The sequence below is a fragment of the Schistocerca serialis genome, chromosome 1 (genome assembly GCF_023864345.2).
Source record: "Schistocerca serialis cubense isolate TAMUIC-IGC-003099 chromosome 1, iqSchSeri2.2, whole genome shotgun sequence".
Lineage (NCBI taxonomy): Eukaryota > Metazoa > Arthropoda > Insecta > Orthoptera > Acrididae > Schistocerca > Schistocerca serialis.
In genome coordinates this window covers 798589066-798661154 of record NC_064638.1, presented here as the reverse complement: position 1 = coordinate 798661154, position 72089 = coordinate 798589066, and the positions used below count along the sequence as shown (strand labels likewise).

The following is a 72089-nucleotide window of genomic DNA, read 5'->3' as shown; positions in this document are numbered from 1 at the left end:
TTCTGCGCATCTGACGTCACAAAAGTCAGCCAATGAACAGAGAACGACGTTGCCAGATATCGACTGCAGTGCAGAGCACGGACGAGTGTCTCCAGTTTTAGAAACGTTCAGTGATAAATAAAGTAATAGAACAAAAGCAATGTCTTGATAGCAGACTTTCTTTTATAGAAAGTTGGGAAAAAGCATTCTTTGTACCAATTGCTTCATATTCTATTAATTAATTAAACCAAACAAGCAGTAAGACTCGTAATTCAGGCGATAGCAAGGAAAGGTGTTTGTATCAATCTCACGAACCGCTTTTTCGCAATAAAGAACATCGGTAATTGTTTATTTCCTATTGTACTTCGACGAAGCATGAGTAATTCATAGTCATACAAACAATGTCTGTCAATATTTTGCGTGACAGCTTAAATTTCTCATGGAGTTTTACAGACCGTCGAGCTGCGTTAGCGTAAAGGTTAAGATAGTCAGCCTTCGGCGGCGAAGCGGTTCGGATGGTGTTTACGTCCCTGCCGCACGTCTGCGCGAGAGGTGTTTACGTTAAGTGTGTAGCGGTGTGTCGCGGTATACATAGAACGAATCATGGCCTTTTCGTTCCGCAAATCGACACTGAAATTTAGTTTTGTTAATGAATATGCTCGACCGAAGGCTTACGAGATCGAACGTTATTTACGGCACGAGGTGAAAATCGAACCTGACGTTCTGGTTGGAATACACTTACCTATAGTCAGGAGCGTGGTCTATGTCAAGCTCATAAATGAAGCGGCATGTGACGAACTACTACTTCGACACCGACAAGGACTTCGTTTCTGTCATTCGGACGGGAATGTTGGAGCGGTATCAGTTGAACACGCCGGCATGGGCCTCCGAACGATCCGCGTCTTTGAGCTTCCATTCGAAGTGCCAGAAGAATTGGTGACAGACGCCCTGTGTCCTTACGGAACGGTCCTATCCCACGTGGCTGAAAAATGGGCGAGTTTCAAGACGTATCCTGTCCTCAATGGCGTCCGACAAATACGGATCGAACTCCAAAAACACGTCCCGTCATACTTGTACATCGCCGGTTGTAGGGCGATTGTCATTTACGACGGACAACCAAGGACGTGCTCTGGATGTGGGAAGGAGGGACACATACGTTCTGAGTGTGCTCAACGAAGGTTATTACAGCTGCCACGGGATGATCCACCCCTCACGCCGCATCCGACTGTGCTCCCCATGACTTACGTCGCCGCATTACGCGATGACGTGGGCCGCGAGACACACGTACCAGAACACACAGACAGCGGCGGATCGTGACGAGCCACAGAAAGACGACGTTGCGCTGGACCGCCTGCGGCAGTCACAGGACGCCCTCTCTTCGGTTCCGCTTGCGCCCCCTTCAGATAAGGCACTTGGAGACGTCGATAGTGCGACGGCGCACGATTCCGACGCCCTCCACGAACAACTGGAGACCACGCTGACCTCTGATTCCGAGGCCGGCAACGTAAACAGCGATCACCAAAACGCCGGAAGAAGCGCCGCCTCACGGTGGAGAACGACCACTCTGATCTAGCAGACAATTCTGAGATGTTTACGGGTACAGAACAGACGACCATGGATACAGAAGAACTGCCTAGCGTGGATGCAACGGTGGCCAGCAGAACGGCGGCACGACTTACCGCTGACGATGCTCCAGACACAGAGGAGCAGCTCGATAGACGGCAACAGGCTACTGAGGAGGCTACAGCGCCTGCACCGCACGACAACGATGGGACACTAGGGGACTGGTCAGAAGAGCCACCCCCGTGAGAACAGATGATGCCGGAGGAACTGCTCCCACGCACTCTTCCGGTGTAAGACCGGCAGAGTGCACGGAATAATGGCAGACCATATGAGGGGACGGCGGGGGATGTTAGTCCGACAGCAGCCTATGTACGACAAAATTAGCGACCGTACGGTACCTTATCTACGTTGACCGCCATGCAACAAGCTTATCGGATAGGGTCTGTTAACATCAATAGCATTGGGACGCCGGTAAAAATAAAGATGCTCAGTGACATGATAAAGGCTGCTGATTTAGACATAGCACTATTACAAGAAGTTCGGGTACTTCCCCCCTCGGACTTTTACGGTTGCGACATGTACTGTTCCCCGTGTGACGAGAGAGGCGTTGGCACAGCTATACTATTAAAGGAAGGGATACGTCCAGACGAAGTAGAGTATTTGCCTTCCGCCCGAGGTACGGCCGTGACCTTAGGTGGAATACGTTTGATCAACATATACGCACCGTCAGGCTCGGATAAGAGAAGGGACAGAGCAGATTTTTACGCCCATGAGGTTACACCGTTGTTCCAGATGGTTGCATACTCGGCGGAGATTTTAATTGTGTGCTCGACAGAAAGGACCAACAACCTGACTACTACTAGCCAAGAACTTAGGGACCTGGTAAACGGGATGGAATTAGTCGATACATGGGACCTGAAGTATCTCAACCAACCAGGATATACATTTTTTACTAGCCACCCCGCGGGCCGTTTGGACCGGATCTACGTTTCAAGGGCGTTAGCAATGTCGACGGTGGACGCAGAAATATGGTCGACAGCGTTTACAGACCACGAGGCATATATTTGTACGGTTAACCTTGATAGACAGCAGGTATGGAGACGGAGGGGTAATTGGAAGATGAACGTCTCCCACCTGCGAGATGCAGAATGCCGACGCATGGTGGAGGACGCGTGGCATGGCGGACTCCGTCGACGAAATTCTTTCGGTTCTGTCGTGCAGTGGTGGATCGAGTGCGCGAAGCCAGCTTTACGGAGGACGTTAACAGGTTACGGGAAGGTTTCTCAATGGCAGCGCACGACCACTGAGTTTTACTTTACGGTTCTCCGGGAACTGTTAGCTCAACCACCTACACCAGAACACCAGAACGCTAGACGGCCGTCCACAGAGATAATGCGAAGCTGGTACAACTTGCGACGCAGAGGATGGCAGGTACGATGATACGCGCGAGGTCGCAGGATTTCCTGCCCAACGAGGTTCCCTTTATGCATTATGTGATAAAGGAAAGACGAAGAAGACGCAGAAATTTAATACATGAGATCGATCTCGGCGATGGCCGTCGTTTTACAACACAAAGGGGCATAGCACAGGCGTTCACAGATCATTTTAGCAGATTCTATGCGAGCAACGGGGAGGGTCAGAGGGAGCTGGGAAACGTCCTGGAAGAGATCCCAGACGCGACGAGTGTGAACGGGGAAGCGGACGGGTTATCTGAAATTACGTGTGAAGAGCTGGAGGAAGCGATTACACGAGGTGCTTGCAACAAGTCCTCAGGTCCAGACGGATTCCCGTTGGAATTTTACCGTGCCTTTGTGACCATTATGACACCGATGTGGCTATGTATGTTTAATGAGCTTCTGCGGCAGGAAGTACCGGTTCACATTCAATTCACGGAAGGGCTCAAGATACCGATACCGAAGCCCCGTGGTGGCAAACGGCCTTGTGATTATCGCCCCCTTGACCCTCCTTAATAGTGACTAAAAGATCTTCATGCGCATCCTGGGAAGTCGTATCAAAAAGTCGTTGGAGAATCGAATACATGCCGATCAGACTTGTCTTGGCGGCGTCAGTAATATCCACACAGCCTTGGGAGACTATCGTGACGTCGTCGCCCTCGCGGCTGCATGCCGCCTCCGGGGGGGCGATGGTTGCAGTAGATTTAGATCGTGTTTTTGATCGCGTGGATCTTGTGCACCTCGCGGCGGTGATAAACAGGATGGGTGTCTCGCCATTATTGACCAATGCTGTGATGCGGCTGTTGCACGGTGCCAGATCAGCGATGGTGATAAACGGAGGGAGAACTGAGTATTTTAAGATCTTAAGATCAGTGTGAGGGTTGCCCCTCGTCGATCCTCCTTTATGCGATCGCCTTAGAACCGTGCCTCGCAGGCCTTCGCCGCCGTCTTACCGGGACCTCCCTACGGCATTTATCATTCAAATGCAGAGCATACGCGGATGATATTGTGTTCCTCGTACGGAATGAGATGAAGACTCAAACAGCACTGGATTGGCTACAGACGTATGGGATGGCAGCTGGAAGTGTGGTCAACTACCGAAAATCACAATTCATGCATGTGGGGCGTGGACTAGAACCACGAACGGAAGGACCCTTACCTGCGGTGGAAACCCTCCGCTGTTTGGGTGTCACCTTTCATAAAGAGACAGCGAGAACGGCTGCAGACAACTACCGAAGACTGTTACTCAGAGTCCGCACGGCAGTACGACTAAACGCCCTACGGTCGATGGATATGCTGCAGCGAGTGTTACTCGTCAACCTTTATCTCGCGCCCTTGATGTGCCACCTGACACACCTTCTCCCCTTGATGCGGGGACCAGCCCGGTATTCACCTAGCGGGATGTGGAAAAACGCCTAAACACCACATCCAGCCTGGCTGGCACATCAGCCCTCGTGGTCAATCCGCTGGACAGATTCGATCTGGGGCCGGTGCACCTACCCGAGTCCAGGAAGCAGCGCATTAGTGCTCTCAGCTACCCTAGCGCGTTAATTCGAACTAGCTTACATGGGTATATAAAACATACGGCATAAATTGGCTTAAAATACATCATTTTTATCAAGTAGTAAAATACAGGGAGATTTTGTGATGTTAAAAAAATCATTCAGGTATGGTGTAGTAAGGTAAATGTACCTAATTGAGGTAAGGGACCCTAGTCCAGAAATGATTGAATCGAAACTTATAAGCGAAAATCATTGTGATACCTCTGACAGTGGATCGCTTCTTCTGGAGGCTCTTAGCTTTCCATATTTTGGGAGGAGGTAGCGTGGACCAAAACTAGAAAAAAATTTCCAGTAAGCTTGGGCTCTAAATCGCATACTTTACGAGCCTTCTCTTCAGTAGAAGAGACTTGTTTCACAGTAGAACACATGAAAAAGTGTTTGTTGTTCTTGACATACGCACTTTGGAGCCCATGTTCACTAGAAATTTTATTCTTGTTTTGATCCATACTTCCTCCTCCCAAAATATGGAAAGCGAAGAGCCTGCAGTAGAAGAGATCAACTTTCAGAGATATCAGAACGATTTTCGCTTATAACTTTCGACACGGTCGAATCCAGACCGGTGTCTTAGTCTTAGATTGAGGCTATACTGTCAGTAACAAAATGTAGCAAACACACTGACAATATATTTTCGTGTAGATGTGTTCCATCTTTGCAACTAATTAGAAGCCAGTTTGTTTAATGCCATACGCGTTTCACTTTTTTTGAGACATCTTCAGTGGCCTGTAATACATGTTTAATGGCTCTGAGCACTATGGGACTTAATTACTGAGGTCATCAGTCCCCTTGAACTTATAACTACTTAAACCTAAGTAACCTAAAGACATCACACACATGCCCGAGGCAGGATTCGAACCTGCGACCGTAGCAGTCGCGCGGTTCCGGACTGAAGCGCCTAGAACAGCTCGGCTACCGTGGCCGGCACATGTTTAATAAATTAACTGTGTAGTAGTTACAATTATGTCACTAGGTTACGTTCTCTCATGTTTTTCTCTTGTTTTTTAGGTTAGAAACAACTATTGCAATACAACTTCATGATACTAAATTATCGTTTGGTGTTACTTACGATTTCCAGTGTTGCTGACCCATGTGTGTGGTTCTAGAGGTATTTTTAATATAATTGACTGGACTTTAGAAAAGCTGAGTAGTTGAAAACAAACAGGTACTAGTTGTTTTTTGTTGCATTTATTCCAGATGACATGTTTCGGGTTCTGCCCATCATCAGATTTTCTGGTGTAAACATTATAACAAATAATTAGTTATACATTTTTAAAACACGAAATATTAACAAGTGCAAAATTCAACTGTCAGAACCAATACATACCATTTCATAGAAAAAACTTTGATATCTTATTCATTACTCATGCATTCACGAACCAAAAGGTGTGACACACAGTTTAAATTTGGAAAATGGGAATATTGGTTGTGAGGAGGACTACGAAAAACTGCTACTTCAGTACGCTCCCCCTTGCTAGTTAAGCCACGCGGTGAAAGAGGGCACCACCTTACGGCACTGCGGCTGTGCAAATGTCGCGTGGTTTGCCTAGCAAGAGCGAGCGCACTGAAGTAGCAGTTTTCCGTAGGCCTTCTCACGACCCACATTCCCATTTTCCAAGTTTAAATTATATGTCACACCTTTTGGTTCGTGAATGTGTGCTTAAGGACCTAAATGTCAGTTATTTTTGCTATGAAGTGGTATGTATTGGTTCTGACACTTTCGATTTTGCAGATTCTTGGGAACATTTGGTGCCTTAAAAATGTAAAACTAATTATTTCTTATATTGTTTACACCATGAAATCTGATGATGATGATCAGATCCCGAAACATCTCATTTGGAATAAATGTACCAAAAAACAAGTAGTACCCGTTTGTTTGCGAATACTCAACGTTTCTAAAACCCAGTCAATTAAATTAATAATAATGGTCGCATACTTCTACCGGCAATTTCAGGCCGACATACGTAGGGAGATATTTTTACTTGATCCCCATACTCAAGATGGACGATTTCCCATGTTTTTTACCCACATTTACTACTACATCTCACTTGCACTTTCCACTGTGTGCTGAAGTGTGTGTTTACAGTGTGTAGTGTTCCCAGTTGTCGGTTGGTAGTTTGGAGGAAGAGACCAAACATCGAGGTCATCGGTCTCATCGGATTAGGGAAGGACGGGGAAGGAAGTCGGCCGTGCCCTTTCAGAGGAACCATCCCGGCATTTGCCTGGAGCGATTTAGAGGAATCACGGAAAACCTAAATCAGGATGGCCGGACGCGGGATTAAACCGTCGTCCTCCCGAATGCGAGTCCAGTGTGCTAACCACTGCGCCATCTCGATCGGTGTGTTCCCAATTGTCACTGTGTGTTTACCTTTCGTCTTTTCGTCGTGTTGTGTCTGTAGTTTGATAATTGTTCATATGTTTTGTATGTGTGTCTGAATGTTTTTCTGAGAAAGAAAATGGTTCAAATGGCTCTGAGCACTATGCGACTCAACTGCTGAGGTCATCAGTCGCCTAGAACTTAGAACTAATTAAACCTAACTAACCTAAGGACAGCACACAACACCCAGCCATCACGAGGCAGAGAAAATCCCTGACCCCGCCGGGAATCGAACCCGGGAACCCGGGCGTGCTGAGAAAGAAAGCAGGCCGGAGTGGCTGAGCGGTTCTAGGCGCATCAGTCTGGAGCCGCGTGACCGCTACGGTCGCAGGTTCGAATCATGCCTCGGGCATGGATGTGTGAGATGTCCTTAGGTTAGTTAGGTTTAAGTAGTTCTAAGTTCTAGGGGACTCTCTCTCTCTCTCTCTCTCTCTCTCTCTCTCTCTCTCTGACGCGCGCGCACACACACACACACACACACACACACACACACACACACACACACACTATATATATAAACACTACAAATGAACAAACATCAAACACAGGCACAACACAAACGAAAGACGGAAGATGAACACATAGCGGTAGTTCGCAACACTAAACACATAAAGGAAAGTGCAAGTGAAGTAATAAAAGTAGGTGATAAAACGTCGGAAATCGGCCATCTGGAGTACGGGGACCAAATAAAAATATATCCAGGACCGCACACATGGACTAGCAACATTGGAAATCGTAAGTAACACCAAACGATAATTTAGCCTCGTGAAACTTGTGTTGCAATACTTCTTTCTAACCTTAAGAACAAAATAAAACACGAGAAAACCTAACATAGTAACATATTGTAAGTACTACATAGTGCATTACTATAAACATAAAAACAAACACGTATTACAGGCCACTGAAGATAATTCATAAATAAAATAATGGCGGAAAACAAACTGCCTTTCATTTAAGTGGAAAGGCGGCACGTACCTCTATGAACTTTGAAGCAACTAAGGTACGACGGAAAATGTAAAAAATGACGATAATACATTTTACTTGTTGACAATAGTGTCATGATGGATTTTACACTAATTGATGCCATCAGTTTTATAGTCACGAAGCTGTCTTAATTGTCTTAAGATACTTAATGATGGTCCACTATAAAAATATATATATTTTAGTGGCTTAGGGATCATAGAGTAAGCATTCAAATCCTGTAATAGAATTTTCAGGACTGACCCCGACAAAGTTTGGTGCGTGGCTTTCCTCCTTCATAATTTATGAATGTGCAAACCATGTGAACAATTGCAACAGATGGAGAACTCGGCGCCGGCTGGTGTGGCCGAGCGGTTCTAGGCGGTTCAGTCTGGAACCGCGCGACCGCTACGGTCGCAGGTTCGAATCCTGCCTCTGGCTTGGATGTGTGTGATGTCCTTAGGTTAGTTAGGTTTAAGTAGTTCTAAGTTCTAGGGGACTGATGACCTCAGATGTTAAGTCCCATAGTGATCAGAGCCATTTGAACCTTTTTCTCTTTTCGTTCACATTTTAACAGCAGGCCGTAGGCCGTCCTTGTGAATGTGTCCCCCGAGTGCCTGTGTGCTTAGGCCACGGAACTGCGAGCTCGATTCGCGCTCACTTCGAGAAAGGAATTAGTCGTATCTCCGTAACAGAGTGAGGGAGACGTATGGTGATTATACGTACGTGTAAGACTTGCAAAGTTTAGTAATGTCGCTCGAACATAAATAAACGAACGTTCGTAATTAAAGACTTACAGGGAACGAACGATTGAAACGAAATAAATATACAAATATCGAGCAATGATTCACAACTACAACAATTACATGCGTCATAAGCAAAGAGAAATGGCGCTAGCGAACGGAGTAGAGTCCAAGGAATCGAAGAATTTTAGGACGTCCATCTGTGGAACTAATGATAATGTTACGAACCACCGAAAAAGTAAGATCTTATTTGTGACAAATAAATCGCAAGTTTCACTACTACCTGGACACACAGACCGCGGATATACGTACACCGTGGTGATTAGAAGTCCACTGACAAGGCTAATATTTTACAGGTCGCTTGTGTACAACTTACAATGAAAGACTCCAAGAAATTTTGGCTGAACAACCCCCTGTTTTTGAGAAAATTACCCCTAAAGTTAATGACGTGCGATCGACGGGATCGATATATAATTGAAAACTGAGCATTTTTCAACTTACATGGGGTCCGCAAACGCATATTTAACTGGAAATCGTGGAAATAAACTTTTTCGACTGCCGCTTATGTTTCTGTAAGGTAAGAGCCGTTCAGTGAAAACGCTGCTGGAGTAACAGTTAAGATGTGTGGCTGCGGAGCAGAGAAGCTATGTTCGATTCTCAGTTGCATTCTGCAGTTCTTTTTATTTGAATTCTTCCCGCCTCGAAATTGGTAGGCGTAGGAGGGACAACAAGGTAAGTAAATCAACAGTGAATGATAACACTGAAGGCAAATAAATTTCTCAAACGACTTAGGTTAGTAAGGAGTTAAAAATTTTATCCTGGTTGATTTACAGTGTCTCTTTCACTCACTCTGTTACACGCCCCTAGTTTCCTTCGAACAATCGGATGGATTATGGTCGTCATACAAATATTCGAAGAAAATTTACTCGTGGAACCTAGAACATCTAACAATGTAATCTTAGTGCAGTTACATCGTTTCTTCCGGAAATTCAGAGGAAAACAAACTGCCAGAAATATAGACTCTTAGACAATGTGTCTAATAGCGTATTTTCATACGACAGTATGCCATCTTAGACAATTTATAACACTTAAAACACTTGATAATGGCACTTTGAAGCCGATATCATGATTGTGTAAGTGTAAATGTAAAACTCCAAGTAAACAAGTCTAATGGCGGTTCTGACTTTAAAGAAATATATTATGACTGTGGCCCCTCATTATGAAGAGAGTTATTAAACTTGATTTACATTTTAAAATATTTCTTTTTCGGGAATTAATTTTGGTGCATACCACGCATTCGACAACATTGACTGAAAAATCGGTGCTGAAAGCTGATCATACGCTGCGAATCGTTGTTACATCCGCTTGGTTGCGCAATTCCCGCTCGGTTGCCGGAAGCAGACCGTTACTTTGAAGCCTGGAAATAAAGTTTTTTTACGGCATCTGTCTGGTATACAGTTATTACTTCTACCGTGAATGTCAGTTGATCCTCGTCGTCTATAAACATGCTGTCATGTACGATGTTGTTGGTTTCTCACCCTTGGAATCCAATATGAGACTAAACTTGTTGCCAGCAATGTATGGTTTTAAAATATTCTCATGATGTGCTTTGTAAATTGAAGTTTTCTATTTCCCGGATTCGGAGTAAGTGAAGTAAACTTTTTTAACGAATGGGTTAAACGATTGACCTCTTCTATGCCCCGAATACCAAATTGCTCCTTAGTTTTTTACAAGCACGAAAACTTTCAGCAATAATTTTCCAGTCGCTGCGATGGAATATAACGACGTGTACGAAAGCGTTATTTTATGTATACTACCAGCCGCGATGGAGGCTAGTTTTTGAAGCCTTATGCGATAACGTGCGTCGGATGCTCATCTTTGCAGCAATCTTACTCGGAACTTGTTTTTACACAATGAAGCCACATATTTTAAATCTTTACTAATCCAAGTCTTTCAGAAATTTGTTTTGCTACTTTGTTACTATTTCTTATTGATTTACGTATTTTGTTAATCGTCCTATTCCTCCAGTTTCTGTGCAGAAAAAAATATAAGAGGGAAAAAAGTAAAAACTTACCTGCAGAATGCACCTGGGAATCGAACACAGGTTCTCTGCTTCCATGCTTCCGTTTAACAGTGTGGAGCTTATGATACAAAAGCGGCAGTCGAAAAAGTTCCTTTCCTCATTTTCTAGGAAAATATGCTTCGCTGACCTCATATACGTCGATGAAAAGTACTCAGTTTTAAATTATCTCTCGATCCTGCCAATTCTGAGTCGATTGCGTGTCATGACTATTTAGAGTTGGTTTTCTCGGGAACGGGATGGGGGAGGGGGCGGGTTGTTAAGCCAGAACGTCTTAGTGTCTTTCATTGTCGGTTGTACATAAGCGAGCAAATACGAGGCGAATCGGTTGACCTTGTCTGAGGCCCTGCCCTTCTGAGAGACAGACCCTAAAGGGAGCGCAAGCACGAGCCACGTGGACAATAGGGCGCGGTATGGGAAGAGCCTACGAGTGAATGGATACTTTTTACCACATACCTGTTTAAACTACGAAATACTGGTGCGTAAGGAACGTCCGACAGGCCGTTTCAGCGGTACGCCTCTTTTCACATTTCTACACGAATCTACAATTTTTCGAGAAAATGTTTCTGGAGTTAGTTGGTTGGTCATCCATTAGCATCTTCGATAGATAATAATTGCGATCCCTTGCTGTGATGTGGATCGAGTAAATTTTAGCAATATCTCAGCCAAAAATGTGACAAAGTGCTGAAAATTTATAAAATTGTTTTAGGCTGGTCTTACACATTGACATACACATAGACGCATTCCGTTATTACTCATTCAGAAATTGTTCTGTGGAGACGAGTTGGTTGATACTATCACGTTAAAACGTTTGATTTTGTTGACGGAGCCACACCCTCACCTCTGCTTGCACTTCTTGAACACTGTCAGAGTGAACTACTCGTAGGTGTTCTTTAAGTTTTGGAGACAGATGAAAATCGGATGGGGCCTAGTCGGGACTGTATGAAGGATGATCGATGACAGAGAACGCAAGGCGACGAATCGTTGTAGACTTCGCAGCGCTCTGGCATTGTCATGCTGAAGGAGAGGGTGGGTGCTGCATGTGTGGACGAACTCTTCGAATTCGAAACTCGATTACAGCACGCTGTTCCTCACCCACCGACATAGTTACGTTATATACCACTATGTTACACGCTACAATTCAGAGACCTCTACCAGAAGACGGCTGCAAATATGAAGAACAAAGATGCTGAATGTTAAATGGCGTTTATTTTATTTAAAAAGATTCAAAGGTTTTCACATAAAAAATTTGGAGGTGTTACTTTTCAGCACATCCTCGTAGCTATGACAAGAAACCGTGGGATAAGTTAGATGTAAAATTTGATTTTTCAATTCTTATGACCACTTATGACTCTTTATGACTCACTGAATCTGAGGTTTTGATGTACTTCATGTAAACATCCAAGTTAACCAACCTTTTGATATCAGTTGTTGTTAGAGCTGGACATGTATCACTCTAATGGGCCGAAACATTACGAACACACCTACAGATCTACATTAGTATCTATTCTCAGCGAAGCAATGTGGAGTGCATGGCAGAAGGTATGTCTACCAGTTATTAGGGTGTTTTCCTGTTTCATTCACATATGGAACGCGAGTAGAATGTTTGTGCGTGATGTAATTAATTTAATCTTGATTTCACGATCAAAACATTGTTCAAATGGCTCTGAGCACTATGAGACTTAACTTCTGAGGTCATCAGTCCCCTAGAACTTAGAACTACCTAAACCTAACTAACCTAAGGACATCACACACATCCATGCCCGAAGCAGGATTCGAACCTGCGACCGTGGCGGTCGCGCGGTTCCAGACTGTAGCGCCTAGAACCGCTCGGCCACTCCAGTTTTCACGGTCGCTATGAGATTGATAAATACGGGCTTGTAGTGTGACCACTTGCTTAATGGTATATAGGTCCATCATTGGAATGTCACGCAACAGTGCTAGTGCGTGGCATGGATTCGACAAGTCCTTGGTAGGTTTTCTGATGACAGAGACATCAAAGTGAGTTCACCATCACATTCCTAAGAGCATATATAAAACGATTCTGCCCCTGTTCATGGACAGCAATCCTCTGAAAGAGAACATTACCATTCTGGAAGACATTAGGCGTGAAGACATGTAGATAATATGCAATAATGTTCACGTGGTCCACAGCTGTCATGGTGCCTTCGATTACTACCACAGATCCGGTGTAAGCCTAGGTGAATGTCACCCGCTGGCCTGCGTGCTTGACACGGTTCGTGTTTCATCCAACCAGGCAACACGTTTTCCCTGATCCACGAATCTCCAAGTTCCCGTCTCAACTGCAGTCGTAACTGACGATATTGCTGGCTAAACATAGGAACACGTAGGGGTCGTCTGCTGCGGACGTATTCAACACTTTTCTGTTAACGATGTGCTCCAAATCTCTTGTGTATGCACCGCCATTTTATCCTGGTGTCAGATCTGCCACAGCTCGCCACCTGTCCCGCTTTACAGAGTGAATAAGTCTCCGATCGCGACATTCCTTGACGAGATGTGAACAACCGACACCTTGTCGTTTATTCGTGGTTTCACCGCCCTGCAACCACTCTCCATGGATGCTCGTGACACAAGAACGCTAACAGCTGATTAGCTTCGACGTTGCAGAGATTTTCGTTCCAGCATTCCGGGTCACAACAATCTGCGTTTTGTCAAAGTTGCTTATTTGAGTGGATTTCCTCATTTGGGACATAAACCATTACTAGAATGATTCCCCAATCGTTTCTGTTCCACTCACATACTTTCCTTACCGCACCGCGAGTCTGCAATGCCACCAGGTAGCATAAAAGCTCGCACTTTGGCTCATTCGGCTCACCAGGATGAAAAATAAGGTACAATAAAATAAAACTTATAAAATTCACTATTATACGAGTACAAAGCCTATTTATAATTTGAGCTGTTTTTCTCTAAAATATCATCTCTTCAAAATTGTTGCGAATAATTTCCAACTGGGTCCACCGTAAATGCGAAAATGTTCTTATTTATCTCATGGGCAAATAGTGAGTACTTGACTTATAATTCTTTAGCTGTATGGAGGTGTGGCTAGTGACTACCAGCTTTCAGACAAAAGCCTACTTTAAAATTTTATGAAACTCTCTCTTAACTAGAGTGGTCTATGCTTAAGTCAGAACATTTACACTGGACTCGCATTCGGGAGGACGACGGTTCAATCTCGCTTCCGGCCATCCTGATTCAGGTTTTCTGTGATTTCCCTAAATCGTTCCAGGCAAATGCCGGGATGGTTCCTTTCAAAGGGCACGGCCGACTTCCTTCCCTGTCCTTCCCTAATCCGATGAGACCAATGACCTCGCTGTCTGGTCTCCTTCCCCAAACAGCCCAACCAGAACATTTACAAAGAAAAGTGTACTCAATGATATAGATAGATAGTCGAAAGTGGAAATAGATAAATGTAAAATATCTATATATTGTTTTTAAAGAAAAATATGATTACCAGTTATTACATGATACAACACACTCATTTTATTAAATTTAATTCTGCAAAAAAAAAAAAAAAAATAGAATTGCATTGGCACACAGTATGTTAATATCAGATTATTCAACGAATCACCATAAAATGTGTAGCAGACTGTATACTTGTGCTAAATGTAAATTATTCCTGCAAATAACATATGGACAGATATTTCCAATATTCAGATAATATCATTCATTAATGGCATCAAGTCCACGTGTTTCTGTTAAAGCCTTTAGTTCATTACAGACTATTGCATTCACTTGTACCTTTAAGTTTTTCTACCAGTTCTTTGACAATTGGTAAGAAAATGTTGCTGATGAAAATAGAAAATGTTAAAAAAGTTTTGTCAGATATCGGGTTTTTTAAATCCAAGATAGGTCCCAAATGTTTGTCTTGAATGTCAACAATTAAACACCTAGATTTGTATTAGAATGATACGTCTTTTAAATTGTAATACATATTTTTACCCAATGTTACATTAATGTACATATGTCCTTCAGATCAATATTATATTTCTGCATCGTAAATAACACTTGCTAAACTTAAACATAGTTGCACAGAACTTGAAGTGGAATTTTTCTGCAACAAACACACAAATAAAATGTCCTGATCTTGTTTGTGTTTATATGTCTGACAAATTATAACATGTCTGAGTAACCCTTCCATGGTTGATGGACCAAATATTTCCCACTACAGTAGTACATAGATTTGAACATTGGGACATCTATAGCCCACATCAATCTAATACCACCACCTACCTAGAAGCTTCAAGAACCAGTGATCAAACATGATGGTGAGTGTTCACAGCTGGCACAGTGCATCTGTTTCAAATAGTATTTTATGAGTATTACACATCATAGACAGAGATTATAAACATTACTGCACTCCCTAGTAATTCTGGTGATTTGTACGTAATTTGTATTTAGTGGGATGAATATGCCCCCAAAAATTTTTTTAGAATGTAAAAAATCATTTTTCTGTCATATATGTCAAAGCCATATTGAAATTTTATGTTGAAAATTCATGTTCTACATTTGATGTTTTTCATTATCAAGAGAATAAATGTTTAGGTACTGGTATTTTATACTTTTCCAATATTACCATCCTGATTAAATCACTCTAGATATAAAAAATGAACTCTGCAAATCCATAGCCAAAGATGACCAACGTCAGATATTATCGACTGTGAATATCAATAATCGATAAGTGAGGTTGCATTCATTTCATTTGACTAGAGAGAGAGAGAGCAGAATTTCACTCAGAAATCAAGCAGGAACCTCCATCTCGATTTATAAGGTCACTTACTGATTCAATTTCGACGGCTTCCTTAGTATCACTATGCCCATAGATGGAATTGCGTGGCAATGTTCTTCAATAGCATATTTGATTGGATTTTGCAAGCATGTGTGATGATTACATTCTGTACACCGGTCTTCCACAGTCCTGGTGGTCTGACCAATATATGACATACAACTGCATGTCAAATTAAACGCCTTTTAGCCGTCAATTTTCAACGTCATCTTCAGGCCCCTGACCGACGTTCAGGAATAATCTTCTTCGCTTGCGATCAAAACAGGGGCCAGCAATACTGGTATTAGTAGATATCTACTTGTTGCAGTGACCACTTCAACCATCTCCTGCCGACTCAAAATGGCGTAGTAAAGCGCTGAAACTGTTTGTACAATATAATAAGGTCGAAAATTTACGGCTGAAAGCCGTTTAATTTGACATCACCTATCAAACAGCCGAGTTCTGCAACCATCGCTAAAAAGATGGACACGCAGAGACTGCATGGAATACTGTCGCATCGTAAAGTTACACTTAGCCAAAAAACATGACACTTACCTCTCATTACATCCTGCAAGTAGTTTTGAGACAGTAAACAGAAGTGGGTTCCTCTAGCAGAATCTGAAATACACAAGGCTAAAGCATGTTTTGAGATGGTAAAAACTCATCTGGAAATTGAGGATATTCTGAAAGTGGTTCAGGATAAGAATTAGGTTTGACATAAAAAGTTCTAATATACAAAACAATGGGTTCACTTGCCTGACTCATGACGAAGCTAAGAACGTAAACGAAGAGCGAATATAATCACCTATGTAATACTTCGTACCAATAAGTGAAGCTAAGCTAAGCTAGAACTGAATGCTACCAATAGTCAGCAAAGTTCTAAAATCCATAGACAAAACTCAGATGAACAGTGTAGCTTTGGGCTTACTGTAGTGGCCTCTTGCTGGCACACAATGCAAGACGAGATTCCCAGGCGGATATAAAACCAAATAAATTTTATTTTAACAAGTATAAAAGAACAGACTCTCAAGTAAAATTCACAAAAGTAGTCAGACAGAAGATAACATGAACACAAAGAACAAACGTAGATACCTGGTACTGAATAATTGCCTCTTAGAGTTGGTGAAAAATATATAAATTTTTGAGGCGAATATGTTTGGTGTGGACCACAATCACTGCTGAGTGTGAACAGTACGAGTCTAAGGCCAGACGAACTGATGAGGATGGCTGTCCTTAAATACATTAATTAAAGACAATGAAAATCGGTGGATACCAAGTCCTGATGCCCAGAGACCACGGAGGCCAATGTAAGAGAGGCTGAGATTCAGCTGTGAATGCGTGATGTCCAGGTTGGTAAGGTGAGTGGAACTGCTGGGCTGCTTGGACTCTTCGATGAGCAGATCCTCGTTTGACTCGGCAAACTGGACAGACTGCAGAGTAGCTGAGCGGCGTTCTAAATGCACGATATCCTTCTAAATACAGGGTATCTGCTCGGTGGGCATGTGGTTCATGGACGTGAAGTAGTGATCCGCCATTGTGGCTCGGTTAACTGCTGTACTCGTGCTGCTGGCGGCAAGGATGGCACGTCTGTAGGCGAATCTAATGTCCCATGTTCCCATGGGAACTACAGAATGTTCCCCAAGTAATATACCGACGTACTGATGATGATGGCCAGAAAGTTTGTTCGATCTTCCTGAGTGATGGCACTAGCGGACCAGAACTTTGAGAACCTGCTGTACATGCCTGTATTATTGATACCTGTTATCATTGGCGATAACCTGCGGATATAGCACTTACACAGGCAGTCTTAATGCCTCATGTGGATCGTCTCTCGTTACTGACTGTAGGCTCCACAGCTAACTGCATGACGCCTCCTTACATTACAAATAACAACTTATTACTGTCAACTGCCAGTCCAGGCATTACAAGCTTCTCTCCATGATTTCAGAAAAGTCGTATGTCAGCTCACAAGGTGTCATACTCCACATTACAACGAAGGTCTTATGGTCTGTAGAACTTCCTCTGGAATGTTTCTGGCTAATGTCATGTTGGCTTCTGTGGATAGGGCTTTTGACAAACAGTATGTTATCTCTAAATTCGCAGAGGACAGTTCCTTGTTCGCATGTACAGTCAGTGCCTTCACAAGTACTAAATGATGCTTAGCATTACTAATTTTAGAGGCGTGACAGTTGTGTGTAGGCGACAATATGATAGAAACTCACCTTAAGCAAATCAAGATAATCGTTCACAGGTCCTAAAAGGGTGCTAATCTTATATTGTGGCCGAAAACACAATTTCACATCACATTTGTGCAGAATATTACCAATCCTGTATAATGAAAAAGGACATAGATTTTGGCGCCATCTCATCATTATCATCACTCACTAGTTAATGATTGGTTGAAAGTGCAACATATGTCTGATTTGTATTTTGCTATAACCATTCTGATGAAAGTTCGCTTCACGATGAGCGAACTCGGAAGAAAAGCCTTCACGGGGGCCCTGTGAAGTACCCTTTCATGCTGAGCCATATAGTGACAACTATCAGACTATAGATGCAAATCGTTTGCTCCGAGCGGTCTAAGGCACTGCAGTCAGGGTCTGTGCGGCTGGTCCCGGCGGAGGTTCGAGTCCTCCATCGGGCATGGGTGTGTGTGATTGTGCTTAGGATAATTTAGGTTAAGTAGTGTGTAAGCTTAGGGACTGATGACCTTAGCAGTCCCATAAGATTTCACACACATTTGAACATTTTTGAACATTGTTAGCTGGCTTCTTATAAATGGCATCTCAAAATGTGTTTCTTTTCAGATATGTAGAGGACACTTGTTGTTTGGCCCCATATGAGTAAAAATTTAAATGGCTTTGTAGAACATCCGAATTTAGTCCATCAGAATAAACGTTTCATCATGGACGTGAAACAGGATGGCTGCCTTCCCTGCCTTTATGTGTTGGTCAGGAAGAAAGTTGATGGTATGCTGGGACATACCATTGTAGGAAGCCAACTCACACTGATTTGTATCCACAGGCTGACACTTGTCAGCATCCAGCTTAGCACAAAGGGATACTTTATACCTTCGTTCGCTGCGTCCACGTCATCTCTGGTCTTCAAAATATGTCAACTGAGTTAACCCATCTCGAAGTTACCTTTTGTCAGAACGGTTACAGTGAAAGACACATGAGATGCCTGTTGTGCTATACCAACCATGTAACGTGTGGGTTGTCCGCAGCTCGTGGTCGTGCGGGAGCGTTCTTGCTTCCCGCGTCCGGGTTCGATTCCCGGCGGGGTCAGGGATTTTCTTTGCCTCGTGATGACTGGGTGTTGTGTGATGTCCTTAGGTTAGTTAGGTTTAAGTAGTTCTAAGTTCTAGGGGGCTGATGTCCATAGATGTTAAGTCCCATAGTGCTCAGAGCCATTTGAATTTTTGTAACGTGTGAGTGGTGATAATAACGAAGTGGAAGCGAAGTCTTTGGTCCTTTTTCCTTGCGCTGGAAGCATTTCCAACAAGACTGGTGGTATTCTGCGAAATTATAATGGGAAATGTGTTTTTCGACTACTGTCTAAGACTTGGGCATTAGGCCAACCGGCTTATTCCCTCCTAGCAAACTCCTGTCGCTCAGTGCCAGACAACACTTACATTTGAGTCACGACATAGCATTGTTTAACAAGAACGATTTTTTCTGAATCTGTGTTGGTCGATTGTCAATAAATCGTTATCTTCGAGATAATTTGTAATATCTGGAGACATTATATGTTCCAAAATCCTGCTGCATATCGACTTTGGTGATATGTGCTTGTAATTCAGCAGATTACTCCTACTTAGTTTCTTAAGTGACCTGTGCAATTTACTAGTTTTAGGTAAGGATATTTCGCCGATCGAGTGGTTGTATACGAATGCTTAACACGGAGCTATGGCATCAGCGTACTCTGAGAGGAACCTAACTGGTATACTATCTGGACCGGAAGCCTTGCCTTTATGAGATAGTTTAAGCTGCTTCACTACACCACGGATATCTACTTCTTCGTTACTCATGTTGGCACGTGTTATTCAATCGAATTTTGGAATATTTACTTCGCCTTCTTTGGTGAAGGAATTTGGGAAAATCGTGTTTAGCAACTTTGGTTTGGTGGCATTTTCATCAGTTACATTATCATTGCAAACTTACAGTTAAGGTATTGACTAAGTCTTGCCACTGGTGTACTTAACATACGACCTGAACCAATTCGAATTTTCTACCAAATATGAAGAAAGAGTCTCTCCGTGGAAAATATTAAAAGCGTCCCGCTCTCAAGTCCATGCTAAGTTTCGAGCTGCAGTAAGCGAACACCAGTTTTGGAGATTTTTCGTTCTTTTAAACCTGGCATGCTTCAGCAACAGTGTTCTGACGTGTTTTATGTACCATGGAGGATGACTGATGATGATGTCCCATACTCCGAGGGGCGTAGGGGACGATGGGGGGAAACCCGCACCGCTGTACTAGGCAAGGTCCTAGCGGAGGTGGTTTGCAATTGCCTTCCTCCGACCGTAATGGGGATGAATGATGATGATGATGAAGACGACACAACAACACCCAGTCATCGCGAGGCAGGGAAAATTCCTGACCCCGCCGGGAATCGAACCCGGGACCCCGTGCTCGAGAAGCGAGAACGCTATCGCAAGACCACGAGCTGAGTACCAACTCTTATTAATTTATCTGGAATATATCTCTCAACTGTCGTCGATACTACTTGAATTTAAGCCACGTCTGGTCTATACTTACATAGACTGAAAGGCGTGGTGATTGACTCTTAGGAAGACGTTCAGGGAATTTTTATCTTTCTTTTATTTTTAAAGAAATATATTTTGAGTTTATTTTTTGTGGATTTGGATGTAACGGGATTCAGTTTTGCTAACTACCGTTAACAAGAACCATTAACAGAGTGTTTGCAACATTACAATCAGTTATAGTGATAATATGTCAGCCTGCCAAGAGACAGCAAAGTTATGTAGATATCACTGTAGACATGTCACTGTACATATTACGTTTAGGACATCAAATAACAAACATCAAACTGTACGAAAGTTAACTTTGGTTCATTTTGTAACATACTCTCAATAAATATTGCTTCTTATTTCTTAGCGAGTCGCCACAAACAAGTGTTTGACTGTAAGCATGTAATCGGTCACCTTGAAGGAACTATAAGTGCTAAACACATTTCTGCTACACTGGATGTTCCAGCTGAATTAATAGTAGCATTCAGTTTCTACATTAGCAACACTTAGTGTGCGTGTCAGGTCTGCATACCTGTTTTCTGGAACATTCCCTTTTGTCAGAAAAAGAATACCAACTACGAACAAGGGGAATGAAACAAAACGACTCTGACAATGAAGTCTAATGGAGGAACAAGGAAAACTTTGCGGACGGCTGGAGTCGCGGTGCTAGGTGGAGTGCCCTCAGGCGTCACGACGGCGGGCAGTGCGCGGCGAGGTCGGGCGGCCTGGCGAGCAGCGCAGGCGGCCCCGGCGCCAGCCTGCAGGCCGGCGACGGCGGCAGCGGCGGCGCGCAGCCCGCGGCCGGCGGCCCCCAGCGGCCCAGGTAGCGCCGCCACGGCGCCGCCCCCAGCGCCGACACCCGCTCCCACGTGCGCCACTCGCCGCCCGCAGAGCACTCGTCCCACAGGCCCAGCGCCGGCGCGAACACGTGCCGTCCTGCGCAACACACCGCACCACTCTGCATTACGGTACAGGCGACGCTTGTGCAGGTGGCAGGCCGTTGTAGTGTTGTAAAACTACCGTAGGCTACCGTAGACTACCGTAAGTAAGCGTAGACTACGGTAGCTTTCCCAATAGTTTTTGTCAGTTACGGGCGTACCCCGCGTTACATGTGCATTAGGTGTGTTGCATACCTATCAGGCGTTACCTCATAACAATCGTTTTCTTTGCAAAAACAAGCAGTGCCCTAAAAACCGGAAACTGAGAACTGTCTGGAAACAGTCACTGACGAAAAACATCACAACAACAAAAAATAATTAATGCAGAGGAATGAAATTTTGGGAATCACTTATCTAGGTAAAATACACTACTGGTCATTACAATTGCTACACCAAGAAGAAATGCAAATGATAAACGGGTATTCATTGCACAAATATATCATACTAGAACTGATATGTGATTACATTTGTAAGTAGGCTTTTTAGGTTTTTATATTGGTAACGCCATGTTGCGCTCTGTATGAAAATCACTATGCTGTGTGCAGTCTGTGGCTCGTTTGCATTGTTAGAATTTGCTATTGTAGTGTTAGGCAGTCGGCTGTTAACAGCCCGTAGCGTTGCACAGTTGGAGGTGAGCCGACAGCAGTGGTGGATGTGGAGAGAGAGATGGCGGAGTTTTGAGAGCGGATGATTTCGACGTGTGTCCATCAGAGACAGTAAATTTGCAAGACTGGATGTCATCAACTGCTATATATATATTATGACTTTTGAACGCTATTAAGGTAAATACATTGATTGTTCTTTATCAAAATCTTTCATTTGCTAACTATGCCTATCAGTTGTTAGTGACTTCAGTAGTTAGAATCATTTAGCTAACAGTAGTCGCGCTCGCTCTATTGCAGTAGTTAGAGTATCGAAGATTTTTGTAAACATTTTCACGCATTTTGGGTGCATAGATCCTGAGAAATCAATACCCAGTACAACCACCTCTGGCCGTAATAATAGCCTTGATACGCCTGGGCATTGAGTCAAACAGAGCTTGGATGGCGTGTACAGGTACAGCTGCCTATGCAGCTTCAACACGATACCACAGTTCATCAAGAGTAGTGACTGGCGTATTGTGACGAGCCAGTTGCTCGGCCACCATTCACTAGACGCTTTCAATTGGAGAGAGATCTGGAGAATGTGCTGGCCAGGGCAGCAGTCGAACATTTTCTGTATCCAGAAAGGCCATTACAGGACCTGCAACATGCGGTCGTGCATTGTCCTGCTGGAATGTAGGGTTTCGCAGGGATCGAATGAAGGGTAGAGCCATGGGTCGTAACACATCTGAAATGTGAGGTGTTGATAATGGAGACGTTCTTGACTAACATCAACTCACCACTAGCGCCACTCTTATGTGACTTCCGCGAAATTTCAATATACATCATCTTTCAAATGTAGGAACATGCCTACCAACTTTCATTTAGGTCGCAAAACTCCTTGGTGTCGTGATTTTACTTCTGTCAGTGTATGAAAGGATGGGTTTGTTCTACATAACTAATCCCCTGTATGTTACTTAAGAATAAACAGTGTTCATAGCAAAACTGAAATTGTCAATGTTTAACTCATGTTTTATCGATAATTGTTGATCTGTAACGTGAAACAGAGGTACGTTTTAGTGAAAATAAATAAAACAATATAGATTTATAATATAGTGCTAGAAAACACAATTTCTTCAACAAAAAAGTGAAATACAAGAGAACCACAAACAAAACTACATCAAATATAGCTTCAGTACTTCGTTGAACTTATATAAAACATGTTTCTGTTACAAACGACCTTCACATTTAACAATAATAACAGGAAACTCTTCCCTTTGATTATGGTGAAGGACTCTCTATTGAGTAAAAAATAACAACAATAATTATATATATTTTTTATGTTTGTCCATGTAAACTGTGCCTACATCAAAAGTAATTTCTTTGGTTGCATAAATGTGCAGAAGCTACGTCATTTACTAATTTTTATTACTAATAAAACGCAGTTTATATTATGTAAGGATATGAAATACTCAATGAACTAACAGTGGATTACACGCGGTTCTAATTATGTGCAAAACAAACAAACAAAAATAAGTCGTCGGCTACCAGTTTCCCTCGTACACATTCATTTATTTTCCCTTCCCTACCAATGCTACCACTGTAACCGGTAATCCTACCATCTACTACGTCATTTCTGTAGTGTAACAAACCCACCGGAAAATACTTTTGCGACTATAGATCGACTGAACTGTGATATCAGTGATTTCTGTCAATGCTACTTTTCGGTGGCTGCGACTTTTAGTTGCGATTTTTCACAGTTGAAAACCACAGTTCATCAATTCACAATTTGTATCCCTCCGCACTCTACCAAGATTAAAATACGTCTTCTACCCTTATCACCTTAGTTATTACGCTGTGATTAGTCGCAAGTACACTGTCAGTCACAGTAATGTAACCATCTGCCACACGCTAGAATAAGCATTTTTCGCAAAGCGGACTGCTGCGAGGTGTGCAAGAGATTCAGTGAAGTTCTGAAAGGTACCGTCAAGGATGTGGAACCACGCTGACTCGACTGTCATGGCCAGCTGCATTAGGTTTCTCGGTTGAGGACCCATGGCGCGAACACCCCATTTGAAGATTTTCGATTGGGCTTAAATATGGGGAGTTTGGTGACCAGGGGAGTACAGTTAGCTCATCCTGGCGCCCTTTTAACCGTGTATGTACAACGCAAGAAGTGTAACACATTGCATTGTCCTACAGCTAGATGCCATAGTGCCAAGTAAAACAAATCTGCACATAGGGGTGGACATAATCCCCAAGCATAGATGCATACTTCTGTTGATCCGTTGTGCCTTCCAGAATGGCGAGGTTACCCACTAGACCATAATGCATGCAGGGTGTTTGATTTCAGTCGTTTCGCCCCATACACACCAAGGATTATCTGTCTGATGGAGCATAAAACGTGATTCATCAGTGGACGACCAGTTGAGGTACTGGCTTGCAAATTCCAGCCTTTGTCTCCGGTGAACAGCAGTCAGCATGGTAGGATGAACCAGGCTCATTCTGTGGAGGTCCATTACGCAGTAGCGCTCACTGAATCATCATTGAGGAGAAATTTTTCATAGCCCTTTGGTTCTTCTGGGTGGTCAGTTGCTCAAAAGTTGCGTGTCTATTTGCCCATCAGCGTCTCTGCAACCATCATTCAACCATACCAAGTATAGCTCTTGTTGCACCACAGTTATCTCGGAGCAAGTGTTCGATAGTGCTACTCACGGCATACTTTAACCACAACAGCATGCAAATAGTTTACAAACTAAACCATTTCAGAAATACGAACATTAGCCCATATACCCTCCTCTGCTAGTGCTACCAACTGCTGTCTGTGAGTGGCTATTGCACATAGGCGGTATTCACGTTAAGGAGACTGGGCCGTGTAGCAACTAACATTCACTAACAAATATGTCTGCTAACTGATAATTTTGGCTAGGTGAACTGTGCCAATGCAGTAGAAGTGATATATTCTCGACTGTAAAGTTTGCAAACTAAGTATCCCAACGCTGTACACACACGTCAGCTGCGGACGGTTATAATCAACCTGTAGCATGAAAGCCAGTCACTGTACTCTGGATGAGGTCACTCTCCAACATGTCAGTCTTTTGCCGACACTACAAAGATGTAAAAATTCAAGACCATCTATGGAGGTGAGGCCACCACGGATGAAAATCTTCCATGGACAACAGTCAGTCGTCCATGACCAACTTGTCCTAGTCGACTCAGGGGCTTCCCTTTGTGTAATGTCAGATGGTTATCGTCATCAGCTAAAGAAGACTACGTTTCATGATATGAAAGCGATTGTGCTGAAAGTCGCAAATGTGAAGTGCATTCAAATGATAGGAACATTTATTGCAAGAATGAATATCAATGATAAAACATAGCTCTTCAAATTTGCAATTATGACAGAATGTACTGATAACACTGTTCTCAGATAGGACTTCTTACAGGCTTCTTATAAGCGCACATAACAAAAATTGCTCTGGGTGGTTATTTGCCATTGAAGACTTTATTAGCCCACAGTCAACAACGGGATGAGTACCAGTTGACAATTCAGATGCTCTGTTAAAGTGTGAAGCTTTTGCCGATCGAAAAAAGCTACACAGGTTCCCAAAAGAATGCTACATGCCAGCGACGATAATAGGCACTGAAGATGACGAAGGAGAACTTCCGATCACTAATAGTCAAGATTATTCACAAGTCATCCATAAACGTATGTGTGTAGAGACAACCAAACCAATCCAGGAAGGCCAGCTTAGTGTCATACGTGAAGAATCATGCTCTTCTATCAATACAGACAATAGAGGGGAGGAAGCTGCTGTCAAACTACCAGTGTGACCTGGCCTGACTGAGGAGCAATGTTGGCGATTGATAGCCATCCTGTGTCAATTTTCGGATGCTTTTAAATTTTGACTTAGTAAAGGACAGACCAAGCAGCCAATGGGAAAACAATATGTCAACACTGGAGATCATCCACTAATTAGCCAGCACTCATGTTGGATGTCACTGGCTGAACGATTGATAATCTAAGAGAAAGTAGGGAATATGCTGTAAAGTGTTTATTTGACGCCACAAACGATGGTCAAGCCACAGTCAATAAATCAATGAAATTTTTAAAAGGTTACGTAACTAGTTTTGACTCACTGAGTCGTCATTTTTAAACGTAATCACAAACCTACAACACTGCGTCAATAACTGCAATCACACTCCTTTCAGATATTACAAAAATAAACTAAAACCAGTAAACTGTAGCGAAGGGAGCAGAAACAGGTCACAAGACGTCATGTCAATTTTTGGTTGATCAGTCGTTTCACACCTTAATGCAGTGTAGATGGAGGGTGAAGAATGCTATATACTCTTGCATCACATCCTGCAGTCACACTCCTTGATGACAGTTATGTCGAAATACGAAATACGATTATGACATCACTGAACCTTCAGACAGTCCTTGGTCATCCCTATGGTCCTTGCGATGAAGATGGTTGGCAAATGGCGTTTCTGTGTCGACTACAAAAACTGATTAAAATCAGAAAGAAAGACGTCTATCCACTACCGCACATTGTTGACACCCTAGAGTGCTTGAGCAAAGTATTTCTCAACTATGTATGTGCAAACAAGCTACTGGCAAATCGTAGTTTACGAGGCTGATCACAAAATAGTGCTGCCTTCATACTCATAATGGCCTCTATGAGTTTAAATTTATGCCACCTTAAAATGTACGATGTGCTCCGACACCTTAAATGGATGTTGTGTCTTTGGTATTTGGATGACGTTGTCGCTTTTGCGAAGACATTTGAGGAACATTTATGCTTCCAGACAATTGTGTTGAAGTATACTGCAGGCCTTTGTCTGAATCCAAAGAAGTGCCTTTTCGTCATCCAAAAAATAAGTCTTGGGGCACGTAGTGAATGACAATGAAATACTCCCGACCCAGAGGAAAAAAGAGCAGTCACAGAAACCCCGATTCTTCATCATACTCGTGATATATCTGGGAGTATGCGTGCGGAGCGATTTGAAGTGGAATGATCATATAAAATTAATTGTTGCTAAGGCGGGTACCAGGTTGAGGTTCATTGGGAGAGTGCTTGGAAAATGTGGTCCATCAACAAAGGAGGTGGCTTACAAAACACTCGTTCGACCTATACTTGAGTATTGCTCATCAGTGTGGGATCCGTACCAGATCGGTTTGACGGAGGAGATAGAGAAGATGCAAAGAAGAGCGGCGCGTTTCGTCACAGGGTTATTTGGTGACCGTGATAGCGTTACGGAGATGTTTAATAAACTCAAGTGGCAGACTCTGCAAGAGAGGCGCTCTGCATCGCGGTGTAGATTGCTCGCCAGGTTTCGAGAGGGTGCGTTTCTGGATGAGGTATCGAATATATTGCTTCCCCCTACTTATACCTCCCGAGGAGATCACGAATGTAAAATTAGAGAGATTAGAGCGCGCACGGAGGCTTTCAGACAGTCGTTCTTCCCGCGAACCACACGCGACTGGAACAGGAAAGGGAGGTAATGACAGTGGCACGTAAAGTGCCCTCCGCCACACACCGTTGGGTGGCTTGCGGAGTGTAGATGTAGATGTAGATGTAGATATCAGATGATTTCTCGGAATGTGCTCATAGTACCAGCTATTCATAAAAGATTTCTGTACAAAGGTACATCCCCTGCAAGAACTACTGCAGGGAGTCGCCGATATGTAAGAAAGAGCTTTCTTGTCCTTCAGGAGGTGCTAACGGTCCTGACACTGTATGATGAAAATGCCGAGGCAGAACTTCACACTGACATTACCAGTTATGGGATGGTTGCAGTTCCAGAGTGCTCTGCAAGTCCAAGATGAACTGACTGCCTCTCAAGGAATCCTTCGGCACATACAGCAGCGTGGATGAAATCTCAGTCATCGTTGTATTAAATGATGTTACTGCTGAACAGAGCGAAGATCCAGCACTGCTGAAAACCATGGAAACTTGAAGAAGGACGAACTGACCAAAGAAGGATACCTGTTAATAGACAGATCATTGTGTAAGAGGATGACCCAATGGGATGGATATGGTTGCTCACAATCCCACCTCATCTTTGACCAGCTATCCTGATGCATTTCCACGGCTCTTCATCATCTAGTCACCTGGGATTCGTGAAGACTGCAGACAGAATCAAATGCAGGTATCACTGGCTAGGTCTTTACTGATCCATTAGACAGTATGTGAGTCACTGTAAGGGAAGCCAACGATGGAAGCATGTTCCGCAATTACTTCTGGAAACCGCAAAGTTTCTGTTAGAAAACATCATTTTGAAACACAGCGAACCACCTATGATGATCTATGATCATGGGAAACTTTTCCATTCAAGACTAGTATTGGACGTAATTTCTCGTTCCGAAATCATGCGCAGTATATTCGGGTAAAAATTGGCATGGGATACCTCTTAATATCGTGTCGGACCTCCTTTTGCCTGGTCTAGTGCAGCAACTCGACGTGGTATGGACTCAACAAGTTGTTGGAAGCCCTCTGCAGAAATATTGAATCACGCTGTCTCTATAGCCGTCCATAATTGTGAAAGTGGTGCCGATGCAGGATTTTGTGCACGAACTGGCCTCTCTGTTATGTCCCATAAATGTTAAATGGGATTCATGTCGGGCGATCTGGTTGTCCAGATCATTTGCTCGAATTGTCCTTCAAACCAGTTGTTTAGAATTATTGCCCGATACATGGCTCATCGTCATCCATAATAATTCCATCGCTGTTTGAGAACATGAAATCCATGAATAGCTACAAAAGGTTTACAGGTAGCTAAACATAGCCATGTCCAGTCACTGATCGGTTCAATTGGATCAGAGAACCCAGTCCATTCCATGTAAACAAAGCCCACGCCATTATGAAGCTACCAACAGCTTGCAGAGTAGCTTGTTGACAGCTGAGTCCATGGCTTCGAGGGATCTGGACCACATGCTAGCCCTACCACCTGCTCTTCCAACTGAAATTGGGACTCATCTGACCAGGGAATGGTTTTCCAATAATCTAGGTCCAATCGATATCGTCTCGAGTTCAGCAGAGAAGCTGCAGGCGATGTCGTGCTGTTACCAAAGGCACTCGTATCGACCGTCTGCTGCCACAGCCCATCAACGCCAAATTTCGCTGCACTGTCCTAACGGATAGGTTCGTCGTAAGTCCCACATTGATTTCTGATTGCTTGGCTGTTGGCACTGGCAACTCTACGCAGACACCGTTGTTCTTGGTCGTTAAGTGAAGAAGTTGTCCCTGGTGAGAGGTAATTCCTGAAATCTGATATTCTCAGCACACTCTTGACACTGTGGATCTCGGAATATTGAGTTCCCTAAAGATTTCCGAAAAGGAATGTTCTATGCATCTAGCTCCAATTACCATTCTGTGTTCAAAGTTTGTTAATTCCCAACTGAGCTGTGTGCAGCTCGTGTTCGTGCCGTTCTTGCTTGACATCTTGTCTTGGTGGCACTGCCACCCCCTTTCTAATTCGACTTACTGGCGTCGCTGAGTTGCTGGCTTGCCTGCCCGGGAGTGGCAGCATCAGCACTTATCGTAAGAGCACTGTCGTACTATCTTTGGAGCGACGGCTAGTATTTCCGGGGCGTCGTGTGTTGGGTGTTCAGTCGGGATGGACCAGCAGTGAGGTCCTGTTAGCCATGACTTGCCCAACCCTTGCCAACACACATGACTTGATTGGGGAAGACCTTGGTTGGTCGTTCGGTCGGTCGTCTTATCGGACGACGTGTATTTTGTCGCCGACCGCTTGTGGGTTCTCCGTGTGTGTCGACTTGTGATTCGTCCTTGTTGTTCCACAATCATTGGTTTTAGTATTGTTCGATTTGTTTGTGGAAGTGTTTTCGTATGTAGCTTGTGTGGTTTTGACTGAGCAGCTGTTTTAATGCTGTCTGCATGCTACGAGTGGTCAGTCGGTTGGGACAGAGCAGCGAACAAGTCTCCGTGGCGTGAGGCCAGGCCGGGACTGCTGGCAGTGTGCATGCACTGTCGGATCGTGTTGCGCTAGCTACCAGAGCGACAAAGTTCGTTGTCCACCGAACCTGGACGCTGAAGCTGAGTGATCAGTTGACCTGTTATGAATCCTCAACTATTGTGACATCTCTCTGTTCATTTGCAGGTTGTAGGTCCCTGGGCCGTTTGGCCTAGCAGCAACGTATGATGCGTAGGAGTCGGCGAAATCTTGCAGCCGTCTTCCTATATTGTAATTAATTATCAAATTGACTGTTACTTACCAGTGAAGTGCACCAGCGGTATTTTCTGCCCTGTGGCCGTTAACGTCTCAGTTACCTGCCCTGGTCGTTAGCGTAGTTTTCTGGCCGTGTGCCTTTCCTCGACGTGTTGATGCTGTCCAGCATGGCATGTAGTTAGACAGCTTTTTAAGTTGTTTGGTTCATATTTTACTCAGAGCGGTTATTGTTCCCTTGACTGTTTTTGAGACGCCAATTTCTGAAGACGTAGTGCCGTTCGTATCCTTGTTCTTGGCCGATATTTTCCATCGTTGTGCCGTTGGTGGGACGGAAGGGAATTGGTTAAATTGTTGGTCGGTCCTTGGGCCGTCCCTAGTTTGCGTTGCCATCCGATTATTTACATTCAACTCTTGGCTGCCTGTCTCACCTCACCTTACGTTTGAGCTACCTTCTTAGGTCGACCCTTGGAACACATGTGAGCACCACTTGTTCTGTTTGTTTTAGATTGTGATTTTCATTTTAGTTTGAAGTATTGTGTGAGGCCTTCAGCCGTGTATTAATTCAGTTCTTTTAAATTTTACATAAAGGCCTTTAGACGTGTTAAATTAAAATTTTGAAGATTAATTTTATTTTTAAAAAAATTTTTTTCTTAAAATTGATTCTATCTGAAATTGTTGTAATCCAGGCCCTAATCCGTTAGTTGTTCGATGTGTTTTGTGCGGCCTTCAGCCGAGGATTTACGTGAACCCCTTTTAATAAGGCCTTCAGCCGTGTGTATTCTTTAAAATAAATTTTTTTTTTATAAGAAGGAAGGGATTTGTTTGTCTGACTTGTTGCTCAAGCCTTCAGCCGTGGTTTCAAATTTGTTTGTGGCCTTCAGCCGTGCAATAAGTTAGTATTTCTTTAATTATGCTTTCGGCCGATCTGTTGTAAGTTTAAAAAGAAATCTGTTGGTTAGAAAGAATTTTTTTATTAATGTGTTTTAATTATTGTTGTCCTTCAGACGTTTAGTGTAGGCCTTCAGCTGTATTGTCTTATTGGGAACTGTTGAAGCAATGTGTAAATAAGTCGTTGTTAGAAAAATAAAGTTGAGTGTTCGATTGTGCAACTCACAGTAACTGTTTACAGTCCCATCCACAATCGTTACCTAATCCTGTGCGCTCTCTGAGACCTACCAACCACGTTTCACCATCGTGCGACCGTGTTCAAGTCGGAACTTCTTTTCACAACCTGAGTGTAAATGAAAGATCCGCCTATGCATTACCCTTTTATACCTGGTGTTCGGGATACCACCGGTATCTGTATGTGTGCATATCGCTATCCCATGACTTCTGTAACCTCAGTGTACGACAGTTGCCTACTATCCACAGACGAATAGCCTCAGACAACGGTTTAATAAGACGTCGACAGATTTTCTTTCGATGTACTTTGATGTCAATGAGAGAGACTGGGATACAGTAGTGCCAGATGTGTCATTCACATACAAGACATCGAGGAAACTACATGTTTTGCATTGTTCTTTCTGCCCCAAGCATCCTCCAGCGCCTTCCAGAGGACCACCGACAAGGGTGGTGTAGTCGACTCAAACGAGAAGATATGAAACAGCGAGTCTGTGGTCATAGAGTGTTCCTTAGCGGACAGCATAGCTGGCTGGAATGCTGCTGGTTGCCAGTTCAAACCCGGCCAGAAACAGACGTTTGTTACTTGGTGTTTATCGTTGTGGCTGGTTTATGAAATATCTTATATTTGTAACGTTTACATGTTGGGGAATATTCATTGTTTGTATAAATACCAGCACACCGGAATACTTTGTGTTTGTATAAGTAGCTGATGTCTCCGTCCGGGAGGTGAGTTTTGTTATGGCAGCAGGTAGGTGTCAGTAATAAATGTGCTTCCAGTGCTATCCAGACTATCCTGGCTTCGAATTTTTACTTGAGTGTGTTTACGACAACATATGGAACTGTTCTGTCAAGATAATGGAGTGCTTCAACTTGATGCACCTAAGAAAGCCTGCTTACAGAAGCGGAATAGTGAAGAACAGTTTAATTAAAAATTGATGCTAATCGCACTTGGCTAGATGTGGTTGGACCGTCAGATCAACTGGCTGGCAAAGAGCGTGTCATCTGACATGTTGCGGCGTTGCGCCTGTAGGCCGGCAACGCATCTGGCACAACAACGCCGCGGGTTGTCTACATTCCTCGCAACCACTCTGCACCAGAAACGGTTTTGCAGCAGTTGCACTAGGCGACCCTAGGAGCGCCATCAGGGGTCGCGGACCGGGAAGCATGCCGACCGAGGTGTGCCAAACTTTTATAATAGGAGACCAGTCGATAATAGGTACCACCCCAACACTATAGTAAAGTAGTAGCTCACTGACAACGTACCTACTTGCATCCGCGACCCGTGTGACCTAAAACAGTTCCTGCGATAGCATGCCGCGAGACAGTACTTAGACCCGCGCACTGCCGTGCAGAGCCAGTTCGCGTCGAGCCAGAGCTTTAGAGAACATCCGCTCCACTCCGACGCCGCTGCCTGTTGCCGACCAGCGGCCTCCTCGACAGACAGACACCGCGTTTGACTCTGCAGCTCTGCCGACAGTCCAGTCTTTGTGGTTGGATGTCGTAACTTCGTTCAGAAACTTTGGTAGAAAATTGACTGTATTCTATTTTCCCAAATATCTAGATCACTGTGAACGTCAACTCCTGTGGGACCTGGCTTCCGTGTGCAGCAGTAGATATTTGTAAATACGACTATTAGTTTGTGGAAAACTCAGCAAATACGAAACGTTGAGTTACTGAACAAAGGCCTTCAGCGTGTCAGTCAGTTTTGAGTGTTAATTATCTTGGTTCGTCGGAGCAAACGAGCATACTACTCTTTTTTATAAAATATATATTTGTGGAGAATTAGTGATTCCTTAACATCTCAGGAAGATTCACCAGATAATTGCAGTAACAGAAAGATGTATCTCAAAAATTAAATGGATTTGTAAAACATGCAATTGCGGTAAAAGGTTCTTGAATAATAGCTACGCATTATGATTTAATCTCTAAATACACTCCTGGAAATGGAAAAAAGAACACATTGACACCGGTGTGTCAGACCCACCATACTTGCTCCGGACACTGCGAGAGGGCTGTACAAGCAATGATCACACGCACGGCACAGCGGACACACCAGGAACCGCGGCGTTGGCCGTCGAATGGTGCTAGCTGCGCAGCATTTGTGCACCGCCGCAGTCAGTGTCAGCCAGTTTGCCGTGGCATACGGAGCTCCATCGCAGTCTTTAACACTGGTAGCATGCCGCGACAGCGTGGACGTGAACCGTATGTGCAGTTGACGGACTTTGAGCGAGGGCGTATAGTGGGCATGCGGGAGGTCGGGTGGACGTACCGCCGAATTGCTCAACACGTGGGGCGTGAGGTCTCCACAGTACATTGATGTTGTCGCCAGTGGTCGGCGGAAGGTGCACGTGCCCGTCGACCTGGGACCGGACCGCAGCGACGCACGGATGCACGCCAAGACCGTAGGATCCTACGCAGTGCCGTAGGGGACCGCACCGCCACTTCCCAGCAAATTAGGGACACTGTTGATTCTGGGGTATCGGCGAGGACCATTCGCAACTGTCTCCATGAAGCTGGGCTACGGTCCCGCACACCGTTAGGCCGTCTTCCGCTCACGCCCCAACATCGTGCAGCCCGCCTCCAGTGGTATCGCGACAGGCGTGAATGGAGGGACGAATGGAGACGTGTCGTCTTCAGCGATGAGAGTCGCTTCTGCCTTGGTGCCAATGATGGTCGTATGCGTGTTTGGCGCCGTGCAGGTGAGCGCCACAATCAGGACTGCATACGACCGAGGCACACAGGGCCAACACCCGGCATCATGGTGTGGGGAGCGATCTCTTACACTGGCCGTACACCACTGGTGATCGTCGAGGGGACACTGAATAGTGCACGGTACATCCAAACCGTCATCGAACCCATCGTTCTACCATTCCTAGACCGGCAAGGGAACTTGCTGTTCCAACAGGACAATGCACGTCCGCATGTATCCCGTGCCACCCAACGTGCTCTAGAAGGTGTAAGTCAACTACCCTGGCCCAGCAAGATCTCCGGATCTGTCCCCCATTGAGCATGTTTGGGACTGGATGAAGCGTCGTCTCACGCGGTCTGCACGTCCAGCACGAACGCTGGTCCAACTGAGGCGCCAGGTGGAAATGGTATGTCAAGCCGTTCCACAGGACTACATCCAGCATTTCTACGATCGTCTCCATGGGAGAATAGCAGCCTGCATTGCTGCGAAAGGTGGATATACACTGTACTAGTGCCGACATTGTGCATGCTCCGTTGCCTGTGTCTATGTGCCTGTGGTTCTGTCAGTGTGATCATGTGGTGTATCTGACCCCAGGAATGTGTAAATAAAGTTTCCCCTTCCTGGGACAATGAATTCACGGTGTTCTTATTTCAATTTCCAGGAGTGTACAGCAGCACCAACATCCAAAAAGTCGTCACAAAGACTTCTTTAAGATTCAGTTTGTATCTTCCAATGTTCGAAATGAAGGTCGTTTCCTGTAACACGTTTTCAGCTGACACTGCAAGGACATCAAGACAAACTTAAAAGGTTACTTAGATACCATTGCACATGCTGCTAGAATACGAAGTCTTAAAAGCCTTTGGTTAGCCGGAACTTCCGTACAGCATTCATCATTGAGTTTAAACTGGAGGAAAAAATTACTGTTGCGTCAAATCAGGCGAACCTACAGGACAACTATAACGTCTTCACATCCTACCCAGCGACCAGGAAAGAGCTGGGTCAGCGCTTGCCTAACCACAAGCGCATAGTAAATTTAATCGTTACGGGTTCTACAATGAAGTAAGGGCCAATAACGTGGTCTTCAACACACCCACAAATTTCAGAAGAACGCGAAATTCCGAAGATTGGCTAAAATTTACAGACGCGCGAAATTTGGCACGGACTTCAATACGAGATGCCTTTAATAGTTTCCACAACGAAACATTGTCTCGAAATTTGGTAGAAAATCCGAATAAATTCAGGTCGTATGTACAGTACACAAGCGGCAAGACGTAGTCACCTTCGCTGCGCAGTGCCGATGATACTGTTATCGACGACTGTGCCGCTAAAGCGAAGTTATTGAACGCAATTTTCCGAAATTCCTTCACCAGGGAAGACGAATGGAATATTCCAGAATGTAAAACACGAACAGCTGCTAGCATGAGTTTCTTAGAAGTAGATACCTTAGGGGTTGCGAAGCAACACAAATCGCTTGATACGGGCAAGTCTTCAGGTCCAGATTGTATACCGATTAGGTTCCTTTCAGATTACGCTGATACAATAGCTCCCTAATTAGTAATCATATACAACCGCTCGATCACCGATAGATCTGTACCTACAGATTGGAAAATTGCGCAGGTCGCACCAGTGTTTAAGAAGGGTAGTAGGAGTAATCCATCGAACTACAGACCTATATCATTGACGTCGGTTTGCAGTAGGGTTTTGGAGCATATACTGGATTCAAAGATTATGAATCACCTCGAAGGGAACGATCTATTGATACGTAATCAGCATGGTTTCAGAAAACATCGTTCTTGTGCAACGCACCTAGCTTTTTATTCGCACGAAGTAATGGCCGCTATCGACAGGGGATCTCAAGTTGATTCCGTATTTCTAGATTTCCGGAAAGCTTTTGACACCGTTCCTCACAAGCGACTTCTAATCAAGCTGCGGGCCTATGGGGTATCGTCTCAGTTGTGCGACTGGATTCGTGATTTCCTGTCAGGAAGGTCGCAGTTCGTAGTAATAGACGGCAAGTCATCGAGTAAAACTGAAGTGATATCAGGTGTTCCCCAGGGAAGCGTCCTGGGACCTCTGCTGTTCCTGATCTATATAAATGACTTGGGTGACAATCTGAGCAGTTCTCTTAGGTTGTTCGCAGATGATGCTGTAATTTACCGTCTAGTAAGGTCATCCGAAGACCAGTATCAGTTGCAAAGCGATTTAGAAAATATTGCTGTATGGTGTGGCAGGTGGCAATTGACGCTAAATAACGGAAAGTGTGAGGTGATCCACATGAGTTCCAAAAGAAATCCGTTGGAATTCGATTACTCGATAAATAGTACAATTCTCAACGCTGTCAATTCAACTGAGTACCTGGGTGTTAAAATTACGAACAACTTCATTTGGGAAGACCACATAGATAATATTGTGGGGAAGGCGAGCCAAAGGTTGCGTTTCATTGGCAGGACACTTAGAAGATGCAACAAGTCCACTAAAGAGACAGCTTACACTACACTCGTTCGTCCTCTGTTAGAATATTGCTGCGCGGTGTGGGATCCTTACCAGGTGGGATTGACGGAGGTCATCGAAAGGGTGCAAAAATGGGCATCTCGTTTTGTATTATCACGTAATAAGGGAGAGAGTGTGGCAGATATGATACGCGAGTTGGGATGGAAGTCGTTAAAGCAAAGACTTTTTCGTCGCGGCGAGATCTATTTACGAAATTTCGGTCACCAACTTTCTCTTCCGAATGCGAAAATATTTTGTTGAGCCCAACCTACACAGGTAGGAATGATCATGAAAATAAAATAAGAGAAATCAGAGCTCGAACAGAAACGTTTAGGAGTTCGTTTTTCCCGCGCGCTGTTCGGGAGTGGAATGGTAGAGAGATAGTATGATTGTTGTTCGATGAACCCTCTGCCAAGCACTTAAATGTGAATTGCAGAGGAATCATGTAGATGTAGATGAAATGTTCTCACTCTACTGCCTCTGACGTTCAGCCTGCCTCTGCCAGAGCGAATTCTCAGCGTCAGAATAAGGTACATGTCTTACATTCGGCTTTCCATGATATGTGAAAGTAGCTTCAGCGATGAAGAGAATTTTTTGAAGAAAGAAGCTATTGTCCTGAAGTCGCATGAGAACTGTGCGCCGGACTTCTATGCACCTTCTGAAGTTCCGTTGGTTAATCTGCTGGTGAGAGGACGCGTATGGTAAGGATGGACGCTATTTGTATGCAAAAGACGAACAACTCTAGACTGATTTACTCCAGAGGCACTCGTAATGTCTCTGGAGTTAACATGTGTGATAAGAGCTACAGCTGCTGAACATATATATATATATATATATATATATATATATATGTGTGTGTGTGTGTGTGTGTGTGTGTGTGTGTGTGTGTGTGTGTGTGTGTGTGTGTGTTCTGGGTGCATGTGACTGAACAGTTTTCTTCACGTTCCTTCCGCATTCTCCGGAAAGAAGTATCGTATCTGACTTTTGATGGTTTGTGAAAAACAGTAATGTTTTTCATACTAACCAGCACTCAGCACTAGCTCGCCTCCACGAGTCACTTGCCTTTGCTGGTATCCGTTCGCTCGACGAGTATTTAGGTCGCCATCTGCCCACTCTGTAACCAATCCTCACTCTGGGCTTACGCCAACCGCGTCTTGCGGTTCTCCGATCGTAGTTTTCATCGCCAAGCCAACGAGAAGTCTGTCTCCACAGACCATGTCCATCCTCAAGCACCCTATGCTCACCACGGACTATGTCCTCCACCGGCTTCGTCCATTCTCGAGCACCCGAGTGCTCAGAGCCGACTAAGATCTCGAGAACCCGACCGCTCATTGCCGATGAAACCATCAAGCACCCAAACGCACACTGCCAACCACAGCTAACGGACCTTATCAGTGCAAGAATATTCCCTTGCCGTCGTCAGTGATTGACTCTGGGTCTGAATCCAGCCGTGCAAGTCACGTGTCTAGGAATCATGTTACTGTATTCTGTTCACTGGACTTAATAAAAATACTGTTGTTCGTCGATGCCTGGAACTTAAATTGCAGGGCGTTCCTCCCTCTCAGTCACGAACTCTAATATCGGCATTTTCATTCTTGACTTCCAGTATTGTGGTAAGTGGTAAAAGGAGTGTGTAGTAAAGTGGAGGGAAGGTACGCACCTGGCTTGGCCCAGAGGCCGTGTGAGCCGTCAGCGGCGTAGAGGATGGGCCGGCCGTCTGCGGTGGCGGCGACGGTGGCGGGGAAGCCGGCGGCCGGCTCCAGCAGCGAGAAGGCGCCGCGAACAGAGTCCCAGCCGTACACCGCAGACCGGTGGTGCGTCCACAGCTGCAGCAGCCGCGGCGCCGAGCTGGCGTTCTGCCGGCCGAGACAAGAGCGCCTCTCTTAATGCCTAAACAGAATGCTAATATTTCTGGTTCTTCTTACCTCTCTGTACGACTTGTAACTATATCTTTCATTCTACACATATCAAAAAAAGTTTTGCATCATCTCGGTTTCGAGACTTCCGGAACCTGTACAGAAAATTGGAATAGAGATCAACATAGACATCGTTTCCGCCCTTTTTATGGTTCATGAAAACCACACATTGCATGTTCTACCACCATACAGCGAGACCTTCAGAGGTGGTGTTCCAGATTGCTGTACACACCTGTGTCTCTAATACCCAGTAGCACGTCCTCTTGCATTGATGCATGCCTATAATCGTCGTGGCATTCTATCTACAAGTTCATCAAGGCACTGTTGGTCCAGATGGTCCCACTCCTCAACGGTGAGTAGGCGTAGATCCCTCAGATTAGATTAGTACTTGTTCTATAGATCATGAAGACGACACTTCGTAATGATGTGGAATGTGTCAGGTTAATAAAAGGTGTCTATACAAGATATCATATTACACAAAATATTACATGACACTTAAGATTTTTTTGTGTGTGGGGGTTGGGGAAATTACCCACTTACTATAACCAAAAATTCGTCTAATGAGTAGAAGGAGTTGCCATTCAGAAATTCTTTTAATTTCCTTTTAAATGCTATATGGCTGTCTGTCAGACTTTTGATGCTATTAGGTAAGTGACTTTTGTGGCAGCATAATTTACCCCCTTCTGAGCCAAAGTTAGATTTAATCTTGAGTAGTGAAGATCATCCTTTCTCCTAGTGTTGTAGCCATGTACACTGCTATTACTTTTGAATTCGTTCGGATTGTTAATAACAAATTTCATAAGTGAATATATATATATTTGGAGGCTACAGTGGGTGGTTGGTGCGTCACAACGTCCATAAACAGCCCTCCTCGATTTATCCCAGGGATGTACGATAGGGTTCATATCGGGAGAGCATGCTGGCCACTCTAGTCGAGCGATGTCGTTATCCTCAAGAAAGTCATTCACAAGATGTGCACAATGGGGGCGCGATTTGTCGTCCACGAAGACGAATACCTCGCCAACACGCTGCCGATTTGGTTGCACTATCGGTCGGAGGATGGCATTCACATATCGTACAGCCGTTACGTCGCCTTCTATGACCATCAGTGGTATGCGTCGGCCCAAAATAATGCCAACCCAAAACAGTAGGGAACCTCCACCTTGCTGCATTTGCAGCTAACATCCCACAGATGTTCGAGCTTACATGTTATTCCCCGTCGTCGGAATGTCTTGGCTCAAACTTGTCTAGTGGTTGAACCGCACGTGACGCATTACACACTTGTGACCATTTGGTTAAATTGTCTGGCTGATGGCAAGTTTGCGAAATACAAGGTTAATATAACATATAATAACAGTAATAATAATATCAGGAACTAAATTAACGACCTATAAATGATGTGGGCCACACAGTAGCGATTTGATTAGAACAATGTTTATTGAAAAAGCAAACTGATAGCAAAAGTGATCGCATTTAGAGTTACTGTTAAACTCGAACGCATATCCATCTGATACAGTTCGATCATTCACAGCCTCATCGCGAAATACAAGTTCGATATTCCACCTCGTTAACTATGCGAAAAGTTAGAGTTCACATCAGGAGCGTGGCTGCTCGCCGCTCAGAGACTAAGTCCCATGATACCACACAACGCGAAAGTTTCAGAGTCGTTTCACTTCCTACATGCTTAAAGACCGACTGTTCGCTTTCGCGTCTCAATCCCAACTGTCCCTTTGGTGTCTAGGCCAGAACTGCTCTCTGCCCGTCTCCGACCTCGTTTCCCGCGCGCCGAACATCTTCACTCAACTGACTAGTGCAGTTCCCTTTCCTGAAGCCGTCCGTCAGATTGGCTACAGCTTACTCTACATTATTTTACATTTTAACATATTTAAATCATCAAAGCTTGACCTCTTTCACGTCCTTTTACATAAAACCAGTACAATTTCCTTCTTAAGTTTGTCTGCCACGGCCAGTAGCCTTGCACCAATGTGCTTTTTGATAAATAAATAAAGAACAAAAGTAACTATTATGCACTAAACTTTAACACAAATATTCTATTACCTAATGATTCAATGCTGTCATCGTTGAATGTGTTTTGTGTGGAGGAAATAATGATCTGATGGTTAACTGTAAAAACTGATAATTTAAATTTACTATATGTTTTAAACATATAAAGTTACATGTTGGTATTTACAACGTTTGTCATTTTAATGATGCGCTTCTATATGAAATATCTATCGTTAAGATCGACCACAGCGTTCAGATTTTAGCATTCAGGTCTTTTTTACAAAACTTCTGAAAGGGTCCTGTAGCCACCTTTCATTAGTCCGGTAGCCCATTTTCATTACCATTTCTCTTTCTTTTCCTTGTTTCTCTATTCTCTTTACTCTCATAGTAGTGTGATTGAATGAATGTGGTTGTGTGTCACGTTGCTAGACGGTGACGTAGTCTGCTGCAGAAAGTCTGCGATAGTCGTACAGATTCAGCAGCAGTTGCACAGAATAGCCAACTCTCGTAGTGGTCAAGTCGGCAAAGAGGTTTCCGCTACTTGTGAGAAATCCACCTGCGTTAGGTTGGTGGCGGAAATGGCATCTTGGGGTTTTCCGGTCCACGCGGAGCGTGGAAGAGGCTGGAGAAGCGGGAGGCAGTCTGCCGCCGGTACGGGAAGCGTCCACAGCTGTGCTCCAGTCGAAGAAGGGTGAGTTAGACAGACCGCGTGGCGCGTTGTTACTTGGCGAGGGGAGAGCTGTTAGCCTTTGGTCTCGCTTTTCAAATCTGGAAGATTGCTTTGCTTTGTCGCAGCAAGGAATGCAAAACTTTGGCAGATTTTTCTTTTAGCAAATTTCTGTAGCAGACTTGGATCCGCCGGAAGAGCGCCACACAAAGGTGTCGATAAGAAGTGAGCACTCGCTTCTGTATGAATGTCTGTTTGCCTTCAGCTGTGCCTGTATAAGCTTTCACCTTTCTAAATATTTAGAGCCTTGCCTTCTCGTAAATTTTCCTTACTTTCCGTGTCTTTCGTCCGCGGGGAGCCAACCACGTGGTAGAACATTATAGTTGTTGGGCTACCGGCATCACTAACTGTCCGATCGGCATCACTAACTGTCCGATCGCATGTTTGTTTTAGAAAATGTTAACATGATTGTATGATGTGATATTGTTGGAATTTGGCACTATACCTAGAAATTGTGCCTCCACAAACCACGTGTTATCAGGAATCGTGTACATGCCTCACATCCTTAGTTTAGGAATAAATGATTTTATCTACAATTTTCTATTGTGTTCCGAGATTACGTTTTTGCGCCTAAGCCACTCACCTCGTAGCTTTCCCATTAGCACATCCAATGCGTTTCCTTATGCACAGGTCCAGTGATTAGTCTCCTCTTGTATTTTATTACAAATGCTTTAGATTAAGTCATATTTTCAGGTGTGTTGCTGAGAGCTGATCTTATGCAGTGTTCATGCACTTTCTATTTTATTTTAAATGTTTGATTGTCGTGAACAGCGCACGGGCATTACTATTAATTACATCGTATCCGCTGTGAGCGACCTCACAACGTATGCATTTTTGCGAGTTTTTGGTCTGTGATCAAATCAATTTATTTTCCGACTCGACCAAATCTTTGATTAGTTGTATGGTTTGAGTCGGTGGCGACCCTATTCTTCTCACGTTGATTTCATAAGCAATAAGTATTTCCATTCCCAATAATAAGGAATAACCCGTAGTAACGTGGTTAGTTACACTTCTTAATTTCACTTTAACAGTAAATACTAAACTATTACAGATGTGATCAATATTCAAGTTTTATTGGAATCACCATGAAATTGTATGGAGGATGGCAGATTAAAACTACTGTGAGTTGATTCCCTGCGTTACTACAGAATTAAAGAGTTTTCATAAATATTTCCCTTTATGGCCAATCTTAGGTCCGCCATATTTAACACTGCTACGTCTCCTTGGCCACAAACGGCTTCTACTGGGTTTCCCTGTGACGTAGGTTCTCGTCTGTCTCACTCGCACACTACAGCGCTTAGGCCTCAATAGACAATAGACGCCTGTGAGTTTCCCCATCTCGTAGTGAATCTGCGCCTTTTGTGGCGCGCGGTCCTGGACGACAGGGTTCCTGGATTCCTGTAAGCTGACTCTTTCGTCCATATATTTAAATGAGAGCGCAATGCTCGTTAACTCATACACTCGCTGGACAGTGTGTTTAAGGCTTTCAGTCTGACTGGGTTGCCACCAAACACGTCTCCGACGATTGTCTGGTTGAAGGCATATGAGACACTCATCGGTGATGAGAACCTGATGCCAATTCTGAGCTGTCCATTCCGCATGTTGTTGGGCCCATCTGTGCCGTGTTGCATGGTGTCGTGGTTGCAAAGGTGGACCTCGCTATGGACGTCAGGAGTGAAGTTGCGTATCATGTAGCCTATTTCGCACTGTTTGAGTCGTAACACGACGTCCTGTGGCTACACGAAAAGCATTATTCAACGTGGTGGCGCTGCTGTCAGGGTTCCTCCGAGCCATACTCCTTAGGTAGCTGTCATCCACTGCAGTAGTAGGTCTTGGGAGGCTTGAGCGAGGCATGTCATCGACAGTTCCTGTCTCTCTGTATCTCTTCCATGACCAGATAACGTAGCTTTGGTGCACCCCGAGACGCCTGGATTCTTCTTCCCTTTTGAGAGTCCTTCCTGGCACAAAGTAACAATGCGAACGCGATCGAACCTCGGTATTGACCTTCTTTTCTCGAAGTTCACGAAGCACAGTGTTAATCCGGATCCGGGCAATGTTGCGTGAATTTATCCTTCACACTATTACGGCACTGACTTAGCATTGCGTGAGATGATCTGTTGTTCGTATTTCATCAGAGAGTATAAATCACTGCTACCTGTTAGCAAGAAGTCCCTCATCACTCTTGTTGGATCTCCATGTATTGTTAGCAGGAAGTCCCTCATCACTCTCGTTGGATCTCCATGTATTGTACCCCTCCTCAATGTCGCCTTCCTTCCGCATTCTTCGTAAAGAAGTATCACGTCTGGTTTCTACTGGTTTGCGAGAAACATTACTGTTTTTTTTGACTAACCACCACTCAACAAACGTGAACAATATAGTTAGAATGGAAGCTATTTTTTTCTGACAATTTTTTACGTTGGTATTGTGACGGAATAACACTCTGTTTCCTCTTGATTCGACATGACGTGTTTGCTTATTTAGGTAGAAAATCAAGAACTTCCGAGTAACACAGCAGTCTGCTTCATGATCACAACAGATAAATCCTACATTTTGAATATCATATATATTACAGCTAGGCCGCTCCTCTGGCAATCAGCGTCAGTTAACGCGTTAACAGACTCTAACGGAATACTTGATATTTGGTGATAAACGAATACTATAGAACTACAGGATACTCCCATCCAAAAAGCAGCTTCCGCGATTCTAGTCAGTCAACGTTTTTACATCGCCAAATAACAGTAAGCAATATTATATAAAAAATTACCCCAATCGTTACCACTAACACGAAGATTCAAAAGAAAATTAAAATTCTCGCATTTAAAAAGGCAATAAAACACAGCAAGAACAAAGTTATGCTGAAAATTTCTTATTATCACGAATGTAAAAAATGTAATTTTGCTGTTTACAGTCCTTGCTGAACATGATTATCCATCACGTTTTTCGTAATTACTCCACATCGACAAAACTGAGCATTTATCCAGACAGTCAAAAATAGTTATCTGGGAAATTCAGATTTACATAAGGCACTTTTTGCTGTTAATACTATCACACTACATTCAGAACTTTAACAATTACGATTCACAACTCGACTGCCTCCTCCTACCCCTTTGACAGCCCAGTCCAGTCTCGATCTGCCCACATTTCTCGGCCAATCGCTTTCGTTTTCCGCGCAGCGCTGGCGTACAGTGGCCAGAAAGGGAGTCGCTCGAATGCATTTTATGAACTGCCATTCCGTTTCAAAACCGCAGAGGAAAGATACTTTTTATACTTAACTTGGTAGCATTTTCGCCGTTCAATAGTGCCTAACGCATCCACGCCCGCCACAGTACTGTAGGGATTGTTAAGAGCAGTAACTGCAGAGGGAAAACGAAACATATACGATGAAAACTAGAGCGCTGAGTCCGTATGGTGATGCTGCGTGTTTCCCAGTCCCCTCCACTTACTTTTCACGCGGTCAGCTTCACTCGGTTGGTCTTCATGCGGGCGAACACAAGCCGAGTGAGAACCAAGGGGCACATTATCCTAGTAAGTGGGTACGGAAACTTAGCTGCCAACTACAACACAACACGGCGGGAGGTATAGTGGTAGTACAGGAAGTCCACTTCGTAACTTCACTACATATGTGCAAGTGGATACAGCCGTGTGAAACCTTCTAACAAGGGTGTGTTATTAGGCGATTGAGGCAGTATCAGTCATCTCAAGGGAAGTGGACCTACCTGTCATTATTGATTTCGTCAAACGTTATGGCATACGCATGGCCTAGCCAGAAACGAAAGTGACAGCAGTGGGAGCTCCAGCCGGTCAATAGTTACAAAAAATAGCAGTTTTGTCGCGGGTCGGGCAAGGCATGAGTCATTTATGAAGAAGTGTAATAATGATGCGATATAAAAGTGATTCCATCCAAACGCACTCCGCTAGCGTAATTCTTCGATTTATATTTTTCTCGTCCGGTAAATAATTTGGTGAAAAACTTCAAACTTATTCTTACCTCATCGAAAGAAGAAAATAAATCACATACCGAGAACACTATATCAGAATATGTTTCCTCGTACATCAAAGGCTATCCTCGCCAATATTTGGAGAAACGATGCATTACACCTGGTTTGCTGCCAGGCTGTGAGACGAGAGAGAACTTTTTATGAATGTAAAGTTTGTTTTTCTATAGGAAATTTAAAGCAACCATGTAATTGTAAAAATACGGCTGCGTCTGTAACGTGTGGAAGATGCCGAGAACATTACTGCTCGCCTGTTATTACGATAAATATCACCCTAGCATGTGTATATCATCAACTGTAAATTAATAAAAGTAACAAATTTTATATACGGAATTTTCGTGTACGTGTTACAATCCCTTCCTAGAAATTTATTTGCAACTTCGAATAATCATTGGCATTTCCTTTTCATGCCTTATATGAAAACATTAACAAATACATTATATTGAACAGTGTTTCACTTTATTTTTAGTGTAAGAAATGCAAAAATTTAAAATATAAAAGCAGTTTCCGTCTAGGGACTCGATCCCAGGACTCTTCGGTTACCGTTCTGTACTGCTTCCACTGCGTCCATTTACATACATTCCATTTATGGCGAAGTAAGAAAAATGAGCAAGCAACTCTATGCAACTACAGAAAAATCTATGCAAAAAGGCATTAGCACTAGACATCAGCGATAGGCTGGAATAGATGTTTTCAAATAACGTAAAAACGGCAGCAGACGTGCACAAAGGAAACACACACCAGGACTGAAGGGACTGTGAGAGATTTCATGTAGATCCACCCACAGGTATCCGAGCTGTTGGGCTTGCATAGCATAGCAGTAACAGGAAGGCCTGAAGTGTGTCGCGTGATGAGGGAACCCAACCGTATTGGTCGTTCACAGTATTATTGAAACTGGAAATGAGGGCCATTCCACCCACTTACCGTAAGTAGGCGCGTAATCAGACTGACAATTTATGCACAACTGACCTGAAAGAATTGACAGTGCGCAGCGTTTTCATTAGCCACCCCTGTACTTGTTTATTGTAAAGTTATCGCGAGTTTCCGATAAAGGTCAAGCGCAATAATGTCGTGATTAAATAGTACAGGTGTTTACTGTTCTTGTTTATCCATCACGAGTTCGGGCAATGGTTTCTGCATCATTGCGATATGCAGCCGTATTACGCTGCTTGAGGCTTGAGAACTAGATTATGGATACAAACAAATATTCGGAACTGACTGGTCGACGTTATATACGTTTATATTCAATTAATATACAACCTAGAGTTTTGGAACGTTCGTAATGGATAAGCACTTTTAAGTGCTGAATACTTGAACGACACTGATCGCCCCAACCTCGAATGGATAAGGTGGAAATAGTTGCAGGATGGGCGGACGTTACCCACCGTAATGTCGACACTGTCGGTATCGTTCTGTTGCATCCAGCGTAACAACAAACGACAGAACGTCGGAGGGGGTAATACCTGCTGCTATGCCACCCGTTCGGCAATAAAAATTATGTTGCCGCGCATAAGTTTCTCTGCAGTGGTTTTAAAATAGGCGTGATTGCGTTGGACGTCATGTAATAGACGTAGGGCAGCCGAGTCCTATACGGAGAGTCACGCTTGATGAATACTCATGTTCAGAAAAAACAGAACACCTTGAACGACTAGAGATAGGACGTTCATATTCACAGGACATGTACATTAGTATGTTCTGCAGAAATGATTAGCATTTGAGCAATGTTGGCTCGCAGGTTCAAGGTCAACATCGATATCGCGGCGTAACACCACCTATCGGTAAAATGCACCTGCGATTCTTGTTGCCGCTATAAACCGAAGGTACTGGACCAGTTTGACTTGGGGAGTCGAGCAAGATGCTTTGCAGACGTAGGCGCTAACCGTACCGTCAAATCAGTGAGTTTGAAAGAGGGCGCATTGTTGGCATGAAAGAATGGGGTCCATCCATCCAGGAAATAGCTGCTCGTATGATGCAAAGTGATTCAGCAGTGCATGGTGTTTTTGTGACGAATGGTTCACGGAAGGCCATGGAACACAACGACATGGATCAGGTCGCCCCACCCAGATCACCTCCCCCCCCTCCCCCCCCCCAAAAAAATACCTCATCTGAATGGGAATGCAGGATAAATCTGCGTCCTCCTCGGCTCTGGTGCGAAAGTGGAACAATGTAACACATCGTATACTATCGGCGGTGATAGTCCGTCGCCGTTTATTAATGCATAAGTTAAATGCGCGTCGTCCACTTTTCCATCCACCTTTGACGAATGTTCAGGGACACTCTAGACGGCAATGGCGCATGGAACGACGTCACTTGGGACAAGACTGGCATCAGACAGTGTTTTCGGAGGGATCCAGGTTCTGTTTGTTTGAAAACGTTGGCTGCAGTTTGGTTCGCTGCAGGCAGGGAGTGCGGCATCACAGTGACTGCATTCGCACACGACGTACATCGCCAGCTCAAGGCATTATGGTGTGTGGTGCACCCACAGACCACATCCGGTGCGGGTCCTGGGCCCTGTGACCAGCATGACCTACGTGAATGACATCCTGTGTCCCATGGCCATATACTTTCTGCGCAACACAACAGACGCCACTAATGGCTCTGAACACTATGGGACTTAAATTCTGAGGTCATCAGTCCCCTAGAACTTGAAACTACTTAAACCTAACTAACCTAAGAACATCACGCACATCCATGCCCGAGGCAGGATTCGAACCTGCGACCGTAGCGGTCGCGCGGTTCCAGATTGTAGCGCCTAGAACCGTTCGGCCACCCGGACCGGCAGACGCCATTTATCAGCAAGACAATTCACGATTGCATGACGCTACCCGAACACGTGTCTTCTTGGTGTCATAGGATATCAGCCTTTTGGTCTGGCCTGCCAGATCACCAGACCTACCGCCAGTCGAAAATGTGGGTGAAGTGGTGAAACGACAGTTGCAGCGCTGTGATCCAGCGCCAACCACCACAGATGAACTTGGGAACCAGGTGAATGCAGCGTGGATGGATGTACCACAGGACGCTATTCGCGCCTTATACGCGTCGATGCCATCACGCATGGAACAAGTTATCAGGGCCCATGGCGAACCCTGTGCCTACTAGGCAACAGGACACATGCTGAACTGAGGTGAATGAAATGCTAATCATTTCTGTAGAACATACTAATGTTCATGTCCAGTGAATATGAACGTCCTATCCCCAGTCGTTCAAGGTGTTCTGTTTTTTCTGAACATGAGTGTACAAACTGACGTTAATGCCGAAAGTGTAGCATCGCATCAGTCGTTGGCTCCTAAAATTTACATGCTCTGTAGCATTGTCGGATGATGTTCTTAAACGTGGTTTCTGTCCTCGAGTCTGTCGGTATCATTTCTTACATCCTGCACACTATCTGTTCAAAAGTATCTGGATACTTGTGTTTAATGTGAAACTGATCATCAAATGTCACGGAAGATGATGTGATTGCTAAGTAGAAACGCAAAGGGACTACCACAGCCAAACCAAATGAGTGTGCCACATCAGGTCAATTTTTTTGACATTGGTGACAGACAGAGACCTCCATCCAAGTTTAAAGAAAAATTCAACATGTTAGCTACGTATCATAGGCATTATGCATCAAACGCCAAATCATAATGACCCCTATTTTCCACTGCAAACTTTTCAAATAACGCCCAGTGTCTGTCTTCCATGTAGATATCACAATAACTGTGACTATTAACGAAATTATGTGCACTTCATCGTGAACCTGACATATAATCCAAACAAACGAACGAACTCACCCAGCGCTTTGGACGAAAACTGGTCAATGCACATCGGGCACCTCATGTAAATCGGACAAGGGCCATCAACCACTGCGGAGGGTGGTTGTAAAAAATCGCATGAAGTCAACGGAAGGAATAACATGTGGTTTTTTCCGGTATATCAATTATATATGGCGAACGGTAGCTGTTATTTAAATTATCTATTTATCTGGGTGTAAATATCCAACCAGGAGCTGTTTGGGTTTATTTATACCACTTATTACAGAATTAACTACTTTTCGCACCACTGAAGACTCAGCTTCAGATGGAGGTGTTCAGGAAGATTACATCGTGGACCAAGAGTACTAGACACTGTGGTGATGGTGCTGGCGAAAAAGACAGAAATTTAGGAATCGGTAACGAAACGTGTTGTGTGTTTTTTACTTTTTTCTTTCCAGTTACTTGCAATGCAATTCATTGTGATGTCCATACCAAATCCTTGTCTATAATGTATATTATCAAGTAATACACACAAATGTACAGAAATTAGCAGAACTTGGTTTTAATTACATTCACAGAAGGTAAACACTGTATGTAATTACAAAGAATATGAATATGATAGATACCACACTTTGCTACATCATGATCCTTGGCTTGTATCAGAGAGTAAATATTTACAAATACAGGTAATACATTCAAATGAATCTTGCTAACGGCAGAAGTGTTCTGATATTGACAATATATATGTAATATGAGAGGGAGCATTAGGCAACGGTTGACCAGAACATAGGAAAGGAATACAGTAGAAGACGAGTGGGCAGCTTTGAAAAATTAAATAGCGAAGGCAGCAGAGGATCAAAAAGGTAAAAAGATAAAGCCTAGTATAAATCCTTGAATGAAACAGGAGACGTTGAATTTAACTGATGAAAGAAAAAAAAATTAAAAAATGCAGCAAGTGAAACAGACGAAAGGGAATACAAACATCTAAGAAATGAGATTGACAAAAAGTGCAGAATGGCTAGGCAGAAATGGACAGAGGACATATTTAAGGGTTTAGAATCATATATTATCAGCGGAAAGACAGATTCCGTCTACAAGAAAATAAAAGAGGCATTTGGAGAGAAGAGAAACAGCCTTACGGCTCAGATGGAAAAATAGTCCTTAGCAAAGGAGGGAAAGCTTAAAGGTGGACGGAGTATATAGAGGGTCTATACAACGAAGATGACCTTGAAGGCAATATTAGAGAATTAGAATAGGATGTAAATGAAGATGACATGGGTGACATGATACTGCGAGAAAAATTTGTGAGGGCACTGACCTACGTCGAAACAAGGCCTCAGGGGTAGACTACATTTCGTCAGAACTACTGATAGCCTTGAGCGAGCCAGCCATGACAAAACTCTTTCATCTGATGTGCAAGATGTATGAGACAGATGAAATACCCTTAAAATTCAATAATAATGTAATAATTTAATTCCAAAGAAAGCAGCTGCTGGCTCACAGGTGTGAAAATTACAGAACTATTACGTTAAAGACTCATGGTTCAAAATACTAACACGAATTCTTTTCAGAAGAATGGAAAAACTGATAGAAGACGACCTCAAGGAAAATCAGTTTCGATACCGGAGAAATGTAGGAACACGAGAGGCAATACTGACCGTACGATTTATCTTAGAAGATAGGTGAAGGAAAGCCGAATGTATGTTTATAGCATTTGTGGACTTAGAGAAGCTATTGACAATGTTGACTGGAATACTCTTTGAAATTCTGAAGATAGCAGGGGTAAAATACAGGGAGCGGAAGACTATTTACAACTTGTACAGAAACCAGAGGAAACCAGACAACGGTTATAAGAGTAGAGACATGTGATGGTTCAAAATGGAGTGAGGCAGGATTGTACCCAATCCCTGATGTTATTCAATCTGTACACAGAGCCAGCAGTAAAAAAAATCGAAGAAAAATTTGGATTAGGAGTTGAAGTTTACTGAGAAGAAATAAAAAATTTGAGGTTTGCTGATGCCATTGTTATTCTGTCAGAGGCATCAAAGTACGTGGAAGAGCAGATGGATGGAGTTGACAGCGTTTTGAAACGTGGATATCAAATGAACATCAACAACAGCAAAACAAGGATAATGAATCCTTTGGGTCTGCAGCTCTTGTCTTTTTTTCTGTGTTTGTAGTTAAGTTATTGGGTATAGTTTCCGCCTTTTATGCAGAAACACTGTTTCGGCATCTCTGTGACAATGGCTTTTATTTACAGAGAACTGTAAAATGTGAACACGTTTTAGGTTGCAACTGATCTAACAAAACGAGGCCTAAAGAAAGTTTTTGTTCGATTTTCTTCTAGTCATGATTTTAAATTATACGGCTTTGCAGGACTATCTGTATGATGTCATGCACTGATGGCTTGCTATCTGCAAACCAAACGATGTAAATGAGTATCATTGGCAAGTTAACACTTTCCCTGATTTTTTAAAAACTCACCTTTTATGTAAAAACACTGTACTTTCTTTTCCGAGAAAACGTTTTTCGTATATATTTGTTATTGCTCACCTTTTATCGTGATCTTTCTTCTTTTTCATTCTGAGAGCACTGCAGTAAAGTATTAATCTACTTAACATACTTTCGTTTTTGCAAATGCTTTCTCATTTCGCGAAACGCGGTGAGCACTATGTTGCTGTATTTTCTAACCCAGTCGGCGTTCACTTGTTCCCGAAATAGTTTGGGGCCGAATTTGAATTCTGTTTACTTTTATCTCGCTCTTTCAGTGCGTGTGTTTGTAAGTTTCTTTAGGTGTTTGTGTTGATTTTTCTGTAAAGTTCCTTTCATGTGTTAAATAATGTGCCTTTACATACTCTAGCGTTTTCAATTAAAACTTGTTTGCCATCTGCTATTGCTTTCTGTGTGGGTAAGTTCTCTTCTATTGTCAGTTTGTGATATAGACTGTGGCTGGATTTCAGTATTTTTAAATCTCTTGCAATTGTAGTTGGGTAGTGGTTACGAGCTATTGGGTGGTCAGCAAATGCGCTATTGGGTCTGTTACTTTTTGGTTTCGAGTATCTTGCTTTAAAGCTCCTACATGTTTATTCTGTGTATATTGATTGGGAAATGTTACATGTGAGTTCATATATTCCTGATCTGTTGAATATACCTGTGGATGTCTCCTGTGTTCTGAGTTTTTTATGTGTTGTGATGTCTGTCCTGTATCCTATTTGAAGTTTCCGTGTCTCCAATATGTTGTGTATTCTGTGGACAATTTTGTTATTGTAGGTGAGTGTGCACCATTTTGTTTTGTGTGTGTGTTGTTGTACTGTTGTATCTTGCATGTCGCCATTTTTTGTATGTTGAGTTGATCTGTGTTACGTAAGGTTTTGTGTGTGTATTGTGCGTTCATTCTTTTTCTGTTTACAAATTTCTTGGTTTAATTTCTATCATACGGAGCTTGTAGCCATTTTCCTCTGCTGTACGTTTTATTGTGTTTAGCTCCTGTGTGTAGTTATGTTTGCTTATAGGTGTTCCGTTCAATCTGTGGAGTTTGATTCTGAAGCTTGCTCGCTTGTGTGCTACCAGGTGGTTCGACAGATTGTGAATAGTGATGCTCGTGGTTGTAAGTGTCCTGAATATTGTGAAGTCGTGGGTGTTGTTCGCTTTTCGTACGCAGAGATCCAGAAAATTTTGTTTGTTGTCTGTTTCTGTTACTAACGTGAAGTGACTTTTTGGGTGTAAGTCGTTTATTTAATTGTGTAGCTTTTCTATATGCGTGTGTGGTTCATCGATCAGCATATTAAGCCATCAGCATATAAATTTGTATTATTTTTGGTCTTATTGTTTGCGTGAAGATCCCATTCTCTAGGTTGTTCATGAATATGCTGTCTAGAAGACCGCTACTTTGTCATCCCATTGACAGACCTGTATGATGGGAATAAAATTCTTTGTTTAACATAAAATAATTTTGTCCTGTATTGGTCTTGAGTATGGTTGATATTTCATTAATGTGTGAGTCTGGTATGTTTTATTGTTGTTATAGTCTTAGTATGGTGATGTTGATGGTTTTATTTATGGAATGCAAGTACACTTGATGTATCATCAAATGATATGTGGCTTGCTGTGTCTGGTATGACTATTTTCTTGAATCTCTCTACTGGTTCCAACACAGAAAAAACTGAGAAAACAGGAGACACCCAGAGATAAATTCAACAGATCAGGAATATATGAACTCACATGTAACACTTCCTAATCAGTATACGTAGAACAAACATGCAGGAATTTTAGAACAAGATACTCAGAACATCTCAGAGCCGTAAAAAGTAAGAGAACCTACAGCACAATGGTGACCACCTAATAGCCCATAACCACCACCCAACTACAATTGCAAGAGGTTTAAAAATACTGAAATCCAGCCACAGCCTACATCAAAAACTGCCAATAGAAGAGAACTTACAAATACAGAAAGCAATAGTAGAAGGCAAACAAGTTTTAAATAAAAACGATAGAGTCGTAAAGGCACATTATTTAACACATGAAAGGAACTTTACAAAAAAGGCAACACAAGCACCTAAAGAAGCTTGCACACACACACACACACACACACACACACACACACACACACACACACACATACACGCATACACACACATACACACACACACACACACACTTAAACTTACACACGTAGAAAGAGAGAGATAACAGTAAACAAATTCAAATTCGTTTGGTTTGCATATGACAAGCTATCAGTGCAGGATACCATACAGATGGTCCTGCAAAACCATACAATGTAAAATCACGGTAAGAATAAAAACGAACAAAAACTTGTTAGATCGGTTACAACGTAAAATATGTTCACTTTTTTTAAATTTTTTATATACAATAAAAGAATGACGGAATGTATTAGAATCAAATCAGGAGATGCTGACGGAATTAGATTAGGAAAAGAGACACTTAAAGTAATAGATAGGTTTTGCAATTTGGGCAGCAAAATAACTGATAATGCCTGAAGTAGTAGGATATAAAATGTAGACTGGTAATGGCAAGAAAAGCTTTCTGAAGAAGAGAAATTTGTTAACATCGAATGTAGATTTAAGTACTGGGAAATCTTTTCAGAAAGTATTTTTATGGAACTTTTCGATGTACCGGGTGATCAAAAAGTCAGTATAAATTTGAAAACTGAATAAATCACGGAATAATGTAGACAGAGAGGTAAAAATTGACACACATGCTTGTAATGACATGGGGTTTTATTAGAACCAAAAAAATACAAAAGTTCAGAAAATGTCCGACAGATGGCGCTTCATCTAATCAGAATAAAATAATTAACATAACAAAGTAAGACAAAGCAAAGACGATGTTCTTTACAGGAAATGCTCAATATGTCCACTATTATTCCTCAAGAATAGCTGTAGTCGAGGAATAATGTTGTGACCAGCACTGTAAAGCATGTCCGGAGTTATGGTGACGCATTGGCGTCGGATGTTGTCTTTCAGCATCCCTAGAGATGTCGGTCGATCATGATACACTTGCGACTTCAGGTAACCCGAAAGCCAATAATCGCACGGACTGAGGTCTGGGGACCTGGGAGACCTAGCATGACGAAAGTGGTGGCTGAGCACACGATCATCACCAAACGACGAGCGCAAGAGATCTTTCACGTGTCTGGCAATACTTTGTTTCTTTTTGGTTTTTTTTGTTCTAATAAAACCCCATGTCATTTCAAGCATGTGTGTCAATTTTTACCTCTCTATCTACATTATTCCGTGGTTTATTAAGTTTTCAGATTTATACTGACTTTTGGTCACCCAGTATTATGGAAATGAAACATGGACGATAAGCTTATAGACAAGAAGAGAATAGAAGGTTCGCAGATGTGGTGCTATGGAAAAATGCTAAAGATTAGGAGGACAGATCACGTAACTAATAAGGAGGTACTGAACAGTATTAGAGAGAAAGGAAAATTGTGGCGCACCCTAACTAGAAGGTTTCGGTTGATAGGATACATTCTGAAACATCAAGGGATTACCAGTTTAGTACTGGAGGGAAATGTGAGGGGAAAAATTGTAGAGGGAGACCAAGAGATGAATGCAGTAAGAAGATTCAGAAGGACGTAACTTGCAGTATTATTCGGAGATGAAGAGGCTTGAACAGGGTAGAGCAGCATGGAGAGATGCATCAAATCAGTCTTCGGACTGTAGATCACAACATTGGGAGGAAAAGGGCAGCACAACATAGTCCCAAACGTTGTCAGTCATTCAGACCTTGGGGTTATCTGCTTCTAAAAAAAAGTAGGTCCTCAGTTGTCTTGGACAATCTGAGTGCACCCTGTTCCAGCCCTCCACGAAAGAAAAATCCCAGGGAACTGAACCTGGGTCCTCCAAATGGAAGTATGACGCGTTGACCCCAGATACGGGGGCAGACAGTGCTGATTTTAGACCAAATTAATTTCATTTTATTGTAGTTATTGTTTATAATATTTTGCTTCGCTACAAATAAATTTATGATTGCAACACTAATGGGATGCAGCATGGTGCTATCCCACTAACAAATGATCTGTGATAGAGATACAAGAGGGGAGCTCTTGATGAAATAGAAATAAATAAATCTGCATTTATGCTTAGCAAGAGACTTTATAGTGTATGTCGGAGGGTACTTAGTGCAGTATTGTCACTTCCCCTTATTCCTTTTCCGGTGAGAGGGAAGAAGGCCTGTTGATAAGCCTCCGTGTAAGCTCGAATCTTTCTAATGACCCCTCTATGGCGTTTGTGTGAGATATAATTAGATGTACGCTCTCAAATTTTAACAGTAAACCACACCGTGTTGCATAACACCTCTCTTGTAGCGTCTGCCAGTTGTGGTATCCGAACATTTTGATGCTTTCGTGCTTAAGAAACGAATATGAGACGAAACGCACTGCTCTTCTTTGGGTCCTCTCTATTTCCTTTTCAGTCTGATCTCGTAGGAGAACCAGATTGCCGAGTAACATTCAAGTATCGGTCGAACGTGGGTTGTGTAGCTACCGCCTTCGTTCGTGGACTGCACTTTCTGATGACGCTTCCAATGAATCTGTTTGGAAACTGCACTGCCTAAGAGCAGTTTTACGTTACCGTTCTACTTTAAATCGCTCCGTACGCATAATCCCGGGTATTTAACGGATGCGAAAGCTTCCAGTAACTGCCCGGTAATCGTGTAGTTATTCCATAACGGGTCTTTCCAGCTGTTTATTGGCAGTACGCTACATTTGTTTACGCTATCACCTGCCAATCGCTAACCTAAGAGTCGATTCACTATAGGTCGTGCTGCAATTGCCGCAATTTTTTATCATTAAGTATGTCGTACAACAGCATCATTATAAATATCGGATGATCAAAAAGTCAGTATAAATTTGGAAACTTAATAAACCACGGAATAATATAGATAGAGAGGTAAGAATTGACACAAATGCTTGAAATGACATGGGGTTTTATTAGGGGAAAAAGACGAAGTATTTCTAGACGCGTGAAAGACCTCTTGCGCGCGTCGTTTGGTGGTGATCGTGTGCTCAGCCGCCACTTTCGTCATGCTTGGCCTCCCAGGTCCCCAGACGTCAGTCCGTGCGATTATTGGCTTTGGGGTTACCTGAAGTCGCAAGTGTATTGTGATCGACCGACATCTCTATTGATGCTGAAGACAACATCCGACGCTAATGCGTCACCATAATTCCGGACATGCTTTACAGTGCTGTTCACAACATTACTCCTCGACTACAGCTATTGTTGAGGATTGATGGTGGACATATTGAGCATTTCCTTTAAAGAACATCATATTTACTTCGTCTTACTTTGTTATGCTAGTTATTGCTATTCTGATTAGATGAAGCGCCATCCGTCGGACATTTTTTGAACGTTTGTATTTTTTTAGTTCTAATAAAATACCATGTCATTCCAAGCATGTGTGTCAATTTGTACCCCTCTATCTACATTATTCCGTGATTTATTCAGTTTTCAAATTTATACTGACTTTTTGATGACCCGGTACATACCTGGGCAACTCTGGGTAATCAGCTAGTAAAAGACAAAACGGTTTTGATAGCAGCGTACGTACAGGGAAGAGGAAGGCGAGGTGCTCCCAGTCGCCGAGGTGGCTGCCGAAGACCTGCGTGAGGGCGTGCGGGCAGAGCGGGGCGGGCAGCGGCAGCGGCAGGCCCCCGGCGGCGCACAGCCGCTTGCCCTGGCTCCACGGGAAGAACAGCCACACCGACACCTGCAGCTGCAGCTGCGCAGGCGCACGCCCGCACCTGCGGCCCACCGCGTACACCGGCACCGGCTGGCGCCACGGCTCCGTGCCCGACGTCAGCTCACTCGCGTCTGCCCGACCACACGTACCTCTACAGGACACGGCTCTTCCACAACATATACGCACACATCTTAAAAATACAAGCAGCAGCCATGTAGAAAGCTTCCTCGGCTCTAATGGACACGGCACAGGAAACCTGCTTGGCAGATTAAGCCTGTTTGCCGGACCAGGACTCGAAACAAGAACCTCACTTTTCGACTTACTGACTGAACCATTTAGACACGAATCACTACCTAACATCACAGTGGGACTATTTTCCTCTCGTTTCTGCCAAACTTCAAAAAAGCTCTCCTGGATACGTTGCTGAACTAGAACTCGTGGAAGAAAGGATGTTTCGCAAAAATGGCTTAGTCAAAGCCTAAGCAATGAACCCATGCTTTGTTATGAAAACTTCTGGCACGTTAAATGAATGCAGGGCCGAAAGTCGATAACCGGACCTATGTGAAGTTTGGAAGGTAGCAGAGAGGTACTGGCGGAAGAGTGCCTATGAAGGGGGGCCTAAGTAACGCCTGGATAGCTCAGTTAGTAAGAGCAGTAACTGGAAAGAAGTAAGGAAGGAAGATTAGAGTTTTTTTTTTTTTTTTTTTTAAATCCTATGGGAGTTAACTGCTAAGGTTATCAGTCACTAAGCTTACACACTACTTAACCTAAATTATACTAGGACAAACACACACACCCATGCCCGAGGGAGGACTCGAACCTCCGCCGGGACCAACCGCACAGTCCATTACTGCAGCGCCTTAGACCGCTCGGCTTATCCAAGATTAGAGTATATCGTCCTGTCGACAGTGCGGTCATTAGAGAGACGGAGCAGAAGCTCGGATTAGGAAAGGATGGAGAAGGAAATCAGCCGTGCCCTTGTCCGGGGGACCATCACAACATTTGCCTCGAGTGATTTGACCATTTCAGACCCTGTGGCTGCAATTGTGTACGTTAACTTTTACTTCGTCTTAGCTGCAACAGAAGTACCTTTTTCCTGAGGTACCTATTTGTGAACATTCAACATTTTCATTATGCACAAGTGCTGCCAACTGTTAGGCATTACTACGAAAATAATAGCATGTCAACAGCAGTGCGCAGCAGCTCGTTACCACCAGGATACACGACTGTGGTTGGTTCGCAATAACTATTTATTACAATACAGAATATCCCGCAATTTGTTATTTTAGTCCATAAAATGAAGCCATGTGTTCAAAGTACGTTTAGAAAACGAGTACATATTCATGTAAAAATCTTGCATCTAAAATGACTTTAAAAAAATCAGCTAAGAGCTGAGCACTACAACACAGAAAACACTCCAGAAAAGAATTCGGGTCTGAAAGGGTTAAGGACAGCATGGAAAATCTAAATCCGGATGGTCGAGCGACGATTTGAACCGGCGTCCTTCCGAATGCCAGTCCAGCGTAAAAGCCGTAACTCACGATTGGAAACGTCTCAAGTTTGAGTTCTGGTCTGGCATATAGATTTAATCGGTCACTAAGTAAGCTGAAACTAAACAACTCCGTAAAGATGAATAACTTCTACATGTCGATAATCTTATTTTTTAAGAGAATACGATTTATAAAAGGGAATTTACGAATTAAATGAAATATGTCAGAATATAGCTTCAAAATACCGGGTAGTAAATTTAAGTTAATGGCGTTTTGTGGAAAATATTCGGTGAGAACTAGGATAGGGCATAGTAATAATGAAATGAAAAACAAAATGAGCAAGTAAAATATTTCAACTATCTTGGATATAAAATATTGTATGAACACGAAGAAGATATGCAGATTAATTTGAATGGACTTGGAAGCATCTGTAGAACAATTCATACAACTTCAAAGCATAAAACATGGAAAGAAATGCGACTCAAATTTCATAAAACAATCGCACTGGCAACCCTTTATATGGAAGAGAATGGTGGGTACTGAATGAACGACAAGAAAAACAAATCGAGCGCAACGAACAGGAATGAGATTTTATAGAGCGGTGAAGGAATGTAAAAGAATAGCTGAAGTACCAAATGCAGACTTACTTAAAAAGTTGAAAATCCTGAATGTGAGACAAAAATGATTGATGACAAACAGAAACGGAATGAACGTCGTCAACGAATGTATCCAGAAAGTTTATTACATTAGATAAAGAACCTTGAACCAAAACGGGAAAGAGATCCTAGAAGACCGAGAAAAAGACGGGAACTGTAACATGCCACAGTTAACCTAATACGGAAAGCGCATAAGAAGAAGAAGAAGAAGATTAAGTTTCAAAACAGCGCCCAGTCCGCTGCTGAGCGAAAGGGGCATGCTAGCCTCTGGCATTGATGTGTGTGATGTCCTTAGGTTAGTTACGTTTAAGTATTTCTAAGTTCTAGGGGACTGATGACCTCAGATGTTAAGTCCCATAGTGCTCGGAGCCACTTGAACTAGAGGCATGGTACGCCTTAGAACTTTCTCCAACGCTTCGACAAAGTTCCACAGTACTATTCTCGCCGTCCACTGGCACCGCTCGCCTCATTGGATCGCCGAATACGGTACGTCGGTGACGAGCGACCATTGCATCCGCGTAACACTCAGCATATTTCGCCGCTAGTTAGTCGCCAAGCAACTGAAATGCTTCATTTCATGATAGTGAATGAATTTTATTTTCTAGAAATGATGCCTTGTGAGCGAAAGTGAAGTGATGAACTGGGGAAGTCCGAAACTAACCAAACGAAACAGGCTAGGAAAAATTTCATCACCTATGTGAAGATGGTTCAAATGGCTCTGAGCACTATGGGACTTAACATCTGACGTCATCAGACCCCTGAACTTAGAACTACTTAAATCTAACTAACCTGAAGAAATCACACACATCCATGCCCGAGGCTGGATTCGAACCTGCGACCGTAGCAGCAGCGCGTTTCCGGACTGAAGCGCCTAGAACCGCTCGGCCGCAACCGCCGGCCTTTGTGAAGAATTATAGAATGTTAGCACAATTTTTTAATTTCATGGAAGAAATATTTCAGTATATCCCTTACAGCTCTTGGACATACGAGTACGAAATGATACCACCCGATAAATATCTGTCTTTAAGAATGAGGCAAGCAACACACATAGCCATAAAATATTTCAGCCCGAACATACACTTTGTGAAGAATTATAGAATGTTAGCACAATTTTTTAATTTCAGGGAAGAAATATTTCAGTATATCCCTTACAGCTCTTGGGCATACGAGTACGAAATGATACCACCCGTTAAATATCTGTCTTTAAGAATGAGGCAGGCAACACACACAGCCATGAAATATTTCAACCCGAACAAACACTTTTGTCGACGAGAATTACAGTGCAGCGTATTCTATTAGAGAGAAATATATGGCACTGTTTTACAAAATGAAATGTAAAAAAGAGACCATAAATTCCATTTGAGTAGTTTACAAGTTAGCTACTGTTTAACAGCTTGAGAGTGTTCGCTTGAAATTTGCAGATTTTGTAGACAATCCTAAACGTATAGTCTATGTCTCATTTGCTTTTACTTATTACTTGTAAAATTATGTTAGATATGTAATAAATACCTGATTTCTGGATCTCTGTCTCCCTGGGATTTGATTCAGCTTGTACTTTCCCCGCGTCTCCCGGCCTTTTCCACGTATACGTCCGTCTCTTGTCATTCTTCAATAGTGTATTTGGCAATACAAACCGAAATCTATTGTAGAACTCAGTTAATCTTTCTGCTACCTCATTCCAACTACCTAGCCCACATTTTCACTTATCTCTCTCTTCTGTTCCCCCTCCTACTAAAGCATTTCAATCCCCGTTGATTATTAGATTTTCATCTTTCTTTACACACTGCGTTATCCGTTCAATTTCCCCATATATTCTCCCGTTCTCTTTATCTTCTGCTTGCGACGTGGCACGTATACGTGAATTTTTGTTGTTGGCGTCGATTTGGTGTTGTTTCTGATAAGAATAATCTCAAAAATGGCCCTGAGCCCTATGGGACTTAACATCTGAGGTCATCAGTCCCCTAGAACTTAGAACTACTTAAACCTAACTAACCTAAGGACACCACACACATCCATGCCTGAGGGAGGGTTCGAATCTGCGACCTTAACGGTCGCCCGGTTCCCGACTGTAGCGCCTAGAACCGCGCGGCCACTCCGTCCGGCAATAATCTCACCAATGAACCGTCCATAGTAGCTCACTTTCGGCCCTACTTTCCTGTTCACAACGAACTCGACTCCTGTCATACTATTTTCCGTTGCTGTTGATATTACACTGTATTCATATCACCAGGAGCAGTTATTTTGATTCCATATCCGTTCATTGACGCCTGCTTAATCTAGATTGAGCCTCTTCATATTCTTTTCCGACTTTCCAGTTTCTCTGCAACACTCAAGCAACTGCCATTCCAAGCTCCGACTCGTAGCATGTTACCCTTTCGCTGGTTTTTAATTTTTTTCCCCCCTTGGTCATCTCCCCATTGACAGACTCCTTCCGGAGATCCGAATGGGCGATTTAAGTCCGAATGATTTGGTGGAGCTCTCCACGCCAATCTATCTTCTGTAAATGTCTTTATCTGTACATAGCTACTGAAACTTACGTTCATTTGAATTTGATTACTATAGTCAATCCTTCATCTCCATCTGCTATTTGCCCCCCCCCCCCGCCCTCCAATGGCACTTCTCTCCGTTACCAAATCAACCATTTCACAAGGCGTTAGGATGTGTCTCGCCAATCGGTGCTTTGTTTTAGCCATGTTGTGCAATAAGGATTTTTCTTCTCTTACTCTGAGCAGGTTCTTGATTAATCCTCTCATCCTCAGCATTCTGCTGTAGCACCACATTTCAGACTCTTATATTTCTTTACTTGTCTGCACTGTTTATCGTGCTTGGTTTCCTTCCGTACGAGGCAACAACAGTGCAATAAAAAGGTGCAGCCATTTATGTCACATAGTTTGATAGTCGCAAAACTCATCTACATCTACATCCATACTCCGCAAGCCACCTGACGGTGTGTGGCGGAGGGTACTTTGAGTACCTCTATTGGTTTTACCTTCTATTCAAATCTCGTATTGTTCGTGGAAAGAAAGATTGTCGGTATGCCTATGTGTGGGCTCTAATCTCTCCGATTTTATCCTCACGGTCTCTTCGCGAGATGTACGTAGGAGGGAGCAATATGCTGCTTGACTCCTCAGTGAAGGTATGTTCTCGAAACTTCAACAAAAGCCCGTATCGATCTACTGAATGTCTCTCCAGCAGAGTTCGTCTATCATCTCCGTAACGCTTTCGCAATTACTAAATGATCCTGTAAGGAAGCGCGCTGCTCTCCGTTGGATCTTCTCTATCTCTTCTATCAATCCTGTCTGGTAAGGATCCCACACTGGTGAGCAATATTCAAGCAGTGGGCGAACAAGTATACTGTAACCTACTTCCTTTGTTTTCTGATTGCATTTCCTTAGGATTCTTCCAATGAATCTCAGTCTGGCATCTGCATTACCGGCGATTATCTTTATATGATCATACCATTTCAAATCACTCCTAATGTCTACTCCCAGATAATTTATGGAATTAACTGCTTCCAGTTGCTGACCTGCTATATTGTAGCTAAATGATAAAGGATCTTTCCTTCTATGTATTCGCAAACCGTTACACTTGTCTACATTGAGATTGAATTGCCATTCCCTGCACAATGCGTCAATTCGTTGCAGATCCTCCTGCATTTCAGTACACGAAAACCTATAGTGTACCTCGAGAAATCAAGAAATTTGGGAAGAAGAAAGGTTTGTTAGTACGAGGAATGGTAAAAATCCTAAAATTGTTAATCTGTAATTATATTACACGAAAAAATATTTTTTTGTCATTTGTTGTCTGTCTGTTTGTCTGTTGAGCCTCTCTTTCTCAGGAACGGGTACACGTATCATGTTGAAATTTGTGTCACGTGCTCAGGTCTATAATCTCTTCGCGGTGTAATAAATATAAAAGTCAATGCAACCAAAAGATACGACCATTTATATCACATATTTTGATTGTTGCAAACTCACTCGTTAAAACCTGTAGGGTAGTTCCCGTTGTCTAGCATCATGAAATTTGACAAGAAGCAGATATCACAGCACAAGTAAAGGCAAAAAATAAGAAAATCGCCGGCCGAAGTGGCCGTGCGTTTCTAGGCGCTGCAGTCTGGAACCGCGAGACCGCTACGGTCGCAGGTTCGAATCCTGCCTCGGGCATGGATGTGTGTGATGTCCTTAGGTTAGTTAGGTTTAACTACTTCTAAGTTCTAGGCGACTAATGACCTCAGAAGTTGAGTCCCATAGTGCTCAGAGCCATTTGAAACATTTTTTAAGAAAATCCCTAAGTTTTAAGCACATCACACCCAAAATATTTCTTTTTTAATTTGTTGTCCGACTTCAGACTTGAAATTAAAACACTCTCGAAAGTCATCGAATAACTGGGACCGATATCTTACCAGTATAAATTTCAGTAACAGTCAAAAATCTTGGAATCCTCGATTTCCTGAACGGGTGGACTGCCTACACACATAACTAAGTTTCTACGGAACCATCAGTACGCGGGTCCTACTCGCACCTGGCCAATTTTTTTAATACTACTTCTACCACCACTGCTACTACTACTTTCTGTTATTTTGTTACGTAAATATCGTCTACTACCCAAAGTATCTTACTTAATAATCTCTTTCCCTCAGGAACATCTGAGTTAAATCAACTACATTCCGTTGCCCTTATTTCAGTCTTCTTGATGACGATCTAGTACATTTCCGAGGCCTGCCATCCCTCGCAGAATTACAGCATCATCAGCAAACCTCAAAGTTTGTGTTTCCTCTTCGTGAAATTTCGTTTCTCACTTCCTCCTTGGCTGCCTTTATAGGTTACTCAGTATACAGACTAGATAACATGCTGATAGTCCACAACCCTCTCTCACTCCCGTCTCAACTACCACCTTCGCTTCATACCTTTAGACTTTTATAACGGCAGTCCTTTTATAACGGTAATCTGGTTTTTGTACAAGTCATAGATAACCTTTCGCTACCCGAATTTCATCCCTGATAATTTCAGAGTTTCAAAAGTATATTCGAGTCAGTATTGTCTAAATCTTTTTTTTTGTTTTTAATCTACATATCCTGTAAAGGTGGCTTTGCCTTCCTTCAGGCTACCGTTTAGGATAATTTTTAGGGTCTGTGTTGCTTCGTGTGTTCGTACATTTCTTCCTGCAGTCAGCCGCAAATGTTGATTCTCCAAGTCTTCTCGACTGTATTTCGCGAAAACATTGTCCGCCTGCTTCCAGGGATTCAAAAATGGTTAAAATGGCTCTGAGCACTATGGGACTCAACTGCTGAGGTCCCCTAGAACTTAGAACTACTTAAACCTAACTAACCTAAGGACATCACACACATCCATGCCCGAGGCAGGATTCGAACCTGCGACCGTAGCAGTCTCGCGGTTCCAGACTGTTGCGCCTAGACCCTCTCGGCCACTCCGGCCGGCTCCAGGGATTCCTTCCTCCTAATATTCGTGTGTTGTTCGAACCTTCGGTAACATATTTAGCTGCAAGCCTCTGAATTGCTGCGACATCTTCCTTTAATCCAGTCTGGTGAGAATCCCAAACACTCGAGGAGTACTCAGTAATGGGTTGCGCTTGTGTTCTATACGCGGTCTTCTTCATAGTTGAGCTACACATTTCTACAATTACCCCAATAAACCGAAGTCGATCATTCGGCTGCCCTACTTACCGACCTTACGTATTCGTTCCATCTCATAGTGCGTTGCAACGTTCCGCTTAGATATTTAATCTACGTGATTGTGTCCCAAGAAGCACACTGCTAACGCTGTATTTTTGTACAACACAGATTTTTTTCCCCTTTTCATCGGCATTAAGTTAGGAGATGCCTCTGAAAAATTCGGCGAATGTTCCCAGAAAATAAAGGAAACGAAAGTTACAAACAAAAAAACTTTACTGGTCTTTAAACTAAACACTATGAACTACAACACACTTCTGACATCGGTTTTAAAGATGATGGTAACTGTCAGAAAACGCTTCTTATGGAATTGGTCGAAGCACCGTGGTCTCACGCATTCTTGGATATCCTCAACATCTGGGAATATTCGTGAACAATAGTGATTACACTGTCTCTTCTTATCTTCTGTCCTTCTTCTCTCATGCTCAGAGACAGCGGTCGAGCATCCGCAGGTGTCCATATTACCCGTGTCATTGCAAAATGGAGGGCAAAATGGAGCAACGCTTTAGTATGAAGTTTTGCTTCAAATTAGGGACAACGGTGACGGAGACTCATGGAATGTTGCTGCAAGTGCGTGTTGCTGAAGCAATGAGTAATAAGTGTATACCTGAGTGGTTTAAACTATATAAAGGGGGAAAGGACGGAAGAATGAACCGCGTTCGGGTCAACACGCAAAATGATAGACAATATTGGAAAACGGCGACGGATGGTTGCGGATGATCGGCCACTGTCATTGTGAACGAGAGCAGAAGAGGAGGAGGAGGATGATATTAGTGTTTAACGTCCCGTCGACAACGAGGTCATTAGAGACGGAGCGCAAGCTCTGGTGAGGGAAGGATGGGGAAGGAAATCGGCCGTGCCCTTTCAAAGGAACCATCCCGGCATTTGCCTGAAGCGATTTAGAGCAGAAGAGCTGAAGGTAAGTAAAGACAGTGTGAGCACTGTTCTTCACGAACATTCGCAGACTGTGCGAACATCCAACAACGCGTGAGTGCAGTTTCCAACAGCTTTACAACAGATTTCAGAAGTGTGTTGTAGCTGATGAGGCTTACCGTGAAGAGCAGTGAAGGGATTTTGTTTGTAGCTCTTGTCCCCTTCATTTTCTGAGACCGTTCACCGAACTTTTCAGACGCGCCTTGTATATTTTTCTTCATCTATAGCAAGCTGGCGATTACCGTGTAACGCAGTAATTTTGTCATCCACAAAACACACGTAGCGGGGCCACAAAAAATGGTTCAAATGGCTCTGAGCACTATGGGACTTAACATCTATGGTCATCAGTCCCCTAGAACTTAGAACTACTTAAACCTAACTAACCTAAGGACAGCACACAACACCCAGCCATCACGAGGCAGAGAAAATCCCTGACCCCGCCGGGAATCGAACCCGGGAACCCGGGCATGGGAAGCGAGAACGCTACCGCACGACCACGAGATGCGGACGCGGGGCCACAGAATCTGTCCATACCAGCATTCACCACAAAAGAAGAAAGGACAGTAAGATTTGAACTCCAAATGAAATTCCGAGTAAACGGATAGATTAGTTAATTAACAATTCATGAAACTTAATTACTGAATTAATACTACTAAATTACTTTTCAAAAGTTCACAGCCACTACCAATATATTGTCTTTACAGAGGACCATCGGTTGTAGGGATAGGATAAATTTAACATTCCCTATTTAACTAATGTAGGCGACCCTCAATGTGGCAAAATCTAGTTTGGTTTTATGCCGTTATTTCGAATTGTCGTTGAAGCCACGCGGTGGCGGAGGCACAGGCAGTTCCCACGCGTTCTGAGATTTGGCGCCAGTTCAGGTCACCCACCTTGAGGGCCGCAACTCAGCCACTCCAGGCCACCAAGACAACATGAATGGCTCTAACTGTCACCCCTGTTAGGTTGGCTACAACGATCGTTTCGTGTACCACGGAAGTGCACTGTAGCTCATCGCCCGGGTCTTTAAATAACCTGAGGAGCAGCTCTCCGGCCCATTCCGTTACAGTTTCTAGAGACGACAACATCACGACGTTTAGTGTACGGCAGATATCGTCATTTAGTCACTAGTGCTTCCCATTACCTTGGGAGCAGCCTAGGTTAGTCATCCGCGAACCACTCGTGATGGTGGCCGAGCGGTTCTTCAGACTGGAACCGCGCGGCCGCTACGTCGCAGGTTCGAATCCTGCCTCGGTCATTGATGTGTGTGATGTCCTTAGGTTAGTAAGTAGTTCTAAGTTCTAGGGGACTGATGACCTCAGTCCCATAGTGCTAAAAGCCGTTTGAACCCATTTGAACCATTCGTGATATTTTAGAGTTACTAATCACATCGCAATTACAATGGTTGCGCTATATCTGCGCCGCTAAATACTGGCGCCGCCCATCGGCGTGTAGCAGGGCAAGCTGCTTTGGCCGATCACTGTTAGTGTTAGCGTAAGCCATGATCCATGGTTAGTTTCTTCTGTTATTTCATTTCTGTGCCCTCTCTGTGGACTGGTCTTTATTCTGAAGACGGATTTTTGTGTGAAGTCGTGTACTTTCAGCTTGGCCTACAGCAAGTCTATTGTTCGCCCAGCGGTTACACTCTGTGAGTAATAATTTATGGAAACTTATCATTGGGCTACTTCTCATTTGTGTGTTCATTTTTGAATATATAGTTCTCCAGATTATCCCGAATGTCACTGTCTATAGCTTCCCTACTGCCCCTTATGTAGATCATTTCCTTACTGGATGACGAAAGACCTGCTCTAAGAAACGAAGTTCAATGCCTGACATAGAAGGTCCGTAGGTGAGTGATCTGCTAGTTGCTCCTTTGCTACTCTGCTACAGTTACTGTCACCAACTCCCAAAGGCTACAATCATATCACATAGAAATTGTTCCTAAGTTATCTTTTATCGTCCTACAGTCACTCCAGCCTACCAGTCTCCAACCAGCTACCTTCAAGAACTGACACAAGTGTTGCAGGCATGTAAGAAGTTCCTTAAATCCTTAAATTTGCTTTCAAGCCACGACCAATGCAAGAGTGTATTAGTGCTTGTGGAGTCACAGCTCATGCTAATGTTGATGATGGCAATCAATTCTGAATGCAGAGAGACTTAATCTTTTAATACTCGTTATATGATGAATGTCTCCGCAAAGTATGACACATATCGAACTGGTGCGCAACGACGCAGCACTTTCCACTTCCTCCAGACTTACTGAGGAGAGAATCCCTGGGCAGCAGGTAGAAGCCCCTGGAAGCAGCGCCTTGCGGCAGCTGGTCCTCCGGCAGTGGCCCCAGCCCGGGGTGCCACGCGCGCATCCTGCCCAGGAACGCCTCTGCAGACGACGGCAAGAAGCGCTCCTGCTGTGACAGCCGCACAACCGGAGACCACCGCTGCGCCAGCCGGACAGCTACGCACACAACATCTTATCAGCACTTCGGCCACAAACCGGCAAGAAACAGCATTTCATTACCATGATTTACTTACGACATACATGGGATGGACAAAAATCTGCAAAAACCAAAAACACGTTATCATGTCTAATGCGGCGTAAGTAATAAGTGCACCCGTTGAACGCAGTCGCAGATAGTTTAGTGATGTTCTTCATCTTCTTACAAAATCTTACTTTCTCACAAACTATTATTTTCTTATAAACTCTTATTTTCTTACAAACATTTCCTATAAACTGCTAGGCAGCACACACTGACCATTTACTTACTAAACGAATGCAAGCCGCAAAAAGCAAAAATTTTTATAAATTTTCAATTAAAATTCTATGCTGCGAATCATATTTCAAATTCCTTTTGCCATACACTACTATATACATAAGTGCATCTTTCGGAATTTTATCATTGAAATTTGCACACAACTTCATTGTAGTTTTCTGTGTAGCTAACACATTCATTCTTCTAGACATATTTATAACATAGGATAATTTTCAATAAAGCTGAATGTATTCACATTAACATCACCATTCAATTGTGTAGTTCTCTTAAAATCTAAGAAAGCATCATAAGCTTTTAAATAATTATTTGGCGGATCTAGATTCCACATTTCTTGAGGAAAAATCTCGTTTCTTACATTTTTAATATAGATATTCTGTAATTTAACATGATCGAATAAGAAAGAGTCAGACAGGTACGAAAAACAATTCAGTTTACTTTCAACAACCAAGTTTCAACTAATTTTGAAAACAATTCTGTAGGCGCTTCAGTTCTGAACCACGCGACTACTACGGTCGCAGGTTCGAATCCTGCCTCGGGCATGGATGTGTGTGATGTCCTTAGGTTAGTTAGGTTTAAGTAGTTTTAAGTTCTAGAGGACTGATGACCTCAGATGTTAAGTCCGATAGTGCTCAGAGCCATTTTTGAACAATTCTGTAGCACAAATAATTCAATGCAATTGTGTAGCGCAGATAATTTAATAATCCAATGCAATTCTGTAGTCCAGATGATTTAATGATAGTCCAATGCAATTCTGTAGCGCAGATAATTTAATGATAATTCAATAATTGAATGGTGATGTTAATGTGAATCCATTCAGCTTTATTGAAAATTATCCTATGTTACAAATATGTCTAGAAGAATGAATGTGTTAGCTAAACAGAAAACTACAATGAAGTTTTGTGCAAATTTTAATGATAAAATTCCGAAAGATACACTTATGTATGTAGTAGTGTATGGTAAAATGAATTCGACATATGATTCGTACCATAGCATTTCAACTGAAAATTGCTTTTTGCGGCTTGCATTCGTTTAGTAAGTAAATGGCTAGTGTGTGCAGCTTAGCAGTTTATAAGAAAAGTTTGTAAGAAAATAATAGTTTGTAAGAAAGTAAGATTTTGTAAGAAGATGAAGAACAACACTAAATTTTTGCGACTGCGCTCAACGGGCACACTTGCTACTGGCGTAGGAAGCCCTTTGTAATTCAAAGCAAGTCCCAGTCGTCTCTGAATGGATAAATACAGGTCCTGTACGGTTTTCGAGGGAATCGTATGCCATTATTCCTGCAAAACGGTGGCACTTTTAGGTAATGATGAAGGAGGTGGATAGTGCTCACCCACTCTTCACTCCAAACTAAACCACAATGGCTTAATAATATTGAGATCTAGTGAACGTCGGGGCCAAAAGAAATGCGAAAATTCATCCTCATGCTCACGAAACCAGTCCTGGACGGTACGAGCTGTGTGAACATGGGCCCTGTCGCCTTCTAACACAGCATCACGTTTGGGAAACAAACGTCGCACTAAGGGATCGATCTGTTCAGCCAAAATGGTAACATAATCTTTGGCAGTAACGAGACTTTTGCAGAGTATCTATAAGACCCATGGAATATCACAATATAGCTGCCCAAATCTATTGACTCTTGGGACGTAAACTCGACAAGAAAGTGGAAAAATTGTAAAATTAGAATCGTCCGAATAAACGACTGTCTTCCGTTGGCTCATGACACCAAGTCTTCCTGTTATGAGCATTTGCATCATTGAGTGGTTCCCCAATTTTAATTGGCCCCGGAGTTCCCAGCTTATGGTCCTCCCTTCGTGCAGTTTTGGCACTGACAGTACTCTCGAGTGCGACATTCACTTCTGCACGACTTCTTCAGCTGTCGTCCTCTTAGTTTTCGTCAGAATCATCTTAAGTGACCGTCTTTCACGATCACTCAACACAAACTTTCATCAGCGTTGTGACAGCGGTGATGTTTTTCCGCTTTCCGTGTATGCGGAATAAATCTTCAGTATGGTGCCTCTTGAAACACCAAACACTTCGGCTTCCTTTGTTACGGAAGTACCCACCATAGGAGCACAAACAATTTGCCCATTTTCGAATTCACTTGGCTCCGACCCTGCGCCCTCAAAACTACACAGAATACTGTTCTAACCAGGACTGACACTTCCAACGTACTGAGGACATTGCACAGGGGCCGACCGGGCAACCTGCTGGCTTGGCTAGCATCTGCATTTATGTTGTTCGAAAATGCATTTCTCGCGGTCTTTCTATATTTTTATATTTTTGTCCAACTTCCATACGTATAAACATTATCTCGAACTTCCTCACAGAAGGAGGGATCACGTGTCTTCCGAGCATCCAAAAACTTGGTGTGAGAGTGGTATTTACGCAGGATGAAAAAAAAAAAACCATTCCGACATCTTGTGACGAGTATAGAAGGTGTCTTCAGGAATTTACTGATGGTAAGACGCCACGTCTAGAAATATTATCCAACGACGCTTCAAAATGTCGAAGTTAAAGGTGTTACCGTCTGCCGGTAGTCAAGCTTTCCGGCTGCAAATGTGTGCTATTCGATTCCCAGGGGCACAGACACTTTTCTTCATTGGAATTACACTGATGAGTCAGAACATTATGATCACTGCTCACTACGAGATAGAATACCACATGTGTAAGTGTGGTGACGTGACGCGGTGATGAAAATATGCAGGAGCATTCCTCACACATAGAGGAAGGAAACATTTTATATGGACACTGTTTCAGAAACGCTTTAATTCCATGTCAGAGTTTAGTTTCTATAACTCTTCACTACATTAATAATCTACTGCGAAACGAAGCCACATCCGTGACAGCACATTTGCACTAAAGCGAGGGTTGTCACTTTATTAAATGAAACATTCGCAGAGGTGTACCCGTGAAGAAAAGTCAGCCGCTCTCAGAGCATGCTCATGCTGTGCATTGTACAGCTACAGCGGTTCTCATGTAGCACTCTCCTTACAGTCATGTGGTAATCGTCTTACGCTGTCAGTAGGAACGGTTATCGTCCACTGCACCGAAAAGTTCCTCCTCCAGTTGAGGAGTCCTCGTCTTTCTGGGTGTCTCCCAGTCGCCGGTAGTAGGCTTAAACGTCCCAAGCTCCATAAACACGACGATCAATTGCTTTATTGATGCACTGTCGTTATGGAAATCTCTCCTGATACAATAGTTGAGCGCCACCACCATTACCTTATGTTAATCCCTACAATAAATGGGCACTTGCCAACTCAACGTTTGAGTAGCATAAAACAAGCCCATGATGAACATCAAGCACTTGATGCTACTTGCTTACACAGTTCGTGATGATGACTAATAGTTGATGCTACGTGCTTGAGTCTAGTAGAGCAATGATGTGAATCACATTTCAATATTACTTTTGTTCAGTAGGAACAACAAAGACTCGCAATGAACCTAAGAATAGCAACCAAATGCATATTCTAATGAAACGTAACCAATAGCGTATTTTGAACATTTCATGTAAGAAAACGTGTTTCTGCGTGTTTCCCATAATTAATTCGATTAAGACGAGACGTAGAAACTTAGCTCTGACATGGAAATAAAGCTTTTCCACACCCATATCCATACAACACTTTTCATTTCTCTATGTGTGAAAAATGTTTCCAGAAATTGGCAATAACTTTTTGTTACTTCCTGTACAAGGGGAGCACAGGCATATGG

General features: G+C 43.2%; 1 protein-coding gene across 1 annotated transcript; it reads right to left on the bottom strand.

The window, feature by feature from the left end:
- Nucleotides 1-20933: 20933 nt before the first annotated feature.
- On the bottom strand, nucleotides 20934-67970 carry LOC126434647 (uncharacterized). Its single transcript, XM_050090457.1, has 4 exons — nucleotides 67868-67970; nucleotides 56708-56970; nucleotides 37919-38114; nucleotides 20934-21181 (listed from the first exon to the last, which is right to left on the bottom strand). Exons 1-4 carry the CDS (start codon nucleotides 67968-67970, stop codon nucleotides 20934-20936), a joined length of 810 nt encoding a protein of 269 aa, XP_049946414.1.
- Nucleotides 67971-72089: the final 4119 nt, after the last annotated feature.

What these genes read in the sequence shown, in the direction of transcription:
- LOC126434647 (XM_050090457.1), bottom strand. Translation starts at nt 67,970, where the DNA reads ATGCGCGCGTGGCACCCCGGGCTGGGGCCACTGCCGGAGGACCAGCTG. An exon ending in GCCCAGGGATTCTCTCCTCA is followed by an intron (nt 56,971 to 67,867) that starts GTAAGTCTGGAG and finishes GTGGTCGGGCAG; the next exon opens with ACGCGAGTGAGCTGACGTCG. An exon ending in CGGCCTCTGGGCCAAGCCAG is followed by an intron (nt 21,182 to 37,918) that starts GTGCGTACCTTC and finishes TGTGTTGCGCAG; the next exon opens with GACGGCACGTGTTCGCGCCG.